The sequence below is a fragment of the Grus americana genome, unplaced genomic scaffold (genome assembly GCF_028858705.1).
Source record: "Grus americana isolate bGruAme1 unplaced genomic scaffold, bGruAme1.mat scaffold_344, whole genome shotgun sequence".
NCBI classification, from domain to species: domain Eukaryota; kingdom Metazoa; phylum Chordata; class Aves; order Gruiformes; family Gruidae; genus Grus; species Grus americana.
The window spans coordinates 46,447-115,261 of record NW_026561621.1 but is presented as its reverse complement, the minus strand read 5'-3'; the positions used below and the strand labels follow the sequence as shown (position 1 = coordinate 115,261).

General features: G+C 53.1%; 4 protein-coding genes, 1 long non-coding RNA gene and 1 pseudogene across 5 annotated transcripts in view; all 6 read right to left on the bottom strand.

Moving 5' to 3' along the window:
- LOC129200607 (A-kinase anchor protein 1, mitochondrial-like) overlaps nt 1-5,680 on the bottom strand; it is a gene marked incomplete at its 3' end in the record, with an annotated part of 5,827 nt that extends 147 nt beyond the window's left edge. Inside the window, exons 1-6 of the mRNA XM_054811921.1 lie at nt 5,152-5,680; nt 3,116-3,249; nt 2,622-2,748; nt 2,102-2,232; nt 697-874; nt 1-4 (exon numbers count right to left, since the gene is read on the bottom strand). The exon at nt 1-4 is cut by the window's left edge and continues 147 nt beyond it. Of these exons, the coding sequence (XP_054667896.1) occupies nt 1-4; nt 697-874; nt 2,102-2,232; nt 2,622-2,748; nt 3,116-3,249; nt 5,152-5,680 (1,103 nt within the window). The remainder of the gene's footprint in view (nt 5-696; nt 875-2,101; nt 2,233-2,621; nt 2,749-3,115; nt 3,250-5,151) is intronic.
- A 3,974-nt stretch (nt 5,681-9,654) lies between these two features.
- Nucleotides 9,655-54,491, bottom strand: LOC129200606 (importin-4-like). The gene is made up of 14 exons (XM_054811920.1): nt 54,423-54,491; nt 54,251-54,298; nt 54,094-54,173; nt 53,967-54,008; nt 53,163-53,292; nt 51,842-51,907; nt 51,432-51,548; nt 13,873-13,974; nt 13,234-13,413; nt 12,552-12,617; nt 12,146-12,247; nt 11,759-11,842; nt 11,304-11,433; nt 9,655-9,854 (listed from the first exon to the last, which is right to left on the bottom strand). The coding sequence occupies exons 1-14, from the start codon at nt 54,489-54,491 to the stop codon at nt 9,655-9,657; spliced, it is 1,416 nt and encodes a 471-aa protein (XP_054667895.1).
- Nucleotides 13,986-14,646, bottom strand: LOC129200608 (uncharacterized). The gene is made up of 3 exons (XR_008574997.1): nt 14,556-14,646; nt 14,427-14,468; nt 13,986-14,002 (listed from the first exon to the last, which is right to left on the bottom strand). It is a non-coding gene; the product is annotated as an uncharacterized LOC129200608 (long non-coding RNA).
- LOC129200601 (NEDD8-like) lies at nt 15,310-16,522 on the bottom strand (annotated as a pseudogene).
- A 222-nt stretch (nt 54,492-54,713) lies between the features above and the next one.
- On the bottom strand, nt 54,714-56,067 carry LOC129200605 (NEDD8-like). The gene is made up of 5 exons (XM_054811917.1): nt 56,042-56,067; nt 55,831-55,869; nt 55,296-55,378; nt 54,938-54,997; nt 54,714-54,822 (listed from the first exon to the last, which is right to left on the bottom strand). Exons 1-5 carry the CDS (start codon nt 56,057-56,059, stop codon nt 54,714-54,716), a joined length of 309 nt encoding a protein of 102 aa, XP_054667892.1. The 5' UTR covers nt 56,060-56,067.
- Nucleotides 56,068-60,962: 4,895 nt separating this feature from the next.
- The window catches only part of LOC129200604 (A-kinase anchor protein 1, mitochondrial-like), an 8,981-nt gene continuing 1,128 nt past the window's right edge, over nt 60,963-68,815 (bottom strand). Inside the window, exons 2-10 of the mRNA XM_054811916.1 lie at nt 67,385-67,518; nt 66,891-67,017; nt 66,371-66,501; nt 64,965-65,142; nt 64,123-64,273; nt 63,394-63,461; nt 61,830-61,903; nt 61,161-61,226; nt 60,963-61,022 (exon numbers count right to left, since the gene is read on the bottom strand). Coding sequence (XP_054667891.1) covers nt 60,963-61,022; nt 61,161-61,226; nt 61,830-61,903; nt 63,394-63,461; nt 64,123-64,273; nt 64,965-65,142; nt 66,371-66,501; nt 66,891-67,017; nt 67,385-67,518 — 989 coding nt within the window. The remainder of the gene's footprint in view (nt 61,023-61,160; nt 61,227-61,829; nt 61,904-63,393; nt 63,462-64,122; nt 64,274-64,964; nt 65,143-66,370; nt 66,502-66,890; nt 67,018-67,384; nt 67,519-68,815) is intronic.

Genomic DNA, 68,815 nt, shown 5'->3' with positions numbered 1-68,815 from the left:
CCAACTGCAGAACAGAGAGCTCCCTTGAAGTGGCTTCTTCCAGAAATCAGCGCTTCAGGCTGATTCCTAGTGCTGCACAGTTCTCTACTGAGAAGCAACAGCATTTCTTCTCATGCTGCTGCCATCTTCCTTCCACATCCCCCCAGCCCTCCATCAGACAAGCCTGCCGCTGGCACACCGGAGAGCTGGCTTGTACTCTCAAGTCTCTGTCTGCCACTACCATGCTCTTCTAGCCAGGTATCCAGTTCCCTTCCAGCCTTTGGCCACTAACAGTGAGCTCTGTCTCCAAGAAGGAAAGGAAGCACTAAGAACCCCTCCCCCTTCCTTGTGATGCACCCTCCACTTGACACCATGTGCAGACAGTGACACGATGGACACTTGGGAGGAGTCCCACGCTTTGTCAGCAAAAATCCTCCAGGGGCCAAGTTGGTTGGAAATGCCCTGAGGCGGACTTGATCTCATTCTGAAGTTCAACATGCAGCTAAGTGGCTGGGGAGGGGGGCACTGCAGGCACGAGGGGGATAAGGAAGAGCAGAGCAACATCTCTACTCCGGCAGCAGCTAGGCAAGCAACTCTCTGAACTGGCACATTCTCATCCACTGGGAAACTTCCCAAGCCAAACTCGGGGGCATCAGGCTTTCGCATGACCCTAGAAGTTTCTCAAGTGAACCATTTGTGAGCAACCAAGTTACTTGCCTTCTACTGGAGTTGGCAGGGTTGGAATTGCAGGTTGAGAGTAGCAGGTGGACATCTGCTGGTCAAGGCTACGCAGGGCGTGGAAAGTGGGGTGTGTATACTGCTGTAGAAACATGTGTCCAGCATCGACTTGGTTTGCCACGACCACTTCTACAGGAACTCCATCTGGGAGGAAGAGCTGCCATGTGGAGGAAAGAAAGTCTCATTAGTGTTCATTGCAACACAAGCTTCCTTCACAGCAACTCCATGTTCCGCCAGCAACTCCTGAGGCTTACAGCCATGGGTGGAAAGGCCCTTGCACTCTGGTATTTCACTTGCAAAGGCTGCTTGGGATCAGGAGCAGAAAGCTATTCCCTGACACTCCATGCTGTTCTCAAGGAAATCAGACCAGGGACGGGGCCATCTTGTACAGGAAGAGACTCTCGGCCGGGTCCTGCACTTGGCTCACAACAACCCCAGGCAACGCTAGAGGCTTGAGAAAGAAGAGCGGCTGGAAAGCTGCCTGGCGGAAAAGGACCTGGGGCTGTTGGTCGAGCGCCGGCTGAGCGTGAGCCAGCAGTGTGCCCAGGTGGCCAACAGCACCCTGGCTTGTATCAGAAATAGTGTGGCCAGCAGGACTAGGGCAGTGATCGTCCCCCTGTACTCATCACTGGTGAGGCTGCACCTCGAGAACTGTGTTCAGATTTGGGCCCCTTGCTACAAGAACGACATGGAGGTGCTGGAGCGTGTCCAGAGCAGGGCAATGAAGCCGGCGAAGGGTCTAGAGAACAAGTCTGAGGAGGAGCGGCTGAGGGAACTGGGGTTGTTTAGCCTGGAGAAAAGGAGGCTGAGGGAGACCTTATCACTCTCTCCCAGGACCTGAAAGAAGGTTGTAGTGAGGTGGGGGTTTCTCTCTTCTGCCAAACAACAAGCGATAGGACAAGAGGAAATGGCCTCCAGTTGCACCAGGGGAGGTTTAAATTGAATATTAGGAAAAATGTCTTCCCCAAAAGGGTTGTCAGGTACTGGAACAGGCTGCCAAGGGAAGTGATGGAATCACCGTCCCTGCAGGTATTTTAAAGGCTGTGTGTAAATGTGGCACGCGGGGGCCATGGTTTAGTTGTGCACTTGGCAGTCTTAGGTTGACAGTTGGATTCAATGATCTGAAAGGTCTTTTCCAACCTACATGATTCTATAAGTCTACATTTCTCAGCTCAGGCAGAATGGAAGCAGGAGTGGAAGACCAGGGAGATCAATCTGATCCGTAACAGTTACGCAAGCTGGAGAACGGAGAGCCACACAAAACCAAGCTGGTTTACAGGGCATCTCTGAACCAGCCACATGGATCTAGCCCGCTCCGCGAGCAGTGACCAACACCAACAGCCTTCCACCTGGACATCAGCGTAGCCAGCGAGCTTGGACTTACCCAGGCAGTCATAAGGAGCGAATGAAGTGTCAACGGTGTTGGTGGAGGTAGAGCGTAGATGTTGGTGAGACACAGCTTTGTGAACTTCTGGCCAATCAGGCTCAGTACTTTTTCTACTTGTTGTGCAGAGCCTGGAAGACAAAAAGCCCAAAGTCAGTCTCTAGCACAGATATGCTGAGGACACTCCCACCACTGATCTAATCTAACATCCTTCACAGGCAAGACTGCTGTATTGGCTGATGCATGCCCTAGCTCCTTCTTCAAGCCCGAAGTGATCCTGCAAAAGGCATTGGTTAAACTACAGCAGCCGAAGATGTTAAAAAGCATTCTCACCTCGAGAATAGAGGGTTCACGTGCCAAGGCACAGGAGACTTGGCAGATACCTCTGCTGTAACAGCACTGAGCAGAAGAGTTTTCTAAAGCACTAGACTCAGAAATCCACAACATCTGTTTCATTTCCTTGCCCATCGATGCCCCCAAGCTACATAGTAGAGCACAAATCGAGAGGCATTCCACTTACCTTCGATGTGACAGACTTGGGAGTCACGGAAATAAGGGAGTGTTGTGACGTAAACTTTGGCACCAGACGCTTCCTTCAGGTAGTTCATAAATCTTCCTTTTCTGCCGATCAAGCGGCCAACTAAAGCCTTTGTGAAAGAGTCGAGAAACCAACAGTTAGGAAGAGGAACAGAGATCAAACAACACTCTTCTCTGTGCCTTATTTCAGCCACATTCCCAGTTCCTGGAGTGTCGGGCCAGGCGGGATAATAAAGGCAATGCTGGACCAGGGCAGAGTTCAGCTGGTCTGGGATAAGGTCAGGTAGATAGAGATCCGTAAGCACAGCTCATTTTCATAGATTCATCTTCACATCTTGGGAGCTAAACGCTTAAATCCTCTCCGTTTAGTGGTTGTTGATCTCCCTGGGATGGCACGGAGCCGGTACCAGACTGGAAGAACCAGAAGATGGCTCTGTAGGGCAGGGCAGGAGGTGTGAGCAGGCCAGCGGTGGTTACCTTTGGGACCTCTATTTCCCAGATAGTGAAGTCGGACTTGCAGGAGCCTCCTTCTGGATGAGCGTGCTGGTGTGTCACTGCCTTCCTCGTGGCACAGTCATTGTCCACAAAAGCCATGCCTTTGACAGCCAAACCTACAGGACATGCACACGTGTTAGCATTCAGACAGCCCACACAGTCCAGCTACCAGACACAAGGCCAGGAAAGTGCAGCATTTCCTAGAGAGCTTACAGTGAGCTCTTCCTATGCATTCCATTGGGATGTTCCTGTATCAGGTTCTCCACTGTTTCAGAAGGGGTCAAGTAGACCAAAAGTAGGTCTAGGAACGCAACAGAGGCCTGAGTTCAGCAGGAGTCCTTCAAAATAGCAACACCTTACACAGCAGCAGAGACAGGACACTAAGTCAAAGTTACCAGCTGAAGGAGAGCTATGCTGACATCAGCCCTGCGCTCCTGCTGCTGCTGCTGCTGCTGCTGCTGCTGCTGCAGCAAGGTATTTTGCATTTTCCCCATGGCTTCAGGAGGGCTTTTCACAGGGAGTTCAGCATGCGGGGAGGGGGGCACGGGACATGCAAGCTCCTCCTCTGCTCTTTGTACTGACATTACATTCCTGCCCCAAGAGGGGTTGCCCAGTGACCTGAATGCCAGCTGTGCACACTACTAGCTGGGGTAGGGGCTTGCCTCTTGCCCAAATTTCTCCGATGCTTGAAGAAAGAAGGTGCCAGAGCTGAGCCGTGTTTTGTTTCCAAACCATCAGCTGATACCAGGAATCCTCCCACTTGGCAAGGGGGCAAACTCAAACACCTTCCTCCTGGTCAGAGCCCAGATACAGTGCAGTCAGTGTAACACAAGGCTGATCCTTCCTCCCTCCAGATGAACCAGCAGAAGCAGGAAGAGCCTCACTTGCTTGCAAGTACTCAGACCATCCAGTGCAAGACCAAAGAGAAAAAGAAACCCAACAGCCGCTTCCCATTTGCCACATCTTCCCTAGGTACACAGCACAGAGGCCTAGAAAGGCAAAGGCAAAGAGGGCAGCTGTTTGCCATAGGCTTCCCGGACAAGGATGAGGATTGAAGTCTCACAGCCTGGGGGCGAAGGTCAGCTCTAGGACCTCTTATCCAGCATGGCCCCATGATCAGCTTGACCCGCTGTAGCCCCTCTCCCTACCCTTCAGCTGAGTGCAGAGCTCTCAGCCCTTCCCATCCCCAGGCTCCACAACACACGCTCATACCTTCCTGGCACGCCAGCATTCACAACAAGGCAAAACCCTCTTCTTCCTAGGGTTGCTCTCACAAGTGAAAATGCTCGCTGGGTTTCATCCTTCATTGTTGGCAGACTCAATCCCCATGTCTTGCAGCAAGCAGCTTGGTTCCAACTGCTTGTAGCAACTACCAAAGACATCCCCTCATTAGGGGCTCTTGGCACCACAGGCTCTTCTAAAGGATTTTCACATCCATCTCCAAGGTCAGACGGGTTAACTAACAGTTGCTCAGGCAGCGTTGTATTCTGCCAGGCGCACACCATCCAGGATGTAGAAGGCAAAAGCAACACAGAGACAGATGGAGGAACTCCTCGGACGTTGCTCCCTCTAGGGATTTCTTGGCGTGCACCTACCCTTCCAAACCACAAGGCTTCAGGGGAAGTGGTCTGCAACCAACTCATTTGATCACAGCTCCTCAGAGCACTTCCCTGCTTCATCCAGCAGCCCCTCAGAAACCTGCTGCCTTCCAGCTTCCATTCGGCAGCAGCCCGTAAGCACAGAGAGGAACCCAGTGCTTCCTAGAGGCTGCCTGAACTGAAGCAGAAACCATTTGTATGAGCACGTCTCAAACCAGCAAGGTCTTCAACAGCCTGGCCTACATCCAGACACGGCCCACTGCACTGGGCTACTCAAGCACACGCTTAGCTTTAGACAAGAATTAACTTTGTGCCGAAAGGGGACCAGCCTGTTCGCCCCTTGGCAACAGACCCTGAAGATCACCCAGCTAACACGGGATCCTACAGAGATGGGAATTCTGAGAGCAAATGCATACCCACCTGCTGCACACTGATCTGGGTTGGCACCAGAGCTTGAATCCTCTACCAGGCTCACCGCAGCACTGCCCTGACACTCCGAGGTCAGGGGGAGAGAAACACAAGCAGGGCCACTGCTTTCATCCGGAGGTCCTGTTGCTTCCGGCTTTGCAGTGTCCTCTGCAACGGTGCTGGGCTGCAGTGTGGTCACGGACAGGTCTGGATGGTCCTCTGAGAGATCTGGCCTCTCATGAGTTTGACAGGGAAGAGAGGGTGTCGTCGACTCTGCTGATGGCAGGGAGGTCGAGGTTTCATTCTCGGGGTGTTCCTCTTCCTCAAAGACTGCCTCTCTCATGGGAACGCCCGCTTCTTCCTTTGGTGGTGAATCCTCCTCTGGCGCTTCTTGCTGCTGCTCTTCTTCAGCAGCTACGCTTTCTTGTTTGTCAGAAGAGCTTGCCTGCTTTTTTCTGTGGGAATAGATCCACCAGCAGCCAAGAAGTGCCAGCACGCCGGGTATGGCGTATGGGATGATTTTGCGGAAGTATGAAGGCATTTTCCAGAGCCTCAGCAATTCTCTCTAGAAGGAGCAGCAGAAAGCATGTGAAGAGAGTGACAGGCAAGGTAAGAGGAAGGCTGAAGTTTCATCAAGGTCTTGAGGTATTTCCATTAGCACGAACAGGCTTCTCTTCCAGCCGCTCTTTACATTCACATCTCTGCTCTACCAGCAGAGCACAGAACAAGATCCTTACCTAAGACTAGGGATATCTGGACATTTGTCACCGTTAGACTCATCGATTTCACATGAGCTCACCTTTACACTTCCAGCCATTTCACCACCTTTCTCCTGCCTCACCCTTGCAGGTCAGGACTACACACAGGACAGCATCCAGCACTGTGAGTTTCTCCAGCGCCAGGCTGGGTTCACAACACAGCTGGACCACAAGCCTTCCAGGACACAGACTTGAGACACTGCAGGTCTCCCCAGTAGGTCTCCCCAGTTCTCTGCTTGAAAGGCAGCATCACTTTCCTGAGACTTTCATAGGGTGACAACACACGCTTCCAGCTCTAAAACAGAACTCACGGAAGGTGAAGTGCTTTGCAAACGTTCTCATCCACAGCATGGCAAGACACCGGTGCGCGGGCACATGACAGAAGGCTGGAGTTGAGCAGGAGCTAAACAGCAACACGCAGCTACTGCCTTGACTTTGACCCACACAGTGCAGGAATTCCAAAACAAAGAGCACCTACAGCCTGATGAAGCAAGTGTCTCCCAAGAGCCACGAGTCCCTCAGAAAGATGTTGCCGTCCTGAAGATGGGAAATATGCTCTAACACCCTTAGAGGAGTGGTATTTGTCCAGCTTTGAAAGCAGCCTGGGTAGAGACACCACTACTTCGGAACCCAGCTCCAAAGTTTGTTCTACATCTCAACTGACTACGTTAACCGCTGCTACTCCTCCGACTTCTAGAGCTGAAAGCTGCCTCTTACTCTAGAGAGAAAGAGTGTGAACCCTTCCCTGCCTGGACACTGCTGAGACTCGTGTCCTGCTCATGCTCCTCCATTTACAAGCTTCACCTGGGTTACAGGAGGCAGGGCTGACATGCCTTTCCTTTTCCTTAAGGAAAGCCTACAGCTGGAACACAAAGCTCCACAGTTACCCACATCCCCAAAACAGCCTTGCTACAGAGCGCTTACAGTTTTCACGGAGCAGAAATTAAAGGAAAACGCCTCGTGTCTGACGATGCTTACACACGACAGACTTTTTTTAACCTGCTACACCACATGGTTGGAAGATGCAGCACATCCTTCTCTCTCATTTCCTCCATGGGATTGCTCCTAAAGCCCACGTTCGTTTTCCAACACGTTTAAGCGCCACAAAACCCTCTCTCCATTGCCAATTTGACAGCCAGTTCAGGACTGCAGGGGCAATGGGATCATTTCAGTACATGGCGGGAAGTAAGCCTGGGATTTTCCTGGCAGCAACAGAACAGAAAAAAGCAACATGTCAAATCCCATGGCCTTAAACACTGCCAAACTGGAGGGAGCCTGGCACGACAGTCCTTTCCCAACAGGCAGGGCTCTGCGCAGTCCCGCACCAAAAATCGAGCTGAGCCTGTGCGGAGCTCACACACTGTATGCGCCCCCCCCCCCCCGCCCCGCACCACCAGTCACTTCCACTTCCTTCTGGCATGTCAGGAATCTGGTCTAAATGTCACACCTTCTACCAAGGCACTGCCCTAGAGCTGCAGCTAGGACAAGAGACTTTTCCAACTTGCTAGATATTCTCCACGGTAGGTCCGGATGGGATTAAGACACCAAGGGGAGAGTAGGGGACAGTCAGCTCTCCAAATCTGCATCCTGACTTCATTTATGGAAAACTCCTGATAAAGATCAGGGAGATGAGGACAAGAATCAAGAACGCGCACACTCACCTACCTACCTTAAGGAAAAAAAAAAGCAAAAAAAAAAAAAAAAAGCCAAGGACAGTCAACTGATTCTACTTGTTCGCTTTAGGGTCCCAGAGCAGTTTTAAATCACCTTGTTTCTCTAGGCAGGACAAACAACCCTTCAGTATTCACAGAGTGGTAAGGTCAGAAATGTTGGCAGCATGAGGTTCACAGAGAAGCCCGAGAATTGATTCTCAAGGTGCGAGAGGGGAGCTGAGCAAGCACTCGCTCCAGATTTTCAGGGCTTTCAGGAAGGTGTGTTCTGGGGGCAAGCTGCTTTGAGTCTCTACAGGAAGAGAGACAAGGACCTGCTGCTGACCTGTGGCTACCGTCAGCAGCAGAGCCCTCTGCCTCTCCAGCCCACACTTTCCCGCCTTGTACGCAGGAGTTACCTATCGGCTTTCGGCCGCTACTTGAACGGCTGCCTGTGCCCTGCTCCTTCTCTGTCTCCCTTCCTACCCCATCAGGCAGGCTGAGCTTCCTGTCATTCTAGGCTGAGCCCAACGCCTCGGGCTACACTGTCACCCCCCCTACTCACCTATCCTAGGATATGGTCACTAAGAAGAATTAGCAGCTAGGAACTCTACCCATAGCCCTGGCCAGCCTCTAAAGGAGTAAGAGCTCAGCCTAGAGCTCTGAAGGTCTAGGCCAGCCTATCCTTTGATCCCGTATCTACCTACTGCGTGATCTGTCCGGAAAGTCAAATCATAGTTACCTTTGAAAGAAGATGGAAGTTGAGGAGAAGTGGGCAGTAAAGGAGAAATGGTTGGAAAACAGTATAGGTGTGCACGTAGCGAGGGAAGGAGCCGAGTTATCCCGAAGGACAGCTCAGCCCAACTGGCTTTCGCTGGCCCGCTTTTCAGCTTATAAAGCCCCGGTCCCGTGAGGTCACAATCGCCGGGCGGGTGCCGCATCACTGCCCCTTTGTGACACGGGGCCGCACGGGGACGTGTCCTCTCAAGGCCACACAGCTGCCAGGGCCCTGGCACCTCCCCCAGCCATCAGCTGCTGGACTTCCCCACTGCTGCTGGCCAAGGGCTCTTTGTCCGCCGGCAGAGCTCCCACCTCTTCCCCGAGCCGCACCAGCTGGCTCAATAAAAACCTGCCCAGGGCTGCAAGCGTGCCTGTTCACTGCTTTGGCTGGAACGCTCCGTATGCTGAGGGTTCTGTGCCACTCTTCCCAGGTACAGGACCCTGTCCGTGAGACTCGTGGAGCAAAGCACCTGGTCGCTTAGAGGTTCATTTCCAATGAATTTGACCTGCCCCCCGAGATACAGCCCTATGCGGACTCTGAACTAGCATTGCCAAAGAAACACCTTCAGCAACGGTGCTGGGTTGACCTTGTCTGGCTGCCATGTCCCCACCCAGCTGCTCTCTCACCTTGGGGCTCCAAAACCATTTGTGGGTGGCTTTTACGCATCTTCACATTTTCTGCTCCCTCCAGGGTCTCTTAGCTTTCTATTTGCCACAGCTTTACCAGATTCCCCCTCGGGGTGACCGGACTGGCAGTTTTGCTCCTGCCCCACTTGGCTGCCCCAGGGTTGGGCTGGTTGTTATTGCTGCCCCACGTCAGCTGGTCGGTTTGGCCCCTGCCCCGCTCAGGGATCCAGAACTGGGACAGGGCAGGTCTCTGCTGGGAGGGGTTAAAGGGGTCTAGTTTGTAACGGGACAGTGGCAAATCTGTGCTGGGGGAGTTAAGGGGATCCACTTTGTCCTGGAAGGGTATGTAGTATGAGGGGGTTCATGTAGTTGGAGGGGTTCAGAGAATCAGAGAATCAGAGAATGGTTTGGCTTGGAAGGGACCTCAAAGATCATCTAGTTCCATCTGCACGGGGAGCAATGAAAGCCACGAGGCCCCCCCCACTGCCCAAGGGACAGCACGGGGTCAGCGGGACGGCAGGCAGCCATGGCAGTATGTCAGCTCTGCGGCTTCTTCCCAGCCCTGGGGCCTCCTGGGGGCTGCCCCGGGGTGCTGCAGCAGCGTGCGGCCTGGTGCTGCCGGGAGCTGGTGGGCCCTGCTGGGCCTTGACAGCGGCGGTCAACGAAGGACCTTTTCCCCCTGGCATCCCCCAGGCTCTAGGTCACTCGGTGGGCATCCAGTCGGAAGTCCTACGCTTGCTGCTGCCCGCTTGCTGCCTGCTGCGGCCTGCCTTGGCCAATCTGGGCAGCACCCGGCAGGAGACGAGGCCCGGCGGCAGCGGCAAGTGGGTCAGAACGACCCGGGGTTGCCTCCGCAGAGCCTCCTGCACCAGTGGGGCCATGCAGGGTTGAATAAGGGAAACTAATTAGCGTAGAACAATTTTAAAACAGAATATATAACTTGGCAACACTTGAGTCAGGCCCTGTAAATTCAGGCTTTGCCTGTCTCATGCTCCAATACAAAAGAAAACAATTAGTAAAAGAGTTGGAATGTAGAAACAGGATAAGAGAAGACATAAATTAGGGAATAGTCCTTGGGTAGGAACTAGAAAAAAGACACAAAGTTTGAGGCAACCTGATAAAGGGGGCCCAATATGCCAACAAGCCTGGGACCATCTGGGCAGGACGGATAACGAGGTTGCTGAGCTTGCAAAACGGAGACCATGAAGAAGAGGTCACCCAACTGTGTACGCTGAAGAAGAGGAGAAAGAGGAAGATTTGAGGAGGACGACCCCTGACGACCACCTGAGAAAGAAACTGCGCAGGCGTATCAGGACATTAGCATATATTCACGAGTTCCCAGAATAATAATGAATATGTAAATTTTTTTGTAATATAAATCACGAACAATTTGTTTCTCGTTGAGACGCACGTTCGTGGAAATATCCCGGTGCAATGAAGGATACCTGCTTAATAGTCACATTGGCTATCGAGTGAATTTTTTTTTGGCTTCAGATTGGTGACCCTGATGGGACCCTCTCTGCCCAGCTGCAGGACCCATTGAGATGGGGACTCTCTTGGGTACCCCCGGGGGTTTCTCCGGAGAGACTCCTCTACTCGGTCGGATCACTGCAGGGACAGACAAGGACCATCTATTGAAAGGTATTCTTTAAAACATTTTGCTTTTATTTTTTTATTTTCTTTAAGTAACTGTTTGGAGGTACTGGTTGTTTAGGAGTTTAACAGTTACTACTCTGTTTCTGGAACCGGTTCGTCTGTTGGCTCCCCGTAGGTCGTTACGTTATAACGCAGGGTGAGCGTATGCGGGACTGCTAGCCTCTTATTCGCATACATTGGAACAGTAACTGTCTGGAGGTACTGCTTGTCTAGGAGCTTAACAGTTACTGTTTCAAGAAGTTGGTTTTTTTTTTCCTCAAATATAACTTGATGTGTTTGAATTTGTGGGAGTGTGCGAGACGTAAAATCACGCACGAAGCGAGTGTGGAGTCTGGATCCGCGGTTCTGTTATCCAGCGAGGGAAACAGCCGGAGAAGGATGAAGCAAATGATTAATGATACCCTTGTGGGTAATTATCTGAGATTAATAGTAGCATTGACGTGTAAGTTTGGATGTCCTTTATTGCCGTGTTAAAAGAGTAACTAAAAATCTGAATGATGCAGCCCCTGAAGTAGAATTGTTGGTAAATGTGGGAGCCAGAATATTGCCTTTTACACCCTAAAAATATTGTGAATCAATAATTATTTTTTGAATTTTTATGGTATAAACAGAGATTGTGGATTCAATCTGGGACAGCCGTAGAGTGTGCTAAGTGTAAAGTGTGGACCCCTTGGGAAAAGAAGGAGCGTGCTACCGAAATAATAGTAAAGATTGTTTGTGGTTGGCGAGACAGTAAAATGGGAAGTAATCAGAGCGGATGAATCTTGTGATTGAATCAGGAGCCCCCCCAGAACCTGCCCCAGCAGCCCCCCCCGCAGCAGCGCCTGCACCAGTACGGCCCAGTAAGGACCAGTGACCCCCCAGTGCCCCCCAGCACATCCTAGTACCTCCCCCAGTGCCCCCCAGTGCCCCCAGAATATCCCAGTGCCCCCCCAGTGCCCCCCCCAGTCGCTCCCAGTATCCCCCAGTACATCCCAGTGCCCCCTGCAGTGCCCCCCAGTATATCCCAGTGCCCCCCCAGCCCCTCCCAGTGCCCCCCAGTATATCCCAGTCCCCTCCCAGTGCCCCCTCAGTATATCCCAGTGCCCCCCAGTACATCCCAGTCCCCTCCCAGTGCCCCCCAGTATATCCCAGTGCCCCCCTCCTCACCTTGGGACGTTTCTGGGCGAGAAAGGTGACGGTGGCCAAAGCCCTCACCCGCACCGCATCACCCCAACACTCGTCCCCTGCCACCTGCGGGGCCGCACTTCTGGGTGACCCCCCCAGCACCCATGGGACCCCCCCCCAAACCCCTGGGATCCCCCTTGGACCCCCCCAAACCCCTGGGACCCCCCTTGGACCCCCCCCAGCACCCATGGGACCCCCCCCAAACCCCTTGGACCCCCCCAGCACCCATGGGACCCCCCCCAAACCCATGGGACCCCCCCCAAACACCCCTGGGACCCCCCTCAGACACCCCTCCCCCCCAGCACCCATGGGACCCCCCCAAACCCCTGGGATCCCCCCCAGCACCCATGGGACCCCCCCCGGGGTTACCTGAAGGCAGAGGTCAAGCAGGGGTCGAAGGTGAGGGGTCACGGTGGCGGGGTTGGCCTCCAGGAACTCGTCCAACACCTCCAGGGCCTCGGTGCCCCGCTCCTGGCGGGGGGGACACACACGACACCCCGAATTTTGGGAGGGGCCTCGAAACCGCCAAAAGCCCCCCCCCCCCCCCCCCCCGAAACTGCCAAAAGCCCCCCCCCCCCCGAAACCGCCCCAAATGCCCCGAAACGGCACTGGGGCGCCCCTGAAAAACGCCACGGCACCCCAAAATGTCCCCAAGCGCCCCCTCCCCCAAAAACCAGCCCAGGAAACCTCCGGGGAGCCTCGAAACCACCAAAATCCCTTGAAACGGCCCCAAATCCCCTCCCCCCCCCCCCCCCGAAAACGGCCCCAAATTCACCTCGTCAGCGTCAAGCAGCTTCTTCAGGGCCGTCAGGATGTCGGGGAGCAGCGAGCGCAGCAGCTCCTGTTTGGGGTAAAAAAACCCTCAAAAAACGGGGTTGGGGGGGCCACGAAACCACCAGGGGGGCCCTGAAACAACCGTGGGGCACCTCAAAACCCCCCCTCCCGGAGTCTCAAAACGGCCGGGTTTGGCCTTAAAAATGGGGGTTTCAAGGAGCCTTTTTTAGGGGTTCGGGAATTGCCGCGGGGTGTCGCGAAACCGCCGGTTTGGGGCGCGAAAACCGCTATTTCGGCAAGCCCCGAATCTGGCATTTTTAAGGCAGCGCTTGGGGCACTGAAGCGTAATTTTGGAAAAGTAGAAAATTGCCGCTTCGGGGAACGCTGGAAACCACCGTTTTGGGGGTCCCAAACCCGCTCTTTCGGGGTTCCCTGAAACCGCCGTTCGGAAGAGGCCCTACACCCATTTTGGGGCTGAAAATTGCCGTTTTGGGAAACCCCAAACCCACCGTTTCGGGGCGAATAAAATCGCAGTCCCGCAGCTCCCCGAAACCCTCCTTTTGGGGCTGAAAACGGTCCTTTCGGGGAAGCTCGAAACCTCCGTTTACCGGGGTGGGGAGGGACAACACACTCGAAACCGCCATTTTGGGAGGAAAACCGCCCCGACAACCCGCCCCACTCACCGTGTGGGTGTCCCCCAACATGGCCCCCAGCCCCCCCAGGGCCTGCAGGCTGTACGCCGGGGGGCTGGGGGGCACCCCGGGAGCAAGAGCCCCCCGACACAGGGCGGCCAGGGCAGGGCCGTGGGGGGCCAGGACTTGGGGGGCCGCCTCCAGCGCCGCACTCAGCACCAGCAGGGCCGCCTGGGGGGCGGGGGGGGGAGAATGAGGGGGGGTAAAATGGGGTGTGGGGAGCCTCGAAATCACCCCTTCGGGGGGCACACAGCACACTTGGGGGGGGCTCGAAACCGACATTAAGTGCTGCCCCCGCTCCTGAGGCGCCCCCCCTGCTGCGCTACTGGGGTAATTTGGGGAGGGGACACTAAAAACCACCCTTAATTGCCCCCCTCCCTCAAAACCGCCCCCTCCCACGTCATGGGGGGCACGGGGAGCCTTGAAACCACCCTTTGGGGCCCACAAGAGGAGTAAAGGGGGTGGAGGGGGAATCGAAACCGCCACTGATTACCCTCCCTCCCACCCGGGCACCCCGTCCTGTGTTACTAGGGCAACTTAGGGGGCAAGGTGGGACAGGGGGAGCCTCGAAACCACCCCCCCCCCGACCACCCAAAGGGGATGAGGGGGGGCCCCTAAAAGCACCCTTACCTCCTGGTGGGGGGGCCGGGGGTCACGGGCCACCTCCTGCACCCAGGTGCCCAGGGGTCCCCAGGCGCTGAGCCCCCCCCGGCGCAGAAACAGGGCCCCCAGCTGGGCCAGAACCACCGTCACCGTGTGCCTGGGGGGGGGCGGGGGGGGGGACCAGACCGGGGGGGGGGGGGGGGCTTGAAACCACCAAGAGTTTGGAAGGGTGGCATCGAAACCACCAAGAGTTTGGAGGAGGAGCATCAAAGCCACCAAGAGTTTGGAGGGGGAGCATTGAAACCACCAAGAATTTGGAAAGGGGAGCATTGAAACCACCAAGAGTTTGGAAAAAGGGGCATTGAAACCACCAAGAGGTGGGGGGAGGGCCTTAAAACCACCAAGAGTTTTGGGAGGGGGACCTTGAAACCACCAATAGTTGGAGGGGGAGCATTGAAATTACCAAAGGGCTTTGAAACCACGGGGGGGGCGGGGCCTTGAAACCACCCCCACTTTGGGAGCCCCTGAAACCACCACTATTTTTGGGGGGGACCCCTGAAACCGCCGCCACTCGCACTCACTCAGTCTCCCGCTCCAAAGCTTCGGCCAATAGCGTCGGGAGCCTGCGGGGGGGGGTGGGGGGGGAAGGGCGTGGCACATTAACCCCGCCCCTTCCCGGCTGGCCCCGCCCCCCCCAACCACCCACCCACCTCTGGCGCAGAGCCGGGTCCAGGCGCTTCCATCGGCCCAAGAGCCTCCGCCGCAGCAGGACGGCGGCCAGTTGCCGGATCTGGGGATGGGGCAGAGTCAGGGGAACCCCAAAACTAAAAAAGGGGGGGAAGGAGGAAGAAGGGGGAGGGGCCGCACCTGCGTCCGGGAGGAGCCGGTGAGGAGAAGGCCGAGGCGGGCGGGGGTCTAGGGGTCGGAGAAGGCCTCGCGGAGGCGGGCGGTGGCCTGTGAGGGGAAAAGACGTGTCAGGGGCGTGCGTATTCCTATTGCGTCATCCCCCCCTCCCCCTCCCTCCCCAGGGGCCCGTTACCCGGCGGATGACGTCACTGTCGGGCTCCAGCAGCTCCGCGAGGAGCCGCTCCAGATCGGGCGCCGCCATTTTGAAAAAGGGAAGAAGGGGAAAAAAAAGGGGGCGGGGCCGAGTGCCGGAAGGGGAGGAGTCACAAGGCCCGTTTGTTTTTTTTTTTTTTTAAAGGGCAACGCCAAGCGGCCGGGAGGGATTCTAAAGGGGAGGGGCCGAGGGGGTGGGCCCCACAACAGAGTCCCTTAAAAGGGCGATGCCACGCCCTTGTCCCTTTCTCCCCCCCCCCCCCCCCCCAAACCCACATCAAATGACATCACAGGCTGCCGGCATGACATCACAAAGAAACTTTATTAAACAGGGGAGCATGCAAGGGAGGAAAACTTTAGAAAGGGGCGGGACCGGGAGGGCAGGGCTGGGCTCTCCCCACCCCCTCACAGGCGGGGCTGAGGGAGAGGGGCGGCTTTTGGTGCAGGCCCCGCCCCCTCCGCCCCCTCACTGCCCCGCCCCGCCCCCCCCACAGGGCCAACACAAGATGGAGGACGGAGCCATGCTGGATCTTGTAGTTGGCCACCGTCTTCTTGTCGTTCCTTTTTTAAAAAAAAAGGGGGGTGGGGGGTGGTAGGGTCAAAGGGCACGCTTGGCCCCGCCCCTCCAGCCACACCCCCTTTCATTCACCCCAAAGGCCCCGCCCACACACAAGCCACACCCCCCCACAGGCCACGCCCACCACAAAAAAGCTCCTCCCCCTTACAGGCCACACACCCCCACAAACCCCACTCCCTGCTCCCACCCACCCAGACCACGCCCCCACAGAGACCATGCCCCCACCCAGACCACGCCCCCTCCTCAGGCCCCGCCCCCCCTCCCCAGGCCCCACCCCTCACATATGCTTCCCCCCGTAGGTGAGGCGCTGCTGCTGGGGGGGGGATCCCCTCCTTCTCCTCCACCAGCTCCTTGATCCGCTCCACCTGCCCCGGGGTATTGTGGGATGGTGGGGGACTGGCCCCGGGGTATTATGGGATGCTGAAGGACCTCCCCAGGGCATTGTGGGATACTGGGGGAGCTCCCCAAGGCATTATGGGATGCTGAAGGACCTGCTCAGGGCATTGTGGGATGGTGGGGGAACTCTCCAAGGCATTACGGGATGCTGGGGGAGCTCCCCAGGGCATTATGGGATGCTGGGGGACTGCCCCAGGGCATTACGGGATGGTAGAGGAGCTCCCCATGGCATTGTGGGATGCTGAAGGACCTGCTCAGGGCATTACGGGATGGTGGGGGACTGTCCCATGGCATTATGGGATGCTGAAAGACCTCCTCAAGGCATTATGGGATGCTGGGGGAGCTCCCCCTCTGGTCACACACCCCCCCCTCCCCCTTGCCCCGGAGCATGCTGGGAAGGGGGCGGTGCCTCCTACCTTGTCGATGTTGATCTCGAGCTCTTTCCCTGACAGAGTCTGGGGGAAGGAAACACACGGACACAGCCCCGGCCGGTCAGACACACACAAACACCCTCCCCACACGCTCCCCCAATATCCCGCGGCGCGGCCTACACCCCTTCTCCGCACCCCCGAAGCCCAGCTGGGGGTGGGGGGGGGGGTTTCCCCCTTCGGCCCCCACTGACACCACCTTCACTTTGATCAGCATCCTGGCTGCCTCGGCTCCTCTCCCCTCGGCCAGAAGCGGAAATGAGCCCTCCCCGATGCCCCGCCTGCTACGTCCCTTCCCCTCCCCGCCGCGAAGAGAGGGAAAATGGCGGCGCCTGAGGGGGATGCTGGGAGTTGTAGTCCCGCACCTCCCCTCCCTCTTTTTTGCACGCCATTGGGCGGCGCCGCCGCCTCTCCGCCAATCAGAGCGCAAAGCCCGCCCAGCCACTGGAGCGTACCAACACGGCGGCGGGAGGTAAAAGGGGGGAGGGGATAAATAAAAAAATAAATTTAAAAATTGCCTTTTTTATCCCCAAATTTAGCATTTGAGAAACTCAATCCCAGCACGCCCCTCCTCTGCCCCGCCACGCTCCCATTGGACACCTCATACCCTCCTAGAAGCCTCTCAACCAATGAATACCACCCCACCCCACCCCCCCCCCGACATGGTACAGCCTCATTGAGGGCAATGGCAGCGATGGGCGGGACCACTCGAAGCCTGGCGGACCAATGGGGTGTGAGCACGGATGGAATGGACCAATGGAGTGGGGGGGGTGGAGCCGCAAGGGGAGTGGGTGTGGGGGAGGCCAATTAATGTAATTAGCGGTAATTAAGAGCCAGGAACTCACCCAAGAGGACCAGGGTGCGGCGGGGAAAGGGGCGGGGCTCGGGCCTGGAGGCGACAAAAGTCCCATTAGCTGCCCCCGCGCCCCTAATTACCCGATTCCTCATCACTAATTACCCCCCACACCCCCTCCCCAGACCTTTCTGCGCGGGTAAGCGTCGTCCTCGGAGTCACTGATGGCGTCATCGACAAAGTCTGGGGACGCACGCGCAGAGGACATGGGCGGGTCAGGGGGGTATTTATTTATTTATCAGGCCGCTATTTACAAAACTCTCTGTGACATCATGAACGGTGAAAAACTATCTGGAACATTCTTAACCGTGGAACTATGAAAAACAATTTGAAACTTTTTAGCTGCAGATTCAGGATTAACTTTCAACCTCAATGAAGGATATCCTGGTCCGACTCAAAGCACGTGATGAAACTGTGAAAAAATCAAGGTGTGGAAGGATTATTTACTGTATTAAATTGTCTTACAAGCAGCACGCTCTGTTGCCCTGTGGATAGTATCATGTCATCACTGGCACGACTGGTAATTTTCCGTTTCTTTCCTAGTACAAGGATGCATTGATGAAGGCAAATCCAGGGGTACGGGTGGTGCCCCACAACGAAGCAACCTGTGAAACCCCAGACATCCCCTGTTACAAAGAGGAAAAAGCAGGCTCTGCAAAAGAGTTACCACGCCTGAGGAAAGGGGCCAAAAGTGAAGCAATGCCACAGCATAACTTTGGGATGGCAGGTGAGATTTCCATCCCTGTTCCTCAAAGGGAACAGCCTCGTTTTGTTTGAGGATGCGGTGTTGGAATCAAAGCGCAAGGCCAGTTTTCTTTACTGCAGACTGCGCTGTAGTGCAACAAATACCTTTTGTGTCCCACATGGAGTTGCCAGGTGTGGTGGGTTGACCCTGGCTGAGAGTTACAAGGTGATCCCAAAACCGGCCTTGAGGGATAAGGTATATGTGATACCAGGAGTGAGTCTGAAGACCCCCGAGGTGCCAACAAACATGGGGGAAAGACATTAGCATATGCTAAGGAGTTCCCAAGGAAGATCCCTGCCTGTGATAAGCACTACTGGGAAAGATACTGAATATGTCTATGAACATAGTAGAAGTACTTGCTAGTTTTGTCTTTTGGGTGTGCACCTTAGGTGGAGTTATCCCCCGTGCACCCAGCGCTGCAATAAAGAATGCCTGCTTTCTAAAACTTCCAAATAAGCCTTAGAGAGTGAGTATTTTGCTGCTTTCTGGTAACAGTGTGGTGGAGGGGAAGCAGCAGAGCAGGCCCTTCCCCACAGGGTAACAGACAGCAAAGGGTCATACTGGGGAGCAACCAGCTTCCAGGCCTGGGGCAAAGGGAATGCCCAATGGAGAGGTGATGGGAGCATTGTGGGAGCGAGGAAATACATCCCCACAAAACTCAGAGGCACACCAGAGTGGCTCTAGTATTTCCTGCAAGGTGGAAAGTAACTGCTGACACCTGCCTATCTTGGGCAGGAACAGGTTTTCCCTAAATTAGCCTAATTAGCAGGGCATAAAAAGCAGCTCACCTGGGGCTGTGTCTCTCTGCTTTGTGTTGGAGGGGTGGCTCTGAGCTGCAATAGCCTGGGAGCATCTGGGATGTCCTGGATGCTAAAGGTGTGTCTCCCTTACCCACTGAGCAGAAAAGTTCAAAAAGACTTTTTTTTTTTTTTTTAATCTTCAGGAAAGATGCCCTGGTGTGTCCCTATGGACACCTGAGCAGTCCCTGTGCATCCCTGTGGGTCCCTCAGCTGCTCCCTGGCTGGCCTTCAGCTGCTGTGGGTGTGGGACATACAGCTATTGCTCTCTAGTGGCTCCTGGCCTGGGGAAGGCTGGCTCCCCCCACCCCTGGCACCGGGGATGCTCGGGTCCTGCTTCCGGTCTCCCCCACTCCGGGACACCCGGGCCCGGCATTGTGGGTGCAATCGCACCCGGCAGCAGCTTGCCCACGCCCGGAGGTGGCTCACCCACTCGGTGGCACCTTGTCCCTTCATCTCATGGGGGCTGGACTGTACCAGGAACAGCTGGTGGTGGTGTTTTGGGGTTTTTTTGCCCAGGGTTTGGTGTGACGGACCTGGCTTGCAGCCCCCGGGCACGGCTGATGGGCACTTACACCTCGCACTGGGTTGTTTCCCAGCCTGGGAGAAGGTTTTCCCTGAGCAGGGAACCTCATGTTGGAGATTTTGGAGAATAAATGAAAGAGGGAGTTTGTCTCCAAATACTCCATAGCTTTCTTGTAATGCATTTTAAACCATTCAAGCTGAGAGGTGCGAGGCTTTGGTAAAATGCACGTACAGGAAACCCAAGAGGGAGGTAGTGAGACTGTGTGGGAGCCAGGGCCCAGCTCTGCAGCATCGCTGTGAGGCAAGAAATTGAGGAAACTAAGAGGCAAGCTGAGGGAATGGAAGGATATTTGTAAGGGGAATGGACTTTGCATAACTCCTGGGATTGAGGGAGGGTCCTCCCTGTGTGCAGGGCCTTCTGAAATGCTGGGGAATCACCATCTATTTTGGAGGGTCGTGGTGGGTTGACCCTGGCTGGGGGCCAGGTGCCCACCAGAGCCGCTCTATCATGTCCCTTGGTCACCAGACAGGGGAGAAAAAGTATAGCAAAAAGCTTCTGGGTCGAGATAAGGACAGGGAGAGATCACTCACTAGTTATCGTCACGAGCAAAACAGACCGAACTTAGAGAGGAAATTCATCTCACTTATTACTAAGCGAAACAGAGGAGAGGAATGAGAAATAAAATCAAATCTGAAAACACCTGCCCCCACCCCTCCCATCTTCCCAGGCTCAACTTCACTCCCAGCTTCAACCTCCACCCCCCCTCAGCAGCACAGGGGGACGGGGAATGGGGGTTACGGTCAGGTAACAATAAGGTAACTATGTGATGGAAATGTAATTTTGTAATGATTTTGTAACCTAAGTGTATAAATGTATAAGGGATTAAAGGCTAGGTGTGCATGTTAGGAGGAGAGATCCCCCATGCACCCAGCGCTGAATAAACCAATGTTGGCTTTCTAAACTGCATTGCTGTTTGGAAAGTTGTTATTGCCATTTGAGCGGTAACAAGGGGGACCGGCGTGAGTGAGGTGAGAGGTTCTGGGAGTGGAGAAATAAGCAGGGCTCCTAAGCTTCCTTTCATGGTTCTTGACAGTTTGTCTCTCTTTTTTTTCTTTTTTTTCCCTTTTTTAGAGCAAACACTGAGAAAATAAATAGTCTGTGGAAACACAGCATTTTTTAAGAGAAGTATGTGGTGGGAGTTAAAACTAAATCTGCATTAAAATAGGCAGATGCCTGTTAAAGGCAGAGGTCCTCTTTCTCCAAGTTCTGGAACTAGGTATAAAAGGAGACATTTGGGCTCTCTACTGCAGATCTTTTCCTCTCCCTGTCTCTGCAGAGCCCGCAGCACCCTCTTCATAGGGACCATACTGATGCTGGCTGCTTCCTCGGTTTTCCCAGGATCAGCAAGGTCTGAGCTGCCAGGGAATGGACTGAGGGCTACTCAAGGTGTTTTGTCTGTGTTGGGACAGGTCCATGTCTGGGAGCTGGTTTTGAGGTTTGCCAATTTCTATGCAGTATATGCTGCCTTTGGATAGCTTCATAGCTAAATAGCCTTCCAGTGAAACTCTTTTCATACCTCTGAGATGAGTCTTCAAAATAGTCTAGAAATCCATTTCATTCAAATTTTGAAAATGCCTTAAATTGGAGGTAACAAAGCACAGAAGTCCGGAGTCTAGCTAGGCTATTTCAGGGCGTAAAGCAGAGGGCTGTAACTGTGTCAAGGTGAAGAGGAAGTGCTGGGGAAGGAGCAGCAGAGCAATTGATAGATGAGAAAAGGCATAATAGTAACTTTCCAATCCATCTTTACAAGTGAAGATTAAAGGGAAATTAAGTCCCATTCATTAACCCCCAGGCCCCGCATGGCGTGGGCCACATCCAGACCAGCTGGACAGCGAGATCTGGACAGCCAAGAGAGCTGGACGGAGAGGAACCAAAATGAAATTCAACAAGGGTAAGCGTAGGGTCCTGCACCCAGGGAGGAACAACCCCAGGCACCAGGACAGGTTAGGGCTTGACCTGCTGGGAAGCAGCGCTGCGGAGAAGGACCTGGTGGACAACAAGCGCTCCATGAGCCAGCAGTGTGCCCTCGTGGCCAAGAAGGCCCATGGTGTCCTGGGGGGCATTAAGAAAAGGGTGGCTGGATGCTGGTCCAGGGCGCCAAGGCCGGAAGGCGCTTTTCGCACCCCTATGGCGGATAGGCGAGCCCGTAGCCCCAGTGTCAGTGGGGCTGTGAAAAGGCTGCTGAGGGAGGTTTCAGGCCAGACACCCCTTTGGGTGCTGGCACATTTCACCTGGGAGCAGGGGTTGGACATTTTCAGTTTGGAGGCGGGTGAGTGAGTCCACCTAAGTGTTCAGAACGTGGCTGGGTGATCTCCCCCTTGCTGGGCAGCTACCCACCCCACTAATAGGGGTTTTCCCTCGGCCACATTTCATATCTCCTCCCCCTTTTCCCTTTGCTTTACTTCCCACTGATGTTGCTCCCAAAAGGAGAGCCACTCCGTGCACCCCTTGATACGGCACAAGGATCAGTGTAGATGTGTACGGGTTCCAAACTGCCTGTCTCTCTCAATACCACACCCCAAAGTGCCATCAGTTCCCCCAGCTGAGCACTCCCTTCTCCTTCTGGTACAATGTGCTCCCCAGAATCAACGTGTAGAGCCACTGCTCGGTACTTCCATAGTTTGCCCTCCCTCCTCCAAGAGGTGTCACTGAACCAGACAGGCATTTGTCAGGTGGGATTCAAAGGAAGGGACTGCCTTTCTGCAGGAAGGAGGGGTTTCCTCACCTGAGGGAGTGGGTGATTTTGCCTGGGTTTGGAGCAGCTTGGGCGCTCCCTCCCCCCCTTGCTCTGTGTGACTGGAAGGCTCCAGCTGGGCATACCACTTCTAACCGGTTCCTGGTGGGACTCCCCCAGGGGTGGGGTGCTGCCAGTACAGGCCTCAGGGCATTAAAGGGCCCTCCTAGGGTGAGGGATTGTTGCTGTAGCATTCTTTCAGCCTCCTGCAAGGCTAGACTGACCACAAAGAGGCCTTTCTCCCAGACCCAGTATCGCTCTTCTGCAGCTTTGAAGCTGCCTGAGTGAAACCCTCCGTTGCGCGCTGCCACACGTGTAGAGATGCCCCAGGAAGGGCAAAACCCCGTTCCATCTGGAGCGGATCTGTGGGGTGTGCTGGGCCCAAAGCTTGCTATGCCCCTGCTTCCAAACCCAGTAATTTTGGGGCTTCCTCATGAAGAGGGGTCCAATCCCAGGAAGCTCTTTTGCACGTTAGATCGTACAGGGGACGAGCTGTGGCAGAGAAATCCGGACTGTGCTTCCTCCAGCATACCAGCAAGCCTAGGGTATGTCGCAGCTCCTTTTTGTTTTCTGGGCTTTCTCTCTGTTGTAAGGTGGCCAAGGTTTTGTTGGAATACACACGGCTCCTCCTTTCCACCAGCTGCCTAAGCACATCACCTCAGAGGAGGGGAGTTGTACCTTTTCTGCCGGAACCTGAAGTTCTCAACTTTCCAGGTGAGTAATTCTTTTCTTTTGGGTTTGTCCCACTGCAGTGGCATGGGACCCCCCACCGATATATCATCAATGTGTTGGTACGTTTTAACTCTCCCCTCGGGGATGATTTCTGATAGTGCTGGGGCCAGGGCGTGATGTGCCAAGGTAGGCGAATGCCCATATCCTTGTGGCAAAGCAGTAAAGGTCTATTGTATACCTTCCTGTGTGAATGCAAATCTATCTCGGTCGCCTTCCTGTAGAGGAACCATGAGAAACATATCTGTTACATCAGTGGGGGCTAAAATGTTGTGGGACTGTTCCTGTATGGTGACAATCAGTTGGGCTGTATTAGGCACGGCCGCAATCAGGGGACCAGTGCCTGCGTTTAAGGGCCACTAATCGATCGTTAGCCGCCACTTCCCGTTTGGTTTGCAAACTGGCCACACTGGAGAGTTATCAGGGGAGTGAGTTTGAATAATTACCCCCTGTTCCTGCAGCTCTTTGATCATGGGAGCGATTCCATCTGTAAAAGAAATGTACCAGACGTGAGTTGCCCTAGGTTTGCTTTCTTGCAGCGCTGGATGCACGGGGGAATCAGCTCCGCCCAACGTGCACGCAGGTGATTACCAACGCACAGGTTATATAGACTCAAAACATACATATTCACCATTTTTCTCAAAAAAAGGCAGCCCTATGATAATCATTTCTTGGAATTCATTTACGTAGTCTCCTCCCCGTCACGCATGCTCAGTGATTTGAGTCGGTGGCCCTCAAGGGGTCTCTGGTGGTCGTCAGTGGTTGCGCAGCCGTGTTTGCTGGATGACCCTCTTCTTGCAGGCATGCGCAGTATCCTCGCCGTGGATGCACCTGTCTGTAACAACTTACTTCATAAGATTAATATTCCTGGGCCTATTGTCTGGTTGGGTAGGGACTGTACGTGTAACGTAGGAGCATTGTACATTGCCATGGTCAGTTAGCTTCATTACCTGTTACCTTGATTACAAACTAATTATTCCAAGCTAATCATTCTGTAGTTTCTGTCTCATGGCTTCTATCCCACGATTACATTTTCCCCTTTTTGAAGTTTCCTTCCAGGCCTTGAGTAGCTTTCTGGTTAGCATTGTCACCGAAATCCGGGAATAAACGTCGTAACACCAATGTAGTGTTAAAAGGCAGGCATTCTTTATTGCAGCGCCGGATGCATGGGAGATAGCTCCACCCAACGTGCATGCCAGGTAATCACCAATACACCGGTTATATAGCATCAAAACATACATATTCATCGTTTTTCTCAGAAAGGGCAGTCCTATGATAATCATTTCTTGGAATCCATTTCCATATTCTCCTCCCCGTCACGCATGCTCAGTGATTTGAGTCGGTGGTCCTCAAGGGTCTCTGGTGGTCGTCAGTGGTCTTGCACCCGTGCCCGCTGGATGACCTCCTTCATGCAGGCATGCGCAGTATCCTTGCTGTGGGTGCACCTGTCCATAGCAACTTACTTCATAAGATTAATATCTCCAAACCTATTGTTCAGTTTGGTAGGGACTGTACATGGGACATAGCAGCATTGTACCTTGCCATGGTCAGTTAGCTTCATTACTTATTACCTTGGTTACAAACTAATTTTCCCAATCTGATTCTATAGCTACATTAAGTTAAAATCTTACAAATATAATCAAATCATCCTAACTTTTATATAATCAACTTTTGATTGCTTTATCAAAATATATGTAACATTTCCCCCCTTTGAAAGTTTTGAAAATTATTTCAATACTTTCACTATACTAATCATTTTCTATGTTGGAGGAAACTCTGGGATTGCTTGTCTCTTTTGCTGTTCTGCAACAGCTTGGACGATCATATGAGTGAAAGAAGCTTCCCGAGTAATTTGCTTTTTCAGATATGTTAACTGATTCATCATTTTCCAGGCTATGACATACAATATTGCTGACAAGGTCAAACTGATCAAAACCAATATTAAGAGAATCACGATGGGGTGACACAACTTGTTTAGGATGCCTGTAGCAGTAGGTGACCATCCAAAAAGTGTGTCCCACCATCTAAGTTCTGCATCTCTCTGCGCTCTTTCAAAAACTCGGTGTATTTCTTTCACATTGTGATGAACAGTTATTAGGGGTTTTTTGTCCGTTTTCCTTAATTTTTTTTCCAGAATTGCAATCAAATCCTTGCGTTGTAATAACTGTTTCCCTAAGCGAGATTCATTCCAATGGGTATAGGTAACAATTCATGAATCAACATGTAGTTAGACTGCAAAAGTTGGTGAGATGTGACTGGGGTCGAATAAGAAAAGTCACATCCATCAATCTTAGTAAAATTACAAACACAAAAATTTGAATGATTTTTAATCTCTACGACTACCTTATCTACATATAAAAAAATCACGCTTTCTGCGCTGATGTATTTGCAGGTAGTGTCCCTGACTCCAATACCTTGTTGGTGGTAACAACAGCATATCCGGCTATTCGCCTTCCCTCTTGCACAAAGCTGCTTCCATCCGTAAACAGTTCCAGATCAGGATCCTTCAAAGGTTCGTCCTTCAGGTCCGGTCTGCTGGAATAAACTTGTTCAATAGTTACCAAGCAATCGTGTTCCAATTTCTCAGTAGGATTTTCTGTTGTCAGGAACATTGCTGGATTTACAATTGCTGTGGCTTTTAATTCCACATCATCTTGTTCCAATAGGACAACCTGGTATTTCAACATTCTGCTAGGGGATAGCCAGTGACCCCCCTTTTGTTCCAAGACAGTTATAACCATGTGTGGTACATATACCACTATCTTTTGGCCCATGGTTAATTTTCGGGCTTCCTGAATCAGCAGCACTGTCGCTGCCACGGCACGCAAACATCCCGGCCATCCTTTACTCACGTTGTCAAGTTGTTTAGAGAAGTATCCCACTGGTCGCTTCCAGGATCCCAGCCGTTGCGCCAGCACTCCAAGGGCCAGATGTTGCCTCTCGTGAGCAAACAGTGTTTTTGTCTTACCGGCTTGGCTCCAGGTTTTAAAGGCACCTTTACCGGTTCTGCCAGTTTGGATCATCCTGGAACTTCACTTGCCCATACCAAGGGAGTGACTGCATTGTCCACCGCTTCTGGAATTTGTTCTTCTTTGGAGGAATTGTGTAACATAAATACTCTCGCCTCTATGGCTTTTGATTCTGGTATTAGTAATCTGATTTCTCCATCTTTAAAAATTATTTGTGCATCTAATTTGCTTAATAAATCTTGTCCCAATAAGGGCAACGGACATTTGGGCATGTACAAAAATTGATGTGTTTTACCTACTATTTTCCCAGCTTAAATTTTAACGGTTTCAAGAAAGGCCAGTTCTCTTTTTGCCCCTTCGCACCAACACCCTCTGCTGATTTATGGCTGAGTTTCACTTTACGCATTTATTATTCTCAGTCAAGATTGCCAGAATTTTTCCATCCCTTTGCATTTGTCTGACTTCTTTTTCTTTTTCTCTGTTGTTATACCCAGTCCAGGCTACTTCAAGCATTTTACCTAAGTCTCTGGACTCAGCCCCTTCCAGTTTCTGGAGTTTTTTTTCTAGGGCTGATTGTCCCATAAATATAGAGGCCAATTGTATAGCTTCTTCCGTGGTGTTTTTTGTTTGTGGTTTTGTTTGTGGGTTGTTTTTTTTTTGTTTGGTGTTGTTTTTCGGTTTGTTTTTTTTTGGGGGGGGTCCAAATTAGTGTATTTTCTAGCAGTCACCTTCAGTCTTTCCATAAAGGCTGCAGGGGACTCATTTAATTCTTGTCTCACTTCATAAAGTTTAGACCGATGAATTGCTTTTGGCATTGCATGTCTATCACCAAACAAAATCCACTTCTGAGATCTAGTCAGCATCCCTCTGGGTCCCGGTTGATTAGGGTCCCACTCAGGATTTGTGGATGGAAAATTCTGGTCCACTGTCCCTTGTATAATCCCATTAGCATGAGCTCCTTCTACTTGTTTTCTGGCCGTATTTAATACCATTTTCTTTTCAGTATCTTCCAACAAAATATCCAATATTCAACCAATAATTCAACATCATCATCTTCAAATTCACGTTTAAGACACCGTTTACCATTATCACAAGCTGAGCAATCTTTTTCCAAATTTTATCAGGTTCCTGCCCCTTTAATGCCATTATCGCGGAACCAGGTGAAAACAATTCACATTGCCTTTGCCATTCCGGATGATTTCGCAATGTGAAAAACAGATCTACATACGCCATTTCGTTCCATTTACCTTCCCTTTTACAAAATAACATTAATTGCAAAATGGTGTTATATTGCAATGTCCCATTTTCCGGCCACTTTTCCCCATTTTCTAAAGTGTCTAGTGGCCACCAATGATTACAATATTCAATCAACTGTTTCCGAGTCAGAGGATCAACATTTCCCAGATCTTTCCAGTGTTCCAAAATACATCCCAGTGGTGTTTTTCGTGGGATTGGTTTCTTACTCGGAAAAGTGCCCATCTCCCAGGGACTTAGTGGTGGTGATTGTGCACTATCACAAGCACTTAGTCAGAGGGACCCCAACCCACGTTAGAGCTCCCTCAGGGATTTCCCCTGCCACCGGAAATCCCAGGGATTTCTCCTGCCACCAGAAATCCCAACCTTGGAGGCTTCCCCTCCCCTCTGGGCCCTGCTCCACAGGCTTTCGCCTAGCAGAGACTTTTCCCTGAGACGTCTCTCCAGCCCAACTCTGCGCAGCTTTCACCGCGCCTTACGAGCAGGCCTCCCGTGCTCTTTGCGTGGGCCTGTCCCAACGTGGGCCTGTCCCGATGCGGGCCTGTCCCAATGCGGGCCTGTCCCGATACGGGCCTGTCCCGGAGCCACGGGGTCCTTACGTAAGGTACCTTCACATACTTCAATTAAATGAGAATGCCTTTACCTCTCCCAGGGGTCTTGCTCAAAGCTCTTCGGTCCGGGGATCGGAGGTTCTCCCCGAGAATTCCCCGGTGCCGGCTGGAGGTCCTGCGATCCCACGGATCCGTCGAGGTTCAAAAGCAGTGTCCCACCTGGGTCGCCAAAACTGTCACCAAAATCCGGGAATAAACCTCGTAACACCAATGTAGTGTTAAAAGGCAGGCATTCTTTATTGCAGCACTGGATGCACGGGAGATAGCTCCACCCAACGTGCATGCCAGGTAATCACCAATACACCGGTTATATAGCATCAAAACATACATATTCATCGTTTTTCTCAGAAAGGGCAGTCCTATGATAATCATTTCTTGGAATCCATTTCCATATTCTCCTCCCCGTCACGCATGCTCAGTGATTTGAGTCGGTGGTCCTCAAGGGTCTCTGGTGGTCGTCAGTGGTCTTGCACCCGTGCCCGCTGGATGACCTCCTTCATGCAGGCATGCGCAGTATCCTTGCTGTGGATGCACCTGTCCATAACGACTTACTTCATAAGATTAATATCTCCAAACCTATTGTTCAGTTTGGTAGGGACTGTACATGGGACATAGCAGCATTGTACCTTGCCATGGTCAGTTAGCTTCATTACCTATTACCTTGGTTACAAACTATCTCAACCTGATCCTATAGTTTCTGTTTCACGGCCCCTATCCCACGGTTACAGTCCTGTTGGCAAGAGTCAGCTGGAAGCAAGGGACGTGGTCTCAGCAGCCCCACAAGAACTGGATGCTGTTGTCCTTCTCTCGCACCAAGCAGCATCCCTCTCTCCTGCGCACATCTCTGCGTGTCCCTCCTGACCTGCTGAGGATCAGCACCACCCTGCACCTTCATCTCCAAGGTGGGAACAAGGAGCAGATCTTCTCTGTCCACCTAACCTTTTTCTCTTTAGCCTGGGAAGGACCTGAAACGATCCTATGTTTAGGCATGTCCACCAGCAGTGGAAGATCAGTGCTGAGCAGAGCCCCCGCAGCTGCCTTGCCGTGCCGCTCAGAGGCAACCTTCCTTCCTGCTCCCATTCCCCAGCATCTCCTTGGCCTTCGGGCAGCTTTCAAAGCTCACAGGCAGGCAACACCGAGCCATGGGAACACCCCGCTCCTACTTTCTACCTAATATTTCCACAGTGAGTAAATCTCCATCCTTTTAGGGCTCTCAAATCTATTATTTTTACATTTGCAGTGGATTCCCTGGCCCTGTTATTAATGAAAACCTCCAGGAAAGCTCCTCAAATACAGCTTTGACTTTCTGCCCAGGACCTGTGGACAAGGGGAAAAAAAAAAAAAAAAAATAAGGCAACATTAATAAAGCAGGAGGTTTCTATTAAGTCTGAGGGACTGGACGCTCTGGCTTTCTTGGATGCTGAAATCCTCTAGTGCGAGCTAAATCTCATACACTTCATTTTCCCAATCTCTCCTTCAATATATTTTAAGAGAACATTGCTAGTAGCAGAGTAAATAATGCCCTAACTGCAAACGTGGGGTCTGCAGGGTGGTGTGGGGTCAGCCTATGGGCTGTGGCATTCTCCACTGTGCTCTGCTTGTGGTCTCAGCCCTCTCTCCGTAATCAGGGGGTTGAGCTTGAAGAGGTTTTAATTAGCCACGAATACAAATAACAAGCAATTCCTTGGAGGCTGGGGAAGGAAGTGGGTGAGCTAATGTTATGGAGATGTGCACTGAGTCACAAAATAGGCAAATCAACGAGCTCTGTAACCAACACCACTATATTCCTCACCCCCTGGCTTTTTAACGAGTAAGATTGGGGTGTTAAATTCTGATTCGCATTATACGAGCAACCCATATTCTATAAAGTTGAGTATTAACCTTTTTAATCCTTTTTGGCCTCTATTTTCAATGGGTATTATTTTTGTCTTACCGGATTTGTTCCAGGTTTACGGATAATTCTTAGGGGTTCCGCTCTTCTGGACCTACCCGGGACCTCATTAGCCCATACCAAAGGTGTCGCTGCATTCTTCACCTCCTCGGGAATTCCTTTGTTAGTCTTGGGTTGTTCCTGCAACATCAAAACTCTTGCCTCGATGGCTTGAGATTCAGGGATTCATAATTGAACTTCCCCATCTTTAAAGGTGATCTGCATTTCGAATTTACTCCATAGGTGCCGTCCCAAGAGTGGTATAGGACATTCAGGCATATATAAAAATTGGTGAGTTACTCATTGTTTTCCGAGCTTAAAATTTAAAGGATGGGAAAAGGCACACTGTTCCGCTTTCCCTGTGGCACTCACAATGTTTACTGTATCATCGCTCAATTGTCTTTGATAAGTATTTAACAGAATAAGTCACCCCAGTATCTACAAGAAAATCTATTTTCCATTTCCCCAGCTCTCCTGTAGCCAGGGGTTCTGCTGGGGAGGTTTCCCCTGGTCCCCTTCAGGACTTAGTTCAGGGGAACTGACGTGGAAAGGGAGCTGCTTCTTGATCGTATGGTGCCTCCTCCAGAACCTCTGCACTGACAGGAATAGGACCCCTAAAACGGTCCTTACTCTTTCCAATGTCCCAGTTCTTTCCAATAGGCACACTGATGATCTCCTAAGGTATCCCTGGTTTTTTGTGCTGGAGGGGCCTCGCCTCTCCCCCCCATAGTATTGCCGTCCTCCCCTGAAGTTGCTGTTTGCTGACGCTCCCTGCAGTGCAGCTCTCAGGTTTCCCTCTCTTTCCCTGTCTCTCCGTGCCTGTCTCCGCTCTCGTTCGTTTTCTCCTTGCTCTTCTCTACCTTTCTTCTCTTGCTCCCTGTTATCAAAACCCAGCCATGCAACCTCCAACATCTTTCATTAATTCCAAATCCTCCTCCTCATCACGCCCGCACTTCAAACCCTGTTGCCCCGTACTACAAGCAGAGCAACACCTTCACAGCCTCCCGCTGCCTTTTCCTGCTTTTCTAATGCTGATGCCAGGGGGTCTTGCAGGGTAAACCCACAGTCCTTCAGCCACTCAGGATGATTTCACAGGGTGAAAACCACATCAACATAAGGTACCTCATGCCATTTCTTCTCCCTTCTACAAAACAACATCAATTGTAACCTTGTCCTTTTATTCCAAATTTTTATTCTTGGGCCATTTTTCCTGATCATCCAATTTATCCATCGGTCACCAGTGATGATAATATTTTATCAGAGTTCTCTTATCTGTTACACCTCCCGGTGAACCTTCTGTTTCTTGCCAGTGTCTCAGTATGCATCCTAATGGACTCTTCTTCAAGATTCATCCGCTCTGATCGCTTCTCATTTTACTCGTTTAAATGTCTATCTTGCCAACCACGAACAACAATCTTTACTCTTATTTCGGTAGCACGCTCCTTCTTTTCCCAAGGGGTCCACACTTTACACTTACTTAGCACACTCTATGGCTGTCCCAGATTGCATTCACAATCTCTGTTTATACCATAAACATTCAAAAATAATTATTGGTTTACACTATTTTTCAGGTTGTAAAAGGCAATATTCTGGCTCCCACATTTACCAACAATTCTACTTCAGGGGCTGCACCATTCAGATTTTTAGTTAGTTTTTTAACACGGCAATAAAGGACATCCAAACTTACACGTCAATGCTACTATTAATCTAAGCTAATTACCCACAATATTGGGCCCCCTTTATCAGGTTTCCTCAAACTTTGTGTCTTTTTTCTAGTTCACACCCAAGGACTGTTCCCCTATTTATGGCTTCTCTTATCCCGTTTCTACATTCCAGCTCTTTTACTAATTGTTTTCTTTCGTACTGGCGCATGAGAGAGGCGAAGCCTGAGTTTGTGGGGCCTGACTCAAGTGTTGCCAAGTTATACGTTGTGTTTTAAAATTGGTCTACGCTAGTTTCCCTTATTCGTTCCTTTTTGAAAATCAGAGGCTGTGTTTACCTTGCCGTGGAGTAAAAAAGTCACACGAGTGTCTTGGTACCAAGAAGCCACCTCAGCATAGTTGTGGGGTTCTCCTCTGCGTAACTTCACCTGCTTCCTAGTAGACACGGTGCTGCCCAAGCTCGGGGGTTTCCAGTGCTCAACCCAGCTTGGCCTGAGCCACATCAGGAGTTTCTACCCTGTGCAGCAAGAATTTCAGAAACTTAGGACAAAGCGTTCTGTCCCTGCTGTTCTGCTCACACATACCTTGGTGTAAGAGAGATTGGTAATTGGCAAGGAAAGAGTTCCTTGTTGATTTGAGAAATCTCCAAGTGACCCACAGAGAACCCAGTCATCTGGAGGGTACGTCCCTACTGAGCACGTGGCCCGTGGACTGAGCTGCGAGATAGGGAAGCTCCTGATGTCGGCTTCAAAGCAAGCCTCTTCCATCTGGTTTTGCTCCAGGTGGCTGCTTGGTTGCCATTTGTTTTCAAAAGACACTAGCACTGGGAATTCAGCTTGGGGGCTTGGAGAGGGAGAGAAGAAGCAAGCATGTCTTTCCCAAGGGCAACTGCTTGGTGCTGGGAAGGACGCCCCTCTGTAGCAGCGTCAGCGTAGCTTACGGGTGATGCAAAGCTGAGAGGATCTCCCAAGTCAGTGCTGCAGGAACGTGGCAGTTTGAGGACCGACCGTGTTACAGCTCTTCTTTTGCATATCACTGCTGCTCAGGCAGGGTGAGAGCTTTGGTTTCCATTCCTGTTATCTCCAGGAGGAGATGGCCATGGGAACCACTGCTGCTTATGCAGTTCTGTGCAAAACAAGTCTGTGGCATGAGAAGAAAGATTTGGAAGACTTTTTTACTGCCTTCCAAATGATTTTGCACACTCAAGTGAAAGAAAATCATCTCAGTTACTGAGACTGAATTAACTTTTTATTTTCCCTCTCCTTCAGGCCCATCCGAGGAAAATGGAGGAACAAATTGTATGGGGGACATTTGGGAGTTGAGGGGGTGTAGATGTGAGATGGGGTTTTTTTTCTTTGAATTGCTTTAAGACTTGAGTTACAGTAAGGCAGTTTCTCATCTGCTCTGCCAGTCAGCACAGTAAGCTTATCTGAACATCCCACTATTAGCCCAACTGAGTTACATGAATGTCACATTTGCAGTTGGTGCTTCCATTTCATTGGACTGTTTTACTGTTTTACGGCATAGCTCTGCTCTGAAAATGTTAGAGACTATAGCTAAACACTGAGAGAAGCTAATGGATGCTGTGTGCTTTTTTCCAACTTAAAGAGCATGGACAAGTTCAGAAATTTTTGATAGAGATGATATGAAGATGAATTAAGAACATAAATGAATTCAGGTGGAATTTCTCTGTGTCTGCTAAAATGCTGCCTTTCTTCTTCCCCTTGAGGGATAGTCCATTTAGTGGAAGACTGGTCTCTAAGTACTGGAGACCTTGAGCGTGAACGGTATCTTCTGTATGGGGGTGCCCTTGCCCTTGAACGGTGATAACCATCTGACCTTGACCTGCAACGATTGTTACGACTCTTCCCTTTGCCTCTTCTTGGATACGGTGGCCATCGCGAGTGGGAACGACTAAATGAGTGCGAGCAGGAGGCAGTGTGGGAGAAGCACTGCAGGGAGAGTTGGACCTTAAAGAAACCCAAACAAACCGATGAAAACAATAGATGAAGTTAATTCAAACCAGTCACTGGGATGGGAAAGAAGGCCTAAATCTCGGGGGACCTCAAGTCTGGTGGCCTCCTGGAGAAGAAACAATTACCGTGAGAGATTTGGTGCTTCTAGAGAGCAGTGCCTGCCTGGAGTTTGGTCGTCAAAAACCTTTGCAGAAAGGTATGTTGTGAAGGAGCAGCAAAATAGCTTGCTAGTGACTCACACAGAAGGAACTCACTCGGGGAGGGGGGGGAAGACTGCTGCCCCTGCCCGGTTTTGGTTGGGAGGTGTCTGCAGGAATTGTGGGCTGGCTGGTGTCAGGTGTTTCAAAGGTGCTATGCGGCCACAGCACCACTTTGCATGGCAGAAGGTGACGTGGTAACTTTTGGTAGACTGATGATAGGGGTGAGACAGACCAGCTGTTGGTGCATATTTGGCCTTTCCCAGGTCTAGAGCAGCAGCAGCAGCAGCAGCAAGCTGTAAGGCATGACAGCTTGGGAACGACTGCTCTGAGTTCTGCGTCAGGTTTTGCCACCAGGAGCATCTCCTGACACTTGTCTCACCCCTGCCTCAGCATCCAGGGCCACCTTGGCCCCAAGTGTCACTGAATGGACAGGCAGCCTTGTGCCGGGTACCGGTGCAAGGCTGGGAAGTGGCAGTAACTCCTGCCCCTAGTCCTGCCCCAAATTCAGCCTCATGGCTATTCCCTGTCTCTCGCAGGTCCTTTGCAATCTACAGCACATGGGCAAGCAGCCTGAAGCACAACGCCCGATGCGCAAAGCCTGGCTGTCTTCCTGCCGCCACTGGAGTCCCTTCCTGCGAGTGAGCTGCTCGCCCTCTTCTTTCTCTGCTCTGGATCTGCCACGAACTGAAGGGCCACTGGAGCTGGGGGGTCGACAGCCCTGATTTACCATTCCAGAGGTAAGGAGAGAAAGTGACCGTCCGAGGGTTTCATGGGGATGGGATAGCAGAGCTAAAGATACAAACAGATTTCCTCTGATTTCCAACATAACCTACAAGTAATCCACAGAATATAAGATCATCCTTTCACCTCTGGCTAATAAGAAAGCCTTGTCACCTCTTGATCATCTGCTGCCATTTTTTCCCCCTTTTCTCCTGGCAAAACTTGTCAAATTCACTTTCCTCTAAACTGTTCATGGTTTTGGTCAATCTGCTTGCTCTGAGGAATCTATTTCATGGACAAACTCTAACCAGTTCTGCTCAGCATGAAACTCGGGAGTCAAGAGCGCAGCCTGGAAACTGGTGACAACCCACTGACTTCAGTGCTAGAAAACTATTTTCTTGGACTTCACGCTTTTCATATGCAGCAGTAAAGGAAGAAAGTATAAATTCCTGAGCTGGCCGTAGCATTGTTGTTGCTCAAGCATGTATTGCACATGGTAATGCACCTTTCTTGGATTTTGGTTGTTCAGATGAGGCGCCTCCAGCCTTTCTCTTTCTCCTTGGCACAGCTGAATTTCTCCTGTCAAAAGGAACAGGGCTGTGTTGAGGGAGGAGGTTGAATTTCTTCTCAGATTTTTCTTCCAACTGTGCTAAGCTAAAGGGCAGGCAAAACCAATCAAATTAAATGTAACTCCATTTCTGTAGAAAAAAATATCTTGTTTAGGAGAACGTGTGCATATATACATTCCTGTCTACATAATGGAGAGAGAGCAGGAAAGAGATAAGCGCGCACACACGGTAAACATCATACTGTTAACCCAAGTTCGGGAGGAGAATGTACACTCCAGCTTCTGCATTTGTAACTCAGTACAAATTGATTAGTTGCGTATATTAAAATTAGAAAAAATACAGACATGGTTTTCACGCTGGGGACATTTAGCTCTGTTTGCTGCACAGATTGGTACAGGAGCTGTGTCTGCTCTGTGAGGGGAAGGAAAACAAGACCATAAAGAAACCAACCAATAAGATGGTTTGTAAAACCTCACGTGAAAGTCCTAACATTGGAATGGAAACAATAACAATTCAAAGCAGAGGAATCCGAGTGTCCCAGAGCAGTAGCTTGTTTCCCACTTCTCTTACCCAGCAGAGAGATGCATCAGCCCCAGTGCGTGAGGATTTACAAGCGGTGACTCAGACTGCAGCGTGGGGCTCTGCAGGGCTACAGCCCCCTCTCCCTCCGGTGCTGCTTTGCCAGCACCCGTTTCTCCTGACTTTTGTGGTACCCACCCCACGGATAGATTTTCACTGGGCTTTTTGTCCTGCCGGCTGCATCTGTTTCTCAGCCCCAGCTCTGTCTGCTTGGGAAGGGCGACGTGAGGCTGTGCCCCCTTTCCCACTGCTGGCACTCTTCCTCCAGGTGCCACCGCTCTGCCAGGACCGGTCATCTCCGGTGACACATGCCACCCTGTTTGTGCTGTAGCCAGGACTGCCTCTGGTCTGCTCCCGTTTACAGCAGTATCGCTTCGGAGTAAGACCGTCCATGCCAGTGCTGTGCTTTGGGGGAGCTGCATTCAAGCCCTGACAAGGAAGAAGAAAAATCAGAGGTGGCATTCCAGATTTTTCAGTTTCAATGGGAAAAGACTCCCAAGGCAGGTTCCCTCCAATCCGTGGGCCAGTCTCGATGCACCAGGTGTTTTGGAGAGGATAGCACTGTTCTGGTGTCAGATTATGTTCTTCTGTCCTGACACCCACCAAGGCTTTGTTTTAAGATATTTAGGAACTGGATGACGTTTCTGTGAACCCTGCAACCACCTGCAGGCTTTGAAACCTGCCAGTTGCATGGTCTTGGGGTGCAAGTCGGAGGGGTTGTTCAGTTTGCGCGCTGCCGTGCCCGCTCCAGCAGTGGCACGGCTGATGGTGTGCCCCAGCTGAGGATGCCTCTGCAGATACGCCTCATTTTGCAGAGCCAAGAATAGGAACCCTGACAAGCATCAGCATTTCCAACCCCGAATCTAGATAAAGTTAGTGCCAGGTGAGAGGTGGGTGACAGGGTCTCAGCTTGGGCTGAGCCCATGCAGAGGAGCTGCTGCAAGGCAAGAGTCCCTTTTCCTCGATGACAAGTGGCTTGAAGGGTTTGCGTTCTCCGCTCCACAATAACTTGTAGTAAGCAGGGTGCAATCTGCTAAACCTTATTGTGATTGGTTGTTTTTCCTGGTGGAAAAAGGGTTTACAATGGGTAGAGATCATTATGAAAGGAGGCCCACAGCCTTTCACACATGCTGGTCCTCCAGGTACATGCAAAGAGAGGTCTGTGTGGATACCAGAGCTCCTGCGAAGGAGCTCAAATACCCAACCAGCATGTTTCCAACCAGCTGAGACCTCTGGCCACCGTGGCCTGGGAGAGGGAGGGAGGGAGAAGTGAGTTTTCTTACCAGCTGGGGAAAAAAGGCAGTGAAGCCTATGGATGGAGACGGACTGCAGAGTCAGATGCCAAAGCAGCCTTCCTAGGGCTGCTGGTCAGACCCCTGACAAGCCCCGGTACCCTGGGAGGCAGCAGCCAGCCCTGCAGCCTGCTAGCGAAACACTTCAGCTCCAACACGGCTCCTCCTTCTGTGCTTTTCAACAGCCCTGCAGCCCCCCAGCCCCAGCCCGCTGCGCTGGTGGGCCGGGGAGCTGGAGGCATTTTCCCAGCGCTCTGATCTAACAGCACCAGTGGGACTGTTTCCAGCACGCTGCCACTGGAGGGCTTATCGGCCTCCCTCCCTATCTCCCACCACCCCGGCCTGATAAACGAGGGGCTGGTGGCAGCCGGGGGAAGCACCCAGAGCAGGGGATGGAGCTGGGGACTGGCCAAACACAAAGGTGGCAGGGCTGGGGTGCTTCTCCCGTGAGCCCCTCCCTGTCAATGAGGATGTTGCTACCTGTGACTATGGAAATCTTAAGATCAATTCAAGCAATTAGAGCCATTGCTCAATCGATGTAACCAAACAAAAGGGAAACCATTGTCACTTAGAACACAATTAGTTGTAAGATAAGGAGCTCTGGAACAATCTCATTTTAAAGAGCTGGGCCTTGGAAGAACAGATGTGCAAAAAGAGATAAGAGAGTTACAAGGTGATCCCAAAACCGGCCTTGAGGGATAAGGTATATGTGATACCAGGAGTGAGTCTGAAGACCCCCCCCCCGAGGTGTCAACAAACATGGGGGAAAGACATTAGCATATGCTAAGGAGTTCCCAAGGAAGATCCCTGCCTGTGATAAGCACTACTGGGAAAGATACTGAATATGTCTATGAACATAGTAGAAGTACTTGCTAGTTTTGTCTTTTGGGTGTGCACCTTAGGTGGAGTTATCCCCCGTGCACCCAGCGCTGCAATAAAGAATGCCTGCTTTCTAAAACTTCCAAATAAGCCTTAGAGAGTGAACTATTTTGCCGCTTTCCGGTAACAGATTTTGGCACCGCAGATGGGACACTGCTCTGGAACATGGGCGGATCCGAGGGATCGCAGGACCTCCAGCCGGCACCGAGGGATTCTCGGGGAGAACCTGCGATCCCCGGACCAAAGAGTTCTGAGCAAGGACCATCAATAAGGCAAAGGCATTCTTTCAGTATTATTTTCTGTTGCCTGTCCGTGGGTCGTAGCGAAAGCTGCGCAGGGTTGGGCCATATCCCTGGGGCAGAGGGAAAGTACCCTTTGATTGAAACTGAAGGGTGAGTCTCCTTCCCGAAAGGGAAGCTCAGAAGTTTGTCTGTTGAACGTTGAATATGGCCGTGATCGTAATGGTGTGGTTTTGTGTTTGTTGCTGTAGTGTTTGTAAGCGTGTAGTATTGCTGTAAAAAGCTGGGGTGAAATTGTTGTTAGTGCCCTGTTTTTAAAATGGGAACTGGAACTTCTAAAAGGGAATTGATCTGAAAGAGATCTCCTCTTGGGTGCATTTTATTAAATTGGAAGCAAATAGCAGGACCCCCAGGAGGAGTGGCAAAGAGAGAGGATCTAATCAACTATTGTAATCAGTGGTGGCCATTGTATGGACTGAATGAGGGAGAAAAGTGGCTGGTTAATGGGACTTTTAGGATACTCTGTTCCAGTTGTTGTTATTCTTAAGAGGGGAAGGAAAATGGGATGAAGTTCCCCATGTTGATTTATTCTCTGCTTTACGAGATCATCCTGAATGGAGCAGGGAATGTAAATGAATAGGGAGAGATCCTTTGGTTCTGACCTGGGCAAAAGATAATCAGAAACTCTGTAAGCGTTGTTGTTCGGCGTGTAGTATGAGTCAATGGTGCGTCCAATACGGAGGAGCGGACGAGGAGGCTGTTTCTGATGAAGGGGACTCTTTTGGTGGAAATGAGAAATTCAGTGCTATTGCAGGGAGAACGAGGGGAGGATGGGGAGGTCGAGTTGTGCAAGCTCTCAAGCCGTGCACCCAGCGCTGCAATAAAGAATGCCTGCTTTCCAAACCTTCAGAATAAGTCTTCGAGAGTAAATTCTCTTGCCGCTTTCCGGTAACAGGATGGTGACAATCAGTTGGGCTGTATTAGGCAGGGCCGCTGTCAGGGGACTAGTGCCTGCCTTGAAGCGCCACTAATGGATGGTTAGCCGCCACTTCCCGTTTGGTTTGCAAACTGGCCACACTGGGGAGTTATGAGGGGACTGAGTTTGAATACTTACCCCCTGTTCCTGCAGCTCTTTTATCACCGGAGCGATTCCCTCCCTCTCTCTCTCTCCCCGCGGTAAGGGACAGCCTTTCACACTCACGAGTTTAATCGGGGGAAGCGTAGGGGCAGTCTGTAAAAAGCCTTATCAGGGTTGACGGAACCCCAAACTTCCACTGCCTCCCTGCCGAGTCCGTCCAGGACTTCCCCTTCACTAAATCCGATCCCAGAGTATTGGTGGGGAGCACTGCCAACACCATAGTGGTCTCGGTGGGGGTGGTGTCTGCCAGCAACCAGCACTTTACTCGGGCTGTAGGTTGGGGTTTGCCACATCCAAATACATCGGTAACCCATATCTGTTATGAATCAGGGATGATCCCACTTCGGCCTGCAGTATCGGCATTTAAAGCAGAGATTTGGGCCCCTGTGCCTAGCAGAAAAGTGACCGGAATCTTCAAAGAGCCAAGGAGAAAGGCACAGAGCGGTTCTGGAGAAACAGATTGTAATTGACAAAACACAAGAGAAAAGGTCCCATCAAAGCTACTCTAACCCCCCTCCCTCCCCCCCTCCCCCCCCCCAAATACACCACCCCTCCTCCCCCATCCCCCACTCCCCCCACCTCCACCTCATCCCTGCTCGGGCTCTACCTCCCCCCCCTGCCACCCCCGTGCTGCCTGCCAGAGCCCTGCGCTTGCTGTCTGGCTTTGGCAAGGCGCTCTGCCCCCGCTTCTTCCCCCGCTTCTCGCAGGCGGCAGCCTGGGACGGTGGCAGGGCCATCCCCGCAGCCCCCCACGGCTCCTGGGGCTCCATCCCCATGGTGCCGAGACCACCCTGGCTGACCCCCACCGTGTCCAGGGAGCAACCAAAGATCCTTAGGGCCTCTTCGAGAGGCACCTCCTCGGACACGGTGAGGTCGCCTGCCAGGTCCCCGAGGACTTGGTTCTGCGAGGCAGCAGAAGGGCAGGAGGGGTCGTTGCTGCCCAGGGGGATGTTGCTGCCCAGCTGTTCCTCTGCAGAGGTGGCCGTGCCGTAGACAGTGAGCTGGGCAGGCTGCTCCTTGACGTGCTGGTAGCCAGGGATGGACGTCGGCAGTGCTGGGGGGGGCTGGGGCCTCTGCTCTCCCCTGATAGTTTTGGGGCGTGACGTGTGGCGGCGGTCCCTGCGGGGTCAGAGGGGCTGCCCGGGCCAGGAGGGTCCTGCAGCCCCTGGGGCCCCACAGGGCAGCAGCCGGCAGAGAAGCGGTGCCATGGCTGAGCGTGGAGCTGGCCGGGGGAGGCAGGTTGGTGACCGTCCACTCGATGTGGAAGACCCGGGGGTCGAAGAAGCAGCCGCATGGAGCCCTCTGCAGACCTGTGTGGGTGAGAGGGAGCTGTGCTGGGCCAGGGGGTTGGGGCCCTCCAAGGACAGCCACCGAGCCGGCCCCGATGGCCAACATCCCCCAGCTCTGTGCTGGGCACGTGGGGAGCTTGTGGCCAGGGTGCTCTGCGCAGGGTGAGCTGCTGTGCTGGTGGGACAGGCTTGCAAAGCAGGGAGGAGACTGGCTTCTAGGAGGTGAAGCGGGAGAGATGGCCCCAAGCATTGGGGAAATTCTCTGGGACTTGGATTTCCTGGGCACGCATCAGCCAGGCGAGAGCAGGGACGCTTGCCTGGGCTTGCTGAAGCCCTGTGCCAAAACTGCCCTGGGGACAGGGCTGATGGGGATGCTGGGCGTGCGCGGGGGCCGGGGATGGCGAAGGCGCCGGGGTGGCAGAGCATCAGGGGTGCCGTACCTGGTGGTGGTAGTGCCTGGGGGCCCTGGGGTGCCACGTGCAGTGAGGGTGCCCAGGCTGCGGGGAAGGGCTGCTGCTGGCGGGGCAGTGGGCACAGGTTGGCTGCGCCTGGAAGAGAGACAGGAGCGATGGCCGGCGGTCACCTCCGCTCTTGCCCCCAAGAGCGTCCCCGGGCTGCAGGGGTCGGGGTGGGTGCCTACCTTGGGGGTAGAAGGTTTGGGGAAGGAGAAAAGTCTGCGGGAGCCGGGGTGCCGGGGGGTCCCGGGGGCTGCGCGGTGGGAGCTGCAGTGGTGGCGGCGCCATGTTGCGTTCTGGCTGTTGGCTGCTAAGGACTCTCTGGCGTCTCCCAGGAGGGAATGTGGGGTCTCTGCGTGTTCTACCCCGCCCCAACAGCCTCCCCAGCCCCTCCTGCCTGGGGAGGGAAAGGGTTCAGGGGGGGCCTTGCTGCGTTCCCAGAGCTGGCACGTCCTTGGGGTTCGTGGGACTTGGTGGGACGAATGCCGCGCCTGGAGTGCTGGCATGGAGGCTGCAGGCTGTTCAGGAGGGGTAGGCAGGGCAGGCGAGGTGGAGGGCTCGCACTCTGTGGAAGGGAGAGGTTGGATGGTACAGCCCTTCCAGTCAGCAAGGATGTGGTGGAGAGCCTCTGGGTGAGGGTGAGGGGCATGGAAAACAAAGCAGCTGTTGCAGTGGGTGTCTGCTACCGATGGCCCAGCCGGGATGCCCGCACTGCGGAGTTATTCGATAGGCCCTGAGGAGAAATCTCTGGACGAGCAGCCCTTGTCCTGACGGCAGATTTTGACTTCCCAGACATCCGCGTGTTGTCCGAACAGCGGATTCATTGCCTGGTGTACAATAAGCCGATTCTGACACACATAGGAGACATATTGCTTTTTATTCAGGCCTGGGTGCTGGGTGGATTTCCACAAATCAAGCACACCTAATGCCCGTTCCCTGTCATCTTTATACACAAACCTTCCAAATTAGGAGACTCCCAGTTACAACGATTGGTTCAGATTTCTTCTGCTAGGATGCAAACTAGAAGGCATGCTCCGTTCTTTGCTCGGCCTTTATCTTTGGGTAGGTGGTATAATTTGGGTAGGGGGCTCGTGGGTCGGTGGTTGCGGAGACCCTGGCCCAAATTACCTTTCCCCTGGTTTCTCAATACTTCTGGCACTCCCAAATGGTTCTTCAGGGTCTGTTGATCAGACTAACGATGTATGGGTTATGCTTCTACCTCCTGACAAGCACGTCTTCATTGACACCTTGTCTGGGTAAATAGGAACTGACAGAATGGTAGCACTGGACAATGGCCATCCTCAGGAGTCCCTAGCCGCTATTTACAAAACTCTCTGTGACATCCTGAACGGTGAAAAAATATCTGGAACATTCTTAACTATGGAACTACGAAAAAGAATTTGTAACTTTTTAGCTGCAGATTCAGGATTAACTTTCAACCTCGATGAAGGATATCCTGGTCCGACTCAAAGCACGTGATGAAACTGTGAAAAAATCAAGGTGTGGAAGGATTATTTACTGTATTAAATTGTCTTACAAGCAGCGCGCTCTGTTGCCCTGTGGATAGCATCGTGTCATCACCGGCACGACTGGTAATTTTCTGTTTCTTTCCTAGTACAAGGATGCATTGATGAAGGCAAATCCAGGGGTACGGGTGGTGCCCCACAACGAAGCAACCTGTGGAACCCCAGACATCCCCTGTTACAAAGAGGAAAAAGCAGGCTCTGCAAAAGAGTTACCAAGCCTGAGGAAAGGGGCCAAAAGTGAAGCAATGCCACAGCATACCTTTGGGACCTCTATTTCCCAGATAGTGAAGTCGGACTTGCAGGAGCCTCCTTCTGGATGAGCGTGCTGGTGTGTCACTGCCTTCCTCGTGGCACAGTCATTGTCCACAAAAGCCATGCCTTTGACAGCCAAACCTACAGGACATGCACACGTGTTAGCATTCAGACAGCCCACACAGTCCAGCTACCAGACACAAGGCCAGGAAAGTGCAGCATTTCCTAGAGAGCTTACAGTGAGCTCTTCCTATGCATTCCATTGGGATGTTCCTGTATCAGGTTCTCCACTGTTTCAGAAGGGGTCAAGTAGACCAAAAGTAGGTCTAGGAACGCAACAGAGGCCTGAGTTCAGCAGGAGTCCTTCAAAATAGCAACACCTTACACAGCAGCAGAGACAGGACACTAAGTCAAAGTTACCAGCTGAAGGAGAGCTATGCTGACATCAGCCCTGCGCTCCTGCTGCTGCTGCTGCTGCTGCTGCTGCAGCAAGGTATTTTGCATTTTCCCCATGGCTTCAGGAGGGCTTTTCACAGGGAGTTCAGCATGCGGGGAGGGGGGCCCGGGACATGCAAGCTCTTCCTCTGCTCTTTGTACTGACATTACATTCCTGCCCCAAGAGGGGTTGCCCAGTGACCTGAATGCCAGCTGTGCACACTACTAGCTGGGGTAGGGGCTTGCCTCTTGCCCAAATTTCTCCGATGCTTGAAGAAAGAAGGTGCCAGAGCTGAGCCGTGTTTTGTTTCCAAACCATCAGCTGATACCAGGAATCCTCCCACTTGGCAAGGGGGCAAACTCAAACACCTTCCTCCTGGTCAGAGCCCAGATACAGTGCAGTCAGTGTAACACAAGGCTGATCCTTCCTCCCTCCAGATGAACCAGCAGAAGCAGGAAGAGCCTCACTTGCTTGCAAGTACTCAGACCATCCAGTGCAAGACCAAAGAGAAAAAGAAACCCAACAGCCGCTTCCCATTTGCCACATCTTCCCTAGGTACACAGCACAGAGGCCTAGAAAGGCAAAGGCAAAGAGGGCAGCTGTTTGCCATAGGCTTCCCGGACAAGGATGAGGATTGAAGTCTCACAGCCTGGGGGCGAAGGTCAGCTCTAGGACCTCTTATCCAGCATGGCCCCATGATCAGCTTGACCTGCTGTAGCCCCTCTCCCTACCCTTCAGCTGAGTGCAGAGCTCTCAGCCCTTCCCATCCCCAGGCTCCACAACACACGCTCGTACCTTCCTGGCACGCCAGCATTCACAACAAGGCAAAACCCTCTTCTTCCTAGGGTTGCTCTCACAAGTGAAAATGCTCGCTGGGTTTCATCCTTCATTGTCGGCAGACTCAATCCCCATGTCTTGCAGCAAGCAGCTTGGTTCCAACTGCTTGTAGCAACTACCAAAGACATCCCCTCATTAGGGGCTCTTGGCACCACAGGCTCTTCTAAAGGATTTTCACATCCATCTCCAAGGTCAGACGGGTTAACTAACAGTTGCTCAGGCAGCGTTGTATTCTGCCAGGCGCACACCATCCAGGATGTAGAAGGCAAAAGCAACACAGAGACAGATGGAGGAACTCCTCGGACGTTGCTCCCTCTAGGGATTTCTTGGCGTGCACCTACCCTTCCAAACCACAAGGCTTCAGGGGAAGTGGTCTGCAACCAACTCATTTGATCACAGTTCCTCAGAGCACTTCCCTGCTTCATCCAGCAGCCCCTCAGAAACCTGCTGCCTTCCAGCTTCCATTCGGCAGCAGCCCGTAAGCACAGAGAGGAACCCAGTGCTTCCTAGAGGCTGCCTGAACTGAAGCAGAAACCATTTGTATGAGCACGTCTCAAACCAGCAAGGTCTTCAACAGCCTGGCCTACATCCAGACACGGCCCACTGCACTGGGCTACTCAAGCACACGCTTAGCTTTAGACAAGAATTAACTTTGTGCCGAAAGGGGACCAGCCTGTTCGCCCCTTGGCAACAGACCCTGAAGATCACCCAGCTAACACGGGATCCTACAGAGATGGGAATTCTGAGAGCAAATGCATACCCACCTGCTGCACACTGATCTGGGTTGGCACCAGAGCTTGAATCCTCTACCAGGCTCACCGCAGCACTGCCCTGACACTCCGAGGTCAGGGGGAGAGAAACACAAGCAGGGCCACTGCTTTCATCCGGAGGTCCTGTTGCTTCCGGCTTTGCAGTGTCCTCTGCAACGGTGCTGGGCTGCAGTGTGGTCACGGACAGGTCTGGATGGTCCTCTGAGAGATCTGGCCTCTCATGAGTTTGACAGGGAAGAGAGGGTGTCGTCGACTCTGCTGATGGCAGGGAGGTCGAGGTTTCATTCTCGGGGTGTTCCTCTTCCTCAGAGACTGCCTCTCTCATGGGAACGCCCGCTTCTTCCTTTGGTGGTGAATCCTCCTCTGGCGCTTCTTGCTGCTGCTCTTCTTCAGCAGCTACGCTTTCTTGTTTGTCAGAAGAGCTTGCCTGCTTTTTTCTGTGGGAATAGATCCACCAGCAGCCAAGAAGTGCCAGCGCGCCGTGTATGGCGTATGGGATGATTTTGCGGAAGTATGAAGGCATTTTCCAGAGCCTCAGCAATTCTCTCTAGAAGGAGCAGCAGAAAGCATGTGAAGAGAGTCACAGGCAAGGTAAGAGGAAGGCTGAAGTTTCATCAAGGTCTTGAGGTATTTCCATTAGCATGAACAGGCCTCTCTTCCAGCCGCTCTTTACATTCACATCTCTGCTCTACCAGCAGAGCACAGAACAAGATCCTTACCTAAGACTAGGGATATCTGGACATTTGTCACCGTTAGACTCATCGATTTCACATGAGCTCACCTTTACACTTCCAGCCATTTCACCACCTTTCTCCTGCCTCACCCTTGCAGGTCAGGACTACACACAGGACAGCATCCAGCACTGTGAGTTTCTCCAGCGCCAGGCTGGGTTCACAACACAGCTGGACCACAAGCCTTCCAGGACACAGACTTGAGACACTGCAGGTCTCCCCAGTTCTCTGCTTGAAAGGCAGCATCACTTTCCTGAGACTTTCATAGGGTGACAACACACGCTTCCAGCTCTAAAACAGAACTCACGGAAGGTGAAGTGCTTTGCAAACGTTCTCATCCACAGCATGGCAAGACACCGGTGCGCGGGCACACGACAGAAGGCTGGAGTTGAGCAGGAGCTAAACAGCAACACGCAGCTACTGCCTTGACTTTGACCCACACAGTGCAGGAATTCCAAAACAAAGAGCACCTACAGCCTGATGAAGCAAGTGTCTCCCAAGAGCCACGAGTCCCTCAGAAAGATGTTGCCGTCCTGAAGATGGGAAATATGCTCTAACACCCTTAGAGGAGTGGTATTTGTCCAGCTTTGAAAGCAGCCTGGGTAGAGACACCACTACTTCGGAACCCAGCTCCAAAGTTTGTTCTACATCTCAACTGACTACGTTAACCGCTGCTACTCCTCCGACTTCTAGAGCTGAAAGCTGCCTCTTACTCTAGAGAGAAAGAGTGTGAACCCTTCCCTGCCTGGACACTGCTGAGACTCGTGTCCCGCTCATGCTCCTCCATTTACAAGCTTCACCTGGGTTACAGGAGGCAGGGCTGACATGCCTTTCCTTTTCCTTAAGGAAAGCCTACAGCTGGAACACAAAGCTCCACAGTTACCCACATCCCCAAAACAGCCTTGCTACAGAGCGCTTACAGTTTTCACGGAGCAGAAATTAAAGGAAAACGCCTCGTGTCTGACGATGCTTACACACGACAGACTTTTTTTAACCTGCTACACCACATGGTTGGAAGATGCAGCACATCCTTCTCTCTCATTTCCTCCATGGGATTGCTCCTAAAGCCCACGTTCGTTTTCCAACACGTTTAAGCGCCACAAAACCCTCTCTCCATTGCCAATTTGACAGCCAGTTCAGGACTGCAGGGGCAATGGGATCATTTCAGTACATGGCGGGAAGTAAGCCTGGGATTTTCCTGGCAGCAACAGAACAGAAAAAAGCAACATGTCAAATCCCATGGCCTTAAACACTGCCAAACTGGAGGGAGCCTGGCACGACAGTCCTTTCGCAACAGGCAGGGCTCTGCGCAGTCCCGCACCAAAAATCGAGCTGAGCCTGTGCGGAGCTCACACACTGTATGCGCTCCCCCCCCCCCGCACCACCAGTCACTTCCACTTCCTTCTGGCATGTCAGGAATCTGGTCTAAATGTCACACCTTCTACCAAGGCACTGCCCTAGAGCTGCAGCTAGGACAAGAGACTTTTCCAACTTGCTAGATATTCTCCACGGTAGGTCCGGATGGGATTAAGACACCAAGGGGAGAGTAGGGGACAGTCAGCTCTCCAAATCTGCATCCTGACTTCATTTATGGAAAACTCCTGATAAAGATCAGGGAGATGAGGACAAGAATCAAGAACGCGCACACTCACCTACCTACCTTAAGGAAAAAAAAAGCAAAAAAAAAAAAAAAAAAAAGCCAAGGACAGTCAACTGATTCTACTTGTTCGCTTTAGGGTCCCAGAGCAGTTTTAAATCACCTTGTTTCTCTAGGCAGGACAAACAACCCTTCAGTATTCACAGAGTGGTAAGGTCAGAAATGTTGGCAGCATGAGGTTCACAGAGAAGCCCGAGAATTGATTCTCAAGGTGCGAGAGGGGAGCTGAGCAAGCACTCGCTCCAGATTTTCAGGGCTTTCAGGAAGGTGTGTTCTGGGGGCAAGCTGCTTTGAGTCTCTACAGGAAGAGAGACAAGGACCTGCTGCTGACCTGTGGCTACCGTCAGCAGCAGAGCCCTCTGCCTCTCCAGCCCACACTTTCCCGCCTTGTACGCAGGAGTTACCTATCGGCTTTCGGCCGCTACTTGAACGGCTGCCTGTGCCCTGCTCCTTCTCTGTCTCCCTTCCTACCCCATCAGGCAGGCTGAGCTTCCTGTCATTCTAGGCTGAGCCCAACGCCTCGGGCTACACTGTCACCCCCCCTACTCACCTATCCTAGGATATGGTCACTAAGAAGAATTAGCAGCTAGGAACTCTACCCATAGCCCTGGCCAGCCTCTAAAGGAGTAAGAGCTCAGCCTAGAGCTCTGAAGGTCTAGGCCAGCCTATCCTTTGATCCCGTATCTACCTACTGCGTGATCTGTCCGGAAAGTCAAATCATAGTTACCTTTGAAAGAAGATGGAAGTTGAGGAGAAGTGGGCAGTAAAGGAGAAATGGTTGGAAAACAGTATAGGCGTGCACGTAGCGAGGGAAGGAGCCGAGTTATCCCAAAGGACAGCTCAGCCCAACTGGCTTTCGCTGGCCCGCTTTTCAGCTTATAAAGCCCCGGTCCCGTGAGGTCACAATCGCCGGGCGGGTGCCGCATCACTGCCCCTTTGTGACACGGGGCCGCACGGGGACGTGTCCCCTCAAGGCCACACAGCTGCCAGGGCCCTGGCACCTCCCCCAGCCATCAGCTGCTGGACTTCCCCACTGCTGCTGGCCAAGGGCTCTTTGTCCGCCGGCAGAGCTCCCACCTCTTCCCCGAGCCGCACCAGCTGGCTCAATAAAAACCTGCCCAGGGCTGCAAGCGTGCCTGTTCACTGCTTTGGCTGGAACGCTCCGTATGCTGAGGGTTCTGTGCCACTCTTCCCAGGTACAGGACCCTGTCCGTGAGACTCGTGGAGCAAAGCACCTGGTCGCTTAGAGGTTCATTTCCAATGAATTTGACCTGCCCCCCGAGATACAGCCCTATGCGGACTCTGAACTAGCATTGCCAAAGAAACACCTTCAGCAACGGTGCTGGGTTGACCTTGTCTGGCTGCCATGTCCCCACCCAGCTGCTCTCTCACCTTGGGGCTCCAAAACCATTTGTGGGTGGCTTTTACGCATCTTCACATTTTCTGCTCCCTCCAGGGTCTCTTAGCTTTCTATTTGCCACAGCTTTACCAGATTCCCCCTCGGGGTGGCCGGACTGGCAGTTTTGCTCCTGCCCCACTTGGCTGCCCCAGGGCTGGGCTGGTTGTTATTGCTGCCCCACGTCAGCTGGTCGGTTTGGCCCCTGCCCCGCTCAGGGATCCAGAACTGGGACAGGGCAGGTCTCTGCTGGGAGGGGTTAAAGGGGTCTAGTTTGTAACGGGACAGTGGCAAATCTGTGCTGGGGGAGTTAAGGGGATCCACTTTGTCCTGGAAGGGTATGTAGTATGAGGGGGTTCATGTAGTTGGAGGGGTTCAGAGAATCAGAGAATCAGAGAATGGTTTGGCTTGGAAGGGACCTCAAAGATCATCTAGTTCCATCTGCACGGGGAGCGATGAAAGCCACAAGGCCCCCCCCGCTGCCCAAGGGACAGCACGGGGTCAGCGGGACGGCAGGCAGCCATGGCAGTATGTCAGCTCTGCGGCTTCTTCCCAGCCCTGGGGCCTCCTGGGGGCTGCCCCAGGGTGCTGCAGCAGCGTGCGGCCTGGTGCTGCCGGGAGCTGGTGGGCCCTGCTGGGCCTTGACAGTGGCAGTCAACGAAGGACCTTTTCCCCCTGGCATCCCCCAGGCTCTAGGTCACTCGGTGGGCATCCAGTTGGAAGTCCTCCGCTTGCTGATGCCCGCTTGCTGCCTGCTGCGGCCTGCCGCTGCACCGTCCCCATCTGGCTTCCCCTCCCAGGGGGTTTTCATGTAGTTTGCCACCTGGCACACCATCCCTTTCTTCTTATCCTTCTTCTTCTTATCCTTCTTATCCTTCTCCTTCTTCTTCTTTCGTGGCATATTGTCCCGCGGGGAGGTCTCGTTCCTCTTGGGGGTGCTGGCTGGCGTGGGACGCTTGGCCTGCTTGCCGCCCGCCTTGGCCAATCTGGGCAGCACCCGGCAGGAGACGAGGCCCGGCGGCAGCGGCAAGTGGGTCAGAACGACCTGGGGCTGCCTCCGTAGAGCCTCCTGCACCAGTGGGGCCATGCAGGGTTGAATAAGGGAAACTAATTAGCGTAGAACAATTTTAAAACAGAATATATAACTTGGCAACACTTGAGTCAGGCCCTGTAAATTCAGGCTTCGCCTGTCTCATGCTCCAATACAAAAGAAAACAATTAGTAAAAGAGTTGGAATGTAGAAACAGGATAAGAGAAGACATAAATTAGGGAATAGTCCTTGGGTAGGAACTAGAAAAAAGACACAAAGTTTGAGGCAACCTGATAAAGGGGGCCCAATATGCCAACAAGCCTGGGACCATCTGGGCAGGACAGATAAGAAGGTTGCTGAGCTTGCAAAACGGAGATCATGAAGAAGAGGTCACCCAACTGTGTACGCTGAAGAAGAGGAGAAAGAGGAAGATTTGAGGAGGACGACCCCTGACGACCACCTGAGAAAGAAACTGCGCAGGCGTATCAGGACATTAGCATATATTCACGAGTTCCCAGAATAATAATGAATATGTAAATTTTTTTGTAATATAAATCACGAACAATTTGTTTCTCGTTGAGACGCACGTTCGTGGAAATATCCCGGTGCAATGAAGGATACCTGCTTAATAGTCACATTGGCTATCGAGTGAATTTTTTTTTGGCTTCAGATTGGTGACCCAGATGGGACCCTCTCTGCCTGGCTGCAGGACCCATTGAGATGGGGACTCTCTTGGGTACCCCCGGGGGTTTCTCCGGAGAGACTCCTCTCCTCAGTCGGATCACTGCAGGGACAGACAAGGACCATCTATTGAAAGGTATTCTTTAAAACATTTTGCTTTTATTTTTTTATTTTCTTTAAGTAACTGTTTGGAGGTACTGGTTGTTTAGGAGTTTAACAGTTACTACTCTGTTTCTGGAACCGGTTCGTCTGTTGGCTCCCCGTAGGTCGTTACGTTATAACGCAGGGTGAGCGTATGCGGGACTGCTAGCGTCTTATTCGCATACATTGGAACAGTAACTGTCTGGAGGTACTGCTTGTCTAGGAGCTTAACAGTTACTGTTTCAAGAAGTTGGGGTTTTTTTTCCTCAAATATAACTTGATGTGTTTGAATTTGTGGGAGTGTGCGAGACGTAAAATCACGCACGAAGCGAGTGTGGAGTCCGGATCCGCGGTTCTGTTATCCAGCGAGGGAAACAGCCGGAGAAGGATGAAGCGAATGATTAATGATACCCTTGTGGGTAATTATCTGAGATTAATAGTAGCATTGACGTGTAAGTTTGGATGTCCTTTACTGCCGTGTTAAAAGAGTAACTAAAAATCTGAATGATGCAGCCCCTGAAGTAGAATTGTTGGTAAATGTGGGAACCAGAATATTGCCTTTTACACCCTAAAAATATTGTGAATCAATAATTATTTTTTGAATTTTTATGGTATAAACAGAGATTGTGGATTCAATCTGGGACAGCCGTAGAGTGTGCTAAGTGTAAAGTGTGGACCCCTTGGGAAAAGAAGGAGCGTGCTACCGAAATAATAGTAAAGATTGTTTGTGGTTGGCGAGACAGTAAAATGGGAAGTAATCAGAGCGGATGAATCTTGTGATTGAATCAGGAGCCCCCCCAGAACCTGCCCCAGCAGCCCCCCCCGCAGCAGCGCCTGCACCAGTACGGCCCAGTAAGGACCAGTGACCCCCCAGTGCCCCCCAGCACATCCTAGTACCCCCCCCAGTGCCCCCCAGTGCCCCCAGAATATCCCAGTGCCCCCCCAGTGCCCCCCCCAGTCGCTCCCAGTATCCCCTAGTACATCCCAGTGCCCCCCGCAGTGCCCCCCCAGCCCCCCCAGTATATCCCAGTGCCCCCCCAGCCCCTCCCAGTGCCCCCCAGTATATCCCAGTGCCCCCCAGTACATCCCAGTCCCCTCCCAGTGCCCCCCAGTATATCCCAGTGCCCCCCTCCTCACCTTGGGACGTTTCTGGGCGAGAAAGGTGACGGTGGCCAAGGCCCTCACCCGCACCGCATCACCCCAACACTCGTCCCCTGCCACCTGCGGGGCCGCACCTCTGGGTGACCCCCCCAGCACCCATGGGCCCCCCCAAACCCCTGGGATCCCCCTTGGACCCCCCCAAACCCCTGGGACCCCCCTTGGACCCCCCCCAGCACCCATGGGACCCCCCCCAAACCCCTTGGACCCCCCCAGCACCCATGGGACCCCCCTCAGACACCCCTCCCCCCCAGCACCCATGGGACCCCCCCAAACCCCTGGGATCCCCCCCAGCACCCATGGGACCCCCCCCGGGGTTACCTGAAGGCAGAGGTCAAGCAGGGGTCGAAGGTGAGGGGTCACGGTGGAGGGGTCGGCCTCCAGGAACTCGTCCAACACCTCCAGGGCCTCGGTGCCCCGCTCCTGGTGGGGGGGACACACACGACACCCCGAATTTTGGGAGGGGCCTCGAAACCGCCAAAAGCCCCCCCCCCCGAAACTGCCAAAAGCCCCCCCCCCCCGAAACCGCCCCAAATGCCCCGAAACGGCACTGGGGCGCCCCTGAAAAACGCCACGGCACCCCAAAATGTCCCCAAGCGCCCCCTCCCCCAAAAACCAGCCCAGGAAACCTCCGGGGAGCCTCGAAACCACCAAAATCCCTTGAAACGGCCCCAAATCCCCTCCCCCCCCCCCCCCGAAAACGGCCCCAAATTCACCTCGTCAGCGTCAAGCAGCTTCTTCAGGGCCGTCAGGATGTCGGGGAGCAGCGAGCGCAGCAGCTCCTGTTTGGGGTAAAAAAACCCTCAAAAAACGGGGTTGGGGGGGCCACGAAACCACCAGGGGGGCCCTGAAACAACCGTGGGGCACCTCAAAACCCCCCCTCCCGGAGTCTCAAAACGGCCGGGTTTGGCCTTAAAAATGGGGGTTTCAAGGAGCCTTTTTTAGGGGTTCGGGAATTGCCGCGGGGTGTCGCGAAACCGCCGGTTTGGGGCGCGAAAACCGCTATTTCGGCAAGCCCCGAATCTGGCATTTTTAAGGCAGCGCTTGGGGCACTGAAGCGTAATTTTGGAAAAGTAGAAAATTGCCGCTTCGGGGAACGCTGGAAACCACCGTTTTGGGGGTCCCAAACCCGCTCTTTCGGGGTTCCCTGAAACCGCTGTTCGGAAGAGGCCCTACACCCATTTTGGGGCTGAAAATTGCCGTTTTGGGAAACCCCAAACCCACCGTTTCGGGGCGAATAAAATCGCAGTCCCGCAGCTCCCCGAAACCCTCCTTTTGGGGCTGAAAACGGTCCTTTCGGGGAAGCTCGAAACCTCCGTTTACCGGGGGGGGAGGGGGGACGACACACTCGAAACCGCCATTTTGGGAGGAAAACCGCCCCGACAACCCGCCCCACTCACCGTGTGGGTGTCCCCCAACATGGCCCCCAGCCCCCCAGGGCCTGCAGGCTGTACGCCGGGGGGCTGGGGGGCACCCCGGGAGCAAGAGCCCCCCGACACAGGGCGGCCAGGGCAGGGCCGTGGGGGGCCAGGACTTGGGGGGCCGCCTCCAGCGCCGCACTCAGCACCAGCAGGGCCGCCTGAGGGGCGGGGGGGGAAGAATGAGGGGGGGTAAAATGGGGTGTGGGGAGCCTCAAAATCACCCCTTCGGGGGGCACACAGCACACTTGGGGGGGGCTCGAAACCGACATTAAGTGCTGCCCCCGCTCCTGAGGCGCCCCCCCTGCTGCGCTACTGGGGTAATTTGGGGAGGGGACACTAAAAACCACCCTTAATTGCCCCCCTCCCTCAAAACCGCCCCCTCCCACGTCATGGGGGGCACGGGGAGCCTTGAAACCACCCTTTGGGGCCCACAAGAGGAGTAAAGGAGGTGGAGGGGGAATCGAAACCGCCACTGATTACCCTCCCTCCCACCCGGGCACCCCGTCCTGTGTTACTGGGGCAACTTAGGGGGCAAGGTGGGACAGGGGGAGCCTCGAAACCACCCCCCCCCCGACCACCCAAAGGGGATGAGGGGGGCCCCTAAAAGCACCCTTACCTCCTGGTGGGGGGGCCGGGGGTCACGGGCCACCTCCTGCACCCAGGTGCCCAGGGGTCCCCAGGCGCTGAGCCCCCCCCGGCGCAGAACCAGGGCCCCCAGCTGGGCCAGAACCACCGTCACCGTGTGCCTGGGGGGGCGGGGGGGGGGGACCAGACCGGGGTGGGAGGGCTTGAAACCACCAAGAGTTTGGAAGGGTGGCATCGAAACCACCAAGAGTTTGGAGGAGGAGCATCAAAGCCACCAAGAGTTTGGAGGGGGAGCATTGAAACCACCAAGAATTTGGAGGAGGAGCATCAAAGCCACCAAGAGTTTGGAAAGAGGAGCATTGAAACCACCAAGAATTTGGAAAGGGGAGCATTGAAACCACCAAGAGTTTGGAAAAAGGGGCATTGAAACCACCAAGAGGTGGGGGGAGGGCCTTAAAACCACCAAGAGTTTTGGGAGGGGGACCTTGAAACCACCAATAGTTGGAGGGGGAGCATTGAAACCACCAAGAGTTTGGAGGGGGAGCATCGAAACCACCAAGAGTTTGGAAAAAGGGGCATTGAAACCACCAAGAGTTTGGAAAGGGGGGCACTGAAACCACCAAGAGGTGGGGGGAGGGCCTTAAAACCACCAAGAGTTTTGGGAGGGGGACCTTGAAACCACCAATAGTTGGAGGGGGGAGCATTGAAATTACCAAAGGGCTTTGAAACCACGGGGGGGGTGGGGGGGGCCTTGAAACCACCCCCACTTTGGGAGCCCCTGAAACCACCACTATTGGTGGGGGGGACCCCTGAAACCGCCGCCATTCGCACTCACTCAGTCTCCCGCTCCAAAGCTTCGGCCAATAGCGTCGGGAGCCTGCGGGGGGGGTGGGGGGGAAGGGCGTGGCACATTAACCCCGCCCCTTCCCGGCTGGCCCCGCCCCCCCCAACCACCCACCCACCTCTGGCGCAGAGCCGGGTCCAGGCGCTTCCATCGGCCCAAGAGCCTCCGCCGCAGCAGGACGGCGGCCAGTTGCCGGATCTGGGGATGGGGCAGAGTCAGGGGAACCCCAAAACTAAAAAAGGGGGGGAAGGAGGAAGAAGGGGGAGGGGCCGCACCTGCGCCCGGGAGGAGCCGGTGAGGAGAAGGCCGAGGCGGGCGGGGGTCTAGGGGTCGGAGAAGGCCTCGCGGAGGCGGGCGGTGGCCTGTGAGGGGAAAAGACGTGTCAGGGGCGTGCGTATTCCTATTGCGTCATCCCCCCCTCCCCCTCCCTCCCCAGGGGCCCGTTACCCGGCGGATGACGTCACTGTCGGGCTCCAGCAGCTCCGCGAGGAGCCGCTCCAGATCGGGCGCCGCCATTTTGAAAAAGGGAAGAAGGGGAAAAAAAAGGGGGCGGGGCCGAGTGCCGGAAGGGGAGGAGTCACAAGGCCCGTTTGGTTTTTTTTTTTTAAAGGGCAACGCCAAGCGGCCGGGAGGGATTCTAAAGGGGAGGGGCCGAGGGGGTGGGCCCCACAACAGAGTCCCTTAAAAGGGCGATGCCGCGCGCTTGTCCCTTTCTCCCCCCCCCCCCCCAAACCCGCATCAGATGACATCACAGGCTGCCGGCATGACATCACAAAGAAACTTTATTAAACAGGGGAGCATGCGAGGGAGGAAAACTTTAGAAAGGGGCGGGACCGGGAGGGCAGGGCTGGGCTCTCCCCACCCCCTCACAGGCGGGGCTGAGGGAGAGGGGTGGCTTTTGGTGCAGGCCCCGCCCCCTCCGCCCCCTCACTGCCCCGCCCCGCCCCCCCCGCAGGGCCAACACAAGATGGAGGACGGAGCCATGCTGGATCTTGTAGTTGGCCACCGTCTTCTTGTCGTTCCTTTTTTAAAAAAAAAGGGGGGTGGGGGGTGGTAGGGTCAAAGGGCACGCTTGGCCCCGCCCCTCCAGCCACACCCCCTTTCATTCACCCCAAAGGCCCCGCCCACACACAAGCCACACCCCCCACACAGGCCACGCCCACCACAAAAAAGCTCCTCCCCCTTACAGGCCACACCCCCCCACAAACCCCACTCCCTGCTCCCACCCACCCAGACCACGCCCCCACAGAGACCATGCCCCCACCCAGACCACGCCCCCTCCTCAGGCCCCGCCCCCCCTCCCCAGGCCCCACCCCTCACATATGCTTCCCCCCATAGGTGAGGCGCTGCTGCTGGGGGGGGATCCCCTCCTTCTCCTCCACCAGCTCCTTGATCCGCTCCACCTGCCCCGGGGTATTGTGGGATGGTGGGGGACTGGCCCCGGGGTATTATGGGATGCTGAAGGACCTCCCCAGGGCATTGTGGGATACTGGGGGAGCTCCCCAAGGCATTATGGGATGCTGAAGGACCTGCTCAGGGCATTGTGGGATGGTGGGGGAACTCTCCAAGGCATTACGGGATGCTGGGGGAGCTCCCCAGGGCATTATGGGATGCTGGGGGACTGCCCCAGGGCATTACGGGATGGTAGAGGAGCTCCCCATGGCATTGTGGGATGCTGAAGGACCTGCTCAGGGCATTACGGGATGGTGGGGGACTGTCCCATGGCATTATGGGATGCTGAAAGACCTCCTCAAGGCATTATGGGATGCTGGGGGAGCTCCCCCTCTGGTCACACACACACCCCCCCCCCCCCCCTTGCCCCGGAGCATGCTGGAAAGGGGGCGGTGCCTCCTACCTTGTCAATGTTGATCTCGAGCTCTTTCCCTGACAGAGTCTGGGGGAAGGAAACACACGGACACAGCCCCGGCCGGTCAGACACACACAAACACCCTCCCCACACGCTCCCCCAATACCCCGCGGCGCGGCCTACACCCCTTCTCCGCACTCCCGAAGCCCAGCTGGGGGTGGGGGGGGGGGTTTCCCCCTTCGGCCCCCACCGACACCACCTTCACTTTGATCAGCATCCTGGCTGCCTCGGCTCCTCTCCCCTCGGCCAGAAGCGGAAATGAGCCCTCCCCGATGCCCCGCCTGCTACGTCCCTTCCCCTCCCCGCCACGAAGAGAGGGAAAATGGCGGCGCCTGAGGGGGATGCTGGGAGTTGTAGTCCCGCACCTCCCCTCCCTCTTTTTTGCACGCCATTGGGCGGCGCCGCCGCCTCTCCGCCAATCAGAGCGCAAAGCCCGCCCAGCCACTGGAGCGTACCAACACGGCGGTGGGAGGCAAAAGGGGGGAGGGGATAAATAAAAAAATAAATTAAAAAATTGCCTTTTTTATCCCCAAATTTAGCATTTGAGAAACTCAATCCCAGCACGCCGCTCCTCTGCCCCGCCACGCTCCCATTGGACACCTCATTCCCTCCTAGAAGCCTCTCAACCAATGAATACCACCCCCCCCCCCCCCGACATGGTACAGCCTCATTGAGGGCAATGGCAGCGATGGGCGGGACCACTCGAAGCCTGGCGGACCAATGGGGTGTGAGCACAGATGGAATGGACCAATGGGGTGGTGGGGGGCGGAGCCGCAAGGGGAGTGGGTGTGGGGGAGGCCAATTAACGTAATTAGCGGTAATTAAGAGCCAGGAACTCACCCAAGAGGACCAGGGTGCGGCGGGAAAGGGGCGGGGCTCGGGCCTGGAGGCGACAAAAGTCCCATTAGCTGCCCCCGCGCCCCTAATTACCCGATTCCTCATCACTAATTACCCCCCACACCCCCTCCCCAGACCTTTCTGCGCGGGTAAGCGTCGTCCTCGGAGACACTGATGGCGTCATCGACAAAGTCTGGGGACGCACACGCAGAGGACATGGGCGGGTCAGGGGGGTATTTATTTATTTATCAGGCCGCTATTTACAAAACTCTCTGTGACATCCTGAATGGTGAAAAACTATCTGGAACATTCTTAACCGTGGAACTATGAAAAACAATTTGAAACTTTTTAGCTGCAGATTCAGGATTAACTTTCAACCTCAATGAAGGATATCCTGGTCCGACTCAAAGCACGTGATGAAACTGTGACAAAATCAAGGTGTGGAAGGATTATTTACTGTAGTAAATTGTCTTACAAGCAGCGCGCTCTGTTGCCCTGTGGATAGTATCATGTCATCACCGGCACGACTGGTAATTTTCTGTTTCTTTCCTAGTACAAGGATGCATTGATGAAGGCAAATCCAGGGGTACGGGTGGTGCCCCACAACGAAGCAACCTGTGAAACCCCAGACATCCCCTGTTACAAAGAGGAAAAAGCAGGCTCTGCAAAAGAGTTACCAAGCCTGAGGAAAGGGGCCAAAAGTGAAGCAATGCCACAGCATAACTTTGGGATGGCAGGTGAGATTTCCATCCCTGTTCCTCAAAGGGAACAGCCTCGTTTTGTTTGAGGATGCGGTGTTGGAATCAAAGCGCAAGGCCAGTTTTCTTTACCGCAGACTGCGCTGTAGTGCAACAAATACCTTTTGTGTCCCACATGGAGTTGCCAGGTGTGGTGGGTTGACCCTGGCTGGGGGCCAGGTGCCCACCAGAGCCACTCTATCATGTCCCTTGTTCACCAGACAGGGGAGAGAGAAAAAGTATAACAAAAAGCTTCTGGGTCGAGATAAGGACAGGGAGAGATCACTCACTAGTTATCGTCACGAGCAAAACAGACTGAACTTAGAGAGGAAATTCATCTCACTTATTACTAAGCGAAACAGAGGAGAGGAATGAGAAATAAAGTCAAATCTGAAAACACCTGCCCCCACCCCTCCCATCTTCCCAGGCTCAACTTCACTCCCGGCTTCAACCTCTGCCCCCCCTCAGCAGCACAGGGGGACGGGGAATGGGGGTTACGGTCAGGTAACAATAAGGTAACTATGTGATGGAAATGTGATTTTGTAATGGTTTTGTAACCTAAGTGTATAAATGTATAAGGGATTAAAGGCTAGGTGTGCATGTTAGGAGGAGAGATCCCCCATGCACCCAGCGCTGAATAAACCAATGTTGGCTTTCTAAACTGCATTGCTGTTTGGAAAGTTGTTATTGCCCTTTGAGCGGTAACAAGGGGGACCGGCGTGAGTGAGGTGAGTGAGAGGTTCTGGGAGTGGAGAAATAAGCAGGGCTCCTAAGCTTTCTTTCACGGTTCTTGACAGTTTGTCTCTTTTTTTTTTTTTTTTCTCCTTTTTGAGGGCAAACACTGAGAAAAGAAACAGTCTGTGGAAACACAGCATTTTGAAGAAAAGTATATGGTGGGAGTTAAAACTAAATCTTAACTAAAACATGCAGATACCTATTAACGGAAGAGATCCTCTTTCTGCAACTTGTGGAACTAGGTATAAAAGGAAACATTTGGGCTTTCTACTGCAGGCAGCAGTAAAGACCAGGACTGATGCTGCTGCTCAGCCTGCTCTGGGTGCTCCCTGTGCGAAGGACACCACAGGACTGGGATGGTGGTTCCAGCTTTATTCAGATGCAGCCATTTTCCCCAGGAGACCTTTTCCTCTCCCTGTCTCTGCAGAGCCCGCAGCTCCGTCTTCGTAGGGCGTAAAGGAGGGGGCTGTAATTGTGTCAAGGTGAGGAGGAAGCACTGGGGAAGGAGCAGCAGAGCAATTGATAGATGAGAAAAGGCACAATAGTAACTTTCCAATCCGTCTTGACAGGTGAAGATTAAAGGGAAATTAAGTCCTAGTAATTAACCCCCAGGCCCCGCATGGTGTGGGCCACACCCAGACGAGCTGGACAGCGAGATCTGGACAGCCAAGAGAGCTGGACGGGGAAGAACCAAATTTACAATTTTAAAACAGAATATATAATTTGGCAACACTTGAGTCAGGCCCCACCAACTCAGGCTTCGCCTGTCTCGTGCTCCAGTAGGAAAGAAAACAATTAGTAAAAGAGTTGGAATGTAGAAACAGGATAAGAGAAGACATAAATTAGGGAATAGTCCTTGGGTAGGAACTAGAAAAAAGACACAAAGTTTGAGGCAACCTGATAAAGGGGGCCCAATATGCCAACAAGCCTGGGACCATCTGGGCAGCTCCATACAGCTGGAGCGTGGGGTCCCTCTCATGGGACACAGTCCTCCACCAACTTCTCCAACATGAGTCTTTCCCACGGGCTACAGTTCTTCACAAACTACTCCAGCGTGGGTCTCTTCCATGGGGTGCAGACCTTCAGGAACAGACTGCTCCAGCGTGGGTCCCCAACAGGGTCACAAGTCCTGCCAGCAAACATGCTCTGGCGTGGGCTCCTTTCTCCACGGATCCACAGCTCCTGCCAGGAGCTTGCTCCAGCACAGGCTTCCCACGGGGTCAAAGCCTCCTTCAGGTGTCTCCACCTGCTCCACTGTAGGATCCTCCACAGGCTGCAGGTGGAATCTCTACACCCCATCATCTTTCCTCCATGGGCTGTAGGCAGACAGCCTGCTTCACCATGGTCTTCAGCACGGGCTGCAGGGGAATCTCTGTGCCGGCACCTGGAGCACCTCCTCCCCCTCCTTCTGCACAATCCTTGGTGTCTGAAAAGTTTCTCACATCTTCTCCCTCCTCTCTCTGGCTGCAAAAGCTCCCTCTAACTTGTATTTTTCCTTCTTAACTCTCTTATCACAGAGGTGCTGATTGGCTCAGCCTTGGCCAGTTGTGGTTCTGTCTTGGAGCCGGCTGGCGTTGGCTCTGGCAGACACAGGGGAAGCTTCTAGCAGCTTCTCGCAGAAGCCACCCCTGTGGCCCCCCCCGCTCCCAAACCCTTGCCATGCAAACCCAAGACAAACTGATCCATCATCATCTAATGCTTTTCTCCTGGTGAGCAGAGCCCACCCTAACTTCCCTGCCAACTTCCGGCATGCCCCTGAGGCATCGCAGAAAGGCAGGCTTCTTAAAGCCAATTCAGTGACCCTCAGGGTTACTTCTTAACCCCTTGACAGCTATGGCCAATCTTCCAGGCTGGCTAGCTTGGCAAGCAACGCAGCTACCGACCCCCACTGCTCCATCTGGGGCCACCCTGGCACACCATATGCACGAGCAGCTCCATCTCAGCTCTCACCTTCCCCTTTCACCTTTCTCAACCACGGCAGGGCTGCTTGTGTATCCTGCCGACTACGCCGCTTGTCAGATCCAGGCGGCGACACCGCACTGGCCTCCGCCAGTGGTGACACCGAGCCAGACCCAAGCAGGATCGGATACACAAACACAATGCACGCACAGATGATCAAAAGGCCTTTATTACATCCACGTCCCAGCGGGGGTTCCCCAGTAGTCCCCACGCGAGGCAAGCAGCAAGCGGGCAGATCCCTGGCACCTGATGTGATGGCTAATGGACAGCCTGGCAAGTGGACACATGAATAGTGCATGGTCAGCTACAGAGAAGGCGTGTGACAGAGGAACCTAGCCAGAAACCACATAAGTAACAACCTACTATCATGTGGAACAGAAATCTCTGCTGCCTGAACAAAGCATAAAGGGATTTAGTATAAGGAATCTGGGAAATTGCTGTACGGAGTCTGGGAAATAGCTGTACTGACCTCCATCGCCTATCTCCTCGCCACTCTTCTGCACATAACTGTACAGACGCCAGCCCCTGAGTCCTTCAGTTTCAAGCCCGCTTCACCAAGTTGGCCAGCCTGCTGCCAAAGATTCCCTCGCCTCTTCTAGACAGGTGGATCCCATCCCTCTCTAACAGGTTATCGTCATCCCAGTACGTCCCGTTGTCATTTCACTGAGATGAGGCATGTGTTTGCGGTTCAGCAAGACGCCTTGGAATGGACCACCAAAACTCCGCACACAGGTGTCAATAGGTCAATGAGAACTTGCCAAACCAAGTCAATGAGAACTTGCCAAACCAAGTTGTAATAGTGCAAAACAAGATTTATTCGCCGCAAGAGTTCCCAAGGTGCCTAGGACATGGCTAGTAGACAAGCCACTGAGCCAGTCCTCTTTCCACCAGAGCTCTGTTCACTGACACCGCCTAAAGGGAGGGGGGAAAAAAAAAAAGGAGAAAGGTGAACAAGCCACTAGAAAGAACTATCAGCGAGTTCCTGATCACAAGTCTGCATAATCAGAAACTCTCACAGCGTTGAAGAAATAGGTATGTCAACATACGCACCTCGTCTCCCACCAAGTTCCACAGCTGGATCAGCGGCAGACCTGTTGCGTTGTCATAATTTGTGACCTGGAAAGACAGAAAAACATTAGTTTGCAGGCATCAGCCTGCATCAATTAATTCAGGTCATGAGTGTGAGCAATTCTCAGCAATTCTCGGGTCCGAGCCATGGAGGATGCAAGGCTAGCATCAGTGACTGCATCTCAGGTCCTCAAAACACCAACTTGGGTGGAGGCTGGAGGAAAGGTAGCTACTGCTACCAGGCAGCTGGGACAGCCTGCTGGCAAGTTGTCTCGAGTCACTCAAATCCGTGCCCTTGCTAGAACTAGTGACGCCTTTGAGCACGGCATTAAAGCAAAGGAAGCTCTGAGACTGAGCATCACGAATGCCATCAGCTTCCCACTCGGCCGCATCAGCAACAAGAGGGAATACTCAACCCTTCCCAGCCACAGCGTCCGGAGCGGTGCCGATGCTACACAAGGAAGTTCTCAGCACCCAGATGGCTCCACAAGAACCCTTACAGCAGCCGGCCTTACAAGCTCGGCCTTTGTTTTGGATTTGAACACACACACACACACACACACACACACACACACGGTGGGCTAGGGGGCACAGAGGATAACAGCAGCCGTCAAATCAGCAACAAGGCTTTTCCAGACAGCTCTCAGGTACCTGCGCCACTAGGACTGCGCCTTCGGTCATCTCAACAACAGCGGTGTCAGCCTCGGAGGAAAAGTGATCCTGGCCTGTGGAAAGAAGAGAGCAGGAGAAAACAACTGAGAGAGAGAGTCACGGGCTTTAAAGGCCAGAAGGGACTATTCAGCTCATCTTGTCGCACCTCCTACATCAGTTAGGCCAGAGAATCCTCACCTGCCCTTGCTGTGGGCACTTGCTGGACCCCATCTATTAAGCTGGAGGTCACACAAGTAGTATGCCTGCTGTGTTGCCAAAGGGAAAGGGCAAAAAAAAAAAAGCCACCAGCTAAGTGAACGTGAACATCAGTGGCTGATGAATTAGCAGGCTTGCAAGACAGAGAAGTATACTTCTGCGGTACCTTTGAGCTGCCAGGAGTACTTTGATCCTGAATAAACTCAGCTCAGGGGCTTCAGGACTTTACGGACCCTGCACAGAGCGCAGGACTGTCACGGGGAGCTCAAAAGCATTTGTACCGCAGGCTGGCTGGCACCTGAACAGTGCCAAATGCCCTCTTTGCAAGCACCGGCAGCTCCAGTCTCTCAGCCCGCACAGCTTAGGTGGGTACTGTTGCTAACTCCACACCTGTAAATGCAGCAGGGAACCCTTCTGTCCCGGGCAATACAGTTACAATCGACTGGGCAGAAGTGTGTTCATTCTGGAGGACAGTTGCTTATTTCCTACCAAACTGCTGCAAAATACAGCTTCTCCCTCGTGCTCCCCACCCCGAGACCATCTCCAGCAGCAAGTGAACGACTCCTGACAAGCCCACAAATCCTGAAGGAGGTCGATCTCCTCGGGGAACACGCAAAACACTGACTTCTGCTAGAAGCAGCTTAAACCCTGCCATCCCTCTAGTCTTGGCAGGGCCTGTACCTCCTGCAGTGCTGCCAGCCACAAACCCAGGGCTGAAACCTGGCCTGACCCTGAGCCCCTACAGCCACCCCTCCCGCACCCAGAAGGGCAGCTTTGGAGACACCATCACAGCCTGCATCTCTAACATCACCAGAAAGAATGGGGGGGGAGTGGGGGCAGGGGGAATGAAAAAAGCAAACCAGAAAGCATCTCTAGGCAGTGACTGACTGACATTCTTCCAGGGCTTGGAGGCTGGTCTTTTGAACACAGAACTAGACACCTCCGTCATTTTCATAGGGAAATGCCAGATATTTGTCTAGCAGATCAAAACCTAAGTTGGCATCTACAGCTACTCTGTGACAGAAGGTGGCAGCGTAGGTACAGCTACTTCACCTCTACCCTGCCAGTCCTGCCAACTTGCTGCTTAGGAGAGTCATTCCTTCTCTCCTCCATGCACAAAAAAGCCTGGCCATTTCTCCATTTCCCCTGGCGTTGGACGGGTTATGCCATGCTAGCACATTTACAAGAAGAAAATACAATTTTTCCAGTCCTCGCTCTAGTCCCATCAGAGGCTGAGCTTGCAAGAGGGGAGGGAGAAGGTTGAGACAGAGTCATTGCTTGTACACAGCTGGCATCCATGGAAACCTGCAGGAGCACCACCAACGGTACGTCACGAGAGTCTCATTACCTGGAAGCGGTACCACGTTGTCCAGTAAAACTTCCGCTCCTTGGAAAGGCAGTGATAAGAAATCAGACCTTAAAGAAAAGAGAATCGATCACATCGTAAGAACATGCCTTTAAGTTACTCCTGTATTCTTGAAGGTGACACTGATTAATTAATTGCTCTAACAGATATTCAGTTGAAAATTAATGACAGTCAAAAAAAAAACCCCAAAAACGAGACTACTCTCCCAGCAATCTAAGCAGCAGCAGCAGCAGCAGCAGCAGCAACAGCAATAAATTGTCTGATTAGCATGCCAAGTTGGACTGGGCTCCAAGCAAAAACCACCTCCCTCATGGAGGCTGTACTGCTTTTCTCCCACCTCTGGGGCACAATCAAGTATTTCCTGGGCTTGTGTAAGAAAACCCTCATCCAGTATGGCTCTCCCAGCCCATGGGGCTGGGGCATAGAGAATCTGCATCTTATTCCTACCTCATCAATTAACTACACTCTGGGGCCTCCTGAAGGCCTCCTTTTGCTCAGCTTCCATGCTGAGGTGGGAGAATTTGCAATTGCCTCTCCCTCCCCTTCAAAAAAGCCTTGCAAGAGCTTGCTGTGCTCCCAAGGGCTCCACACCCGCTGCTGAGACAAACCTTTCTACCATTTCCCACTTCAGCTCTGGAAAATCCTATAAGCAATTCAAATGATACGGATGCCTCTGATGAAGATTCAAGCCAGATAAGAGCAGTTCGAGACCTGATTTGTCTGAGCGTGTCGACCTTCACTTTGTCGTATCCTCCGTAGTCCACGTATCTGAGCTCCACTTCACCGGTCTCTTCGAAGTAGCTGATGACTTGAGCCCGTAACCATGCCCCACCCAGGCCTGGAGCCGCGCAGATAATACCAACTGCAGAACAGAAGAGCTCCCTTGAAGTGGCTTCCCAGAAATCAGCGCTTCAGGCTGATTCCTAGTGCTGCACAGTTCTCTACTGAGAAGCAACAGCATTTCTTCTCATGCTGCTGCCATCTTCCTTCCACATCCCCCCAGCCCTCCATCAGACAAGCCTGCCGCTGGCACACCGGAGAGCTGGCTTGTACTCTCAAGTCTCTGTCTGCCACTACCATGCTCTTCTAGCCAGGTATCCAGTTCCCTTCCAGCCTTTGGCCACTAACAGTGAGCTCTGTCTCCAAGAAGGAAAGGAAGCACTAAGAACCCCTCCCCCTTCCTTGTGATGCACCCTCCACTTGACACCATGTGCAGACAGTGACACGATGGACACTTGGGAGGAGTCCCACGCTTTGTCAGCAAAAATCCTCCAGGGGCCAAGTTGGTTGGAAATGCCCTGAGGCGGACTTGATCTCATTCTGAAGTTCAACATGCAGCTAAGTGGCTGGGGAGGGGGGCACTGCAGGCACGAGGGGGATAAGGAAGAGCAGAGCAACATCTCTACTCCGGCAGCAGCTAGGCAAGCAACTCTCTGAACTGGCACATTCTCATCCACTGGGAAACTTCCCAAGCCGAACTCGGGGGCATCAGGCTTTCGCATGACCCTAGAAGTTTCTCAAGTGAACCATTTGTGAGCAACCAAGTTACTTGCCTTCTACTGGAGTTGGCAGGGTTGGAATTGCAGGTTGAGAGTAGCAGGTGGACATCTGCTGGTCAAGGCTACGCAGGGCGTGGAAAGTGGGGTGTGTATACTGCTGTAGAAACATGTGTCCAGCATCGACTTGGTTTGCCACGACCACTTCTACAGGAACTCCATCTGGGAGGAAGAGCTGCCATGTGGAGGAAAGAAAGTCTCATTAGTGTTCATTGCAACACAAGCTTCCTTCACAGCAACTCCATGTTCCGCCAGCAACTCCTGAGGCTTACAGCCATGGGTGGAAAGGCCCTTGCACTCTGGTATTTCACTTGCAAAGGCTGCTTGGGATCAGGAGCAGAAAGCTATTCCCTGACACTCCATGCTGTTCTCAAGGAAATCAGACCAGGGACGGGGCCCATCTTGTACAGGAAGAGACTCTCGGCCGGGTCCTGCACTTGGCTCACAACAACCCCAGGCAACGCTAGAGGCTTGAGAAAGAAGAGCGGCTGGAAAGCTGCCTGGCGGAAAAGGACCTGGGGCTGTTGGTCGAGCGCCGGCTGAGCGTGAGCCAGCAGTGTGCCCAGGTGGCCAACAGCACCCTGGCTTGTATCAGAAATAGTGTGGCCAGCAGGACTAGGGCAGTGATCGTCCCCCTGTACTCAGCACTGGTGAGGCTGCACCTCGAGAACTGTGTTCAGATTTGGGCCCCTTGCTACAAGAACGACATGGAGGTGCTGGAGCGTGTCCAGAGCAGGGCAATGAAGCCAGCGAAGGGTCTAGAGAACAAGTCTGAGGAGGAGCGGCTGAGGGAACTGGGGTTGTTTAGCCTGGAGAAAAGGAGGCTGAGGGGAGACCTTATCACTCTCTCCCAGGACCTGAAAGAAGGTTGTAGTGAGGTGGGGGTTTCTCTCTTCTGCCAAACAACAAGCGATAGGACAAGAGGAAATGGCCTCCAGTTGCACCAGGGGAGGTTTAAATTGAATATTAGGAAAAATGTCTTCCCCAAAAGGGTTGTCAAGTACTGGAACAGGCTGCCAAGGGAAGTGATGGAATCACTGTCCCTGCAGGTATTTTAAAGGCTGTGTGTAAATGTGGCACGCGGGGCCATGGTTTAGTTGTGCACTTGGCAGTCTTAGGTTGACAGTTGGATTCAATGATCTGAAAGGTCTTTTCCAACCTACATGATTCTATAAGTCTACATTTCTCAGCTCAGGCAGAATGGAAGCAGGAGTGGAAGACCAGGGAGATCAATCTGATCCGTAACAGTTACGCAAGCTGGAGAACGGAGAGCCACACAAAACCAAGCTGGTTTACAGGGCATCTCTGAACCAGCCACATGGATCTAGCCCGCTCCGCGAGCAGTGACCAACACCAACAGCCTTCCACCTGGACATCAGCGTAGCCAGCGAGCTTGGACTTACCCAGGCAGTCATAAGGAGCGAATGAAGTGTCAACGGTGTTGGTGGAGGTAGAGCGTAGATGTTGGTGAGACACAGCTTTGTGAACTTCTGGCCAATCAGGCTCAGTACTTTTTCTACTTGTTGTGCAGAGCCTGGAAGACAAAAAGCCCAAAGTCAGTCTCTAGCACAGATATGCTGAGGACACTCCCACCACTGATCTAATCTAACATCCTTCACAGGCAAGACTGCTGTATTGGCTGATGCATGCCCTAGCTCCTTCTTCAAGCCTGAAGTGATCCTGCAAAAGGCATTGGTTAAACTACAGCAGCCGAAGATGTTAAAAAGCATTCTCACCTCGAGAATAGAGGGTTCACGTGCCAAGGCACAGGAGACTTGGCAGATACCTCTGCTGTAACAGCACTGAGCAGAAGAGTTTTCTAAAGCACTAGACTCAGAAATCCACAACATCTGTTTCATTTCCTTGCCCATCGATGCCCCCAAGCTACATAGTAGAGCACAAATCGAGAGGCATTCCACTTACCTTCGATGTGACAGACTTGGGAGTCACGGAAATAAGGGAGTGTTGTGACGTAAACTTTGGCACCAGACGCTTCCTTCAGGTAGTTCATAAATCTTCCTTTTCTGCCGATCAAGCGGCCAACTAAAGCCTTTGTGAAAGAGTCGAGAAACCAACAGTTAGGAAGAGGAACAGAGATCAAACAACACTCTTCTCTGTGCCTTATTTCAGCCACATTCCCAGTTCCTGGAGTGTCGGGCCAGGCGGGATAATAAAGGCAATGCTGGACCAGGGCAGAGTTCAGCTGGTCTGGGATAAGGTCAGGTAGATAGAGATCCGTAAGCACAGCTCATTTTCATAGATTCATCTTCACATCTTGGGAGCTAAACGCTTAAATCCTCTCCGTTTAGTGGTTGTTGATCTCCCTGGGATGGCACGGAGCCGGTACCAGACTGGAAGAACCAGAAGATGGCTCTGTAGGGCAGGGCAGGAGGTGTGAGCAGGCCAGCGGTGGTTACCTTTGGGACCTCTATTTCCCAGATAGTGAAGTCGGACTTGCAGGAGCCTCCTTCTGGATGAGCGTGCTGGTGTGTCACTGCCTTCCTCGTGGCACAGTCATTGTCCACAAAAGCCATGCCTTTGACAGCCAAACCTACAGGACATGCACACGTGTTAGCATTCAGACAGCCCACACAGTCCAGCTACCAGACACAAGGCCAGGAAAGTGCAGCATTTCCTAGAGAGCTTACAGTGAGCTCTTCCTATGCATTCCATTGGGATGTTCCTGTATCAGGTTCTCCACTGTTTCAGAAGGGGTCAAGTAGACCAAAAGTAGGTCTAGGAACGCAACAGAGGCCTGAGTTCAGCAGGAGTCCTTCAAAATAGCAACACCTTACACAGCAGCAGAGACAGGACACTAAGTCAAAGTTACCAGCTGAAGGAGAGCTATGCTGACATCAGCCCTGCGCTCCTGCTGCTGCTGCTGCTGCTGCTGCTGCAGCAAGGTATTTTGCATTTTCCCCATGGCTTCAGGAGGGCTTTTCACAGGGAGTTCAGCATGCGGGGAGGGGGGCACGGGACATGCAAGCTCCTCCTCTGCTCTTTGTACTGACATTACATTCCTGCCCCAAGAGGGGTTGCCCAGTGACCTGAATGCCAGCTGTGCACACTACTAGCTGGGGTAGGGGCTTGCCTCTTGCCCAAATTTCTCCGATGCTTGAAGAAAGAAGGTGCCAGAGCTGAGCCGTGTTTTGTTTCCAAACCATCAGCTGATACCAGGAATCCTCCCACTTGGCAAGGGGGCAAACTCAAACACCTTCCTCCTGGTCAGAGCCCAGATACAGTGCAGCCAGTGTAACACAAGGCTGATCCTTCCTCCCTCCAGATGAACCAGCAGAAGCAGGAAGAGCCTCACTTGCTTGCAAGTACTCAGACCATCCAGTGCAAGACCAAAGAGAAAAAGAAACCCAACAGCCGCTTCCCATTTGCCACATCTTCCCTAGGTACACAGCACAGAGGCCTAGAAAGGCAAAGGCAAAGAGGGCAGCTGTTTGCCATAGGCTTCCCGGACAAGGATGAGGATTGAAGTCTCACAGCCTGGGGGCGAAGGTCAGCTCTAGGACCTCTTATCCAGCATGGCCCCATGATCAGCTTGACCCGCTGTAGCCCCTCTCCCTACCCTTCAGCTGAGTGCAGAGCTCTCAGCCCTTCCCATCCCCAGGCTCCACAACACACGCTCGTACCTTCCTGGCACGCCAGCATTCACAACAAGGCAAAACCCTCTTCTTCCTAGGGTTGCTCTCACAAGTGAAAATGCTCGCTGGGTTTCATCCTTCATTGTCGGCAGACTCAATCCCCATGTCTTGCAGCAAGCAGCTTGGTTCCAACTGCTTGTAGCAACTACCAAAGACATCCCCTCATTAGGGGCTCTTGGCACCACAGGCTCTTCT

Excerpts from the sequence above, each read along its gene's own strand:
- LOC129200606 (XM_054811920.1), bottom strand. The coding sequence starts at position 54,491 with ATGGCGGCGCCCGATCTGGAGCGGCTCCTCGCGGAGCTGCTGGAGCCC. Across the intron at positions 54,174-54,250 it reads CCGGCTCCTCCCGGGCGCAG|ATCCGGCAACTGGCCGCCGT; the intron begins GTGCGGCCCCTC and ends CCCCATCCCCAG. Across the intron at positions 13,414-13,872 it reads CCCGGCCCCCCCACCAGGAG|GCGGCCCTGCTGGTGCTGAG; the intron begins GTAAGGGTGCTT and ends CCCGCCCCCCAG.
- LOC129200605 (XM_054811917.1), bottom strand. Across the intron at positions 54,998-55,295 it reads ACCTATGGGGGGAAGCATAT|GAACGACAAGAAGACGGTGG; the intron begins GTGAGGGGTGGG and ends TTTTTAAAAAAG. Across the intron at positions 54,823-54,937 it reads GGCTCCGTCCTCCATCTTGT|CCCTGCCCTCCCGGTCCCGC; the intron begins GTTGGCCCTGCG and ends GGGAGAGCCCAG.